Below are 72089 nucleotides of genomic sequence, written 5' to 3' on the forward strand. Positions count from 1 at the left end.
GGATACAGCAGGATGTTGCTATAAAGGGAGTTCAGTGAGGTGAATAGTGTGATTTGCAGCATATGTTGAAGTAGCAGGAAACAATGAAGGTTGGCTGGGACATACAGTAAGTAGGTGGTTGGAAGTACAGGGGAAAGCAAATATGGTGGTGGGTAATATTAGTGAATATACTTTGATAACATGAAGGGTGTAAAGTGAAATATAGATATTAATGGAGAAATTGCAGAATTTGACCCTGGTGAGTCATCATTTATGCCAGCAGTGGATGGGATTACAAACTGGGAAAAGAGATATCTGTGGCTGAACCTACACAGCATCACCAACAGACAAGAACGACTTTTGACAGGAGAAGGAACGGAAAAGCCTTTGCTGTAGGAATCTATAGCAGGGGATGGTGGCATTACTTTGTGTGGGTGCTCACAGGGAGGTGGTGATAGACAAATGTGGGTTGCGATAGCGGTGAGTTGGTAGTGACGTAGGTTGTGCACAGGGCATAAAAGATGCAGAATGGTGAAGAGGATTTGGATTAACAGTAGTCAAGGTATGATCTGTGTATCTTCTGAAGGTGATCCAACTGCAACATCCCTGCCAATTTCAGCAAGGCATCCAGCTTGCCTGATTTGCCTTTGTTGATGGGCATATATAGTAATATCACTTAAAATGTATCAATACAGGAATTATATAGATGTAGCCATGCTTGAGACAATCCCTTTGTAACCGACTTTTCCTGTGCTTGGACCCATGGAGAGGGGGGGGGGCATATAAACACATCCTCTTCAAGAGGTTCTTGAAAGAAAACCATGAAGCTTAATGAGATATATTTCACGATAGGAATAAGGATTATTCTGGAAGCGGCGGAAGCACTTCAAACAAGTAGTCATCCTTCTCGGCGATGCTGTTGGATTGTGTGGGGATAATCTCCTCCCTCAGTTCTAGGCCAGTGTGTTAAAAAAAAAAAAAAATTGTGCGTCGCCAGGAGAGGACTTCTTCTCAAGATACCTCTGTCTATCGACATCAAATGAAACATAGCTGTATTTGACTATGTATAGAACCTGACACTTCACAATGAAGACAAAAGGGAGTGTCCAGCCACACAACAATATAGGCCAGAACATTGGAATAGTAAATACCGAAAGAAAAGAAGAAAAACAAAATGATGCAAACCAATATAGGATAATATGATAAAGAAATGTAGATATATCATCATGTATTATGGATAAACAATATTAAACAGTAAAAGAAAGTAGAATAACAGGGGTGGAATGTCACGAGGCTGAACATATGTCGCAAGATACTGGGATTCTGAAACAAAAGCATCAAGGGTTGTTGCCCTCAGCAATAGGCAAGGCTTCAGAACAGAACTCTAATATTGAAATTCAATTGCAGAACATCCACCGATATCAATAAAACATCAAAAAAATAAATAAATAAATAATGCCATTCGAAATATAGACTATAGCACAACTAGATTTGGAACGCAGGTCGCCCCATAGGATGCCGAATATGAACGTTCCTTGATAGGGATTAGACTATAGGAAGTCCAAAAAAAAAAAAAATGGAATATACTCAGATCGAGATCCATTAATAAGACTTTGGAAGCACTAATGGAATCATAAGATGAACCAGCAAAGATAAAAGGGAAAAAAAAAGAAGAAAAAGAAGAAAAAATGTTGGAACATCGGTGGTTCCGTGGCTATTGCACGAAAGGCGGATTGATTTGTTATAAACAAATCAATGCCACCGGGGTGCTTCAAATGGGGCAGAAACGGAGAACAGAGAAATTGAGAAAAAAAAATAATCAAGAGAGGAGTGAGGCTTACCTCGTGGTTGCGGAGATTCTGGAGGAAGGAACCCACCCGATTCCTGCGATTGATTAGGAGAGGCAATATGACCCCGTTTTCTTGCCGTAAGGCCCTCTTCAGTTGATCGAGAGAAAAAAAGATAATTCCCCCAAAAAAATTCCAGATGCAGGCACTAATGGATCACTCAATGGCGATTCTTCAATATAATTGTTGGTTTTCTTCGGCCTTTCAGAACCTCCGGAAGAGGGAGCAGAGGAGGGGAATCTCAAAAAATGTCAGAATGGGGAGGCTAACAATGGACGAAGAAAAGCGATGGAGGAACGATGGATGAGTGACTATCGATCGATGGAATTTGAATGGATGTCAGCTAATGGTGGATGTTTAATGGGGTCATGACCGATGGGCACGGATTGAAGTGGTTCCTCCCCCCTCAGAAAACCTTCCGCCCCTTTCTTAAAGAGAGGAGGGAAGCTTCCTGAAGGGGAATCGGTTGAAGATGAGCGGTCCAGGGAGAAGAGGTTGTTTGAAGATGGAGGGTAGGAAAGTGAAAGGGGAAGTGCGCGGGTGGTGTTTGTTGGAGATTTTCCAAATTTCCCAAAGAAGGCTCCCTTTGAAAGAATTTTTGTAAAAAGAGTGGTTCAAGAGAGGTTTTTGGCAAAAATTCAATTTTTCAAGTTTTAAAACCTTTTGCTTTCCCTAATTTTTTCGATTTTTGCATCATTTTCCATTTTTTGTAGTTTTGTAGTAGAAAACTAAGATTTTAAAAGAAAACTAAGTTTTAAACACTAATCTTTGAGAAATATTTACAAAAGTATTTTCCTGAGAATTTTAGACCATTTCGGGGAGATTTCTTCAGAAGAATGGGTTTGGACCCAGGTTTTGAGAAAATGTTCGAGTTTTGACACTCAAATCGAGAAATACAATGTGATGGATCCAAACGGATACCGAAAGAACTGTTTGAGCTTTTCAAAAAGTTATTTTGGAAATTTCGAGAATTTGATTTTAAACACTGAACAACGAAGCTCAGATTTGGATCTGGACAATGGATCCAGATCCGAAATCAATTTAAACATATAAAATGAATTTAATTTTAGTAAAACTTGAGAAATGAACTGGAACTTAGATTTAAAAATGACTCATTTGCTTAAAAATGAATTTAGTGGCAAAAAGGGAAAAAGATTTTGAAAAATTTGGGGTGTTCACATTTATGCTTAGTTTAGAATGGATGAGCATGTAGTTTAACTTTTCATTTCTCATAATCAATATGTTACATTTTTATTTTCGTTTTCAATAACACTATGGTGAAACATGAATGGCACGAGCACCATTCTTATAAAAGGTGATTAAATCCTAAGTTGACGATTTGCATTTATGGCCATAGTCAAAATGTGAACAAAACTTAGGGTTTTCATTTTTTATGGAATAACATTGGGTCCACACTGGATCTCTTTCAAAAAAAATCATGTGTTTCTAAATGTTTTCCTCCTTTATGAGAGTTTAATTTAAAATTAACTCAAAACATATATCAATGGCCATAGTCAGGATATATTGAGAGTTAATTTTATTTTAAACTCTATAAAGGCACCAAAATGTATTTTATTCTTCAAATGAATTTAAATATGATTATTATATAATATATTTTATGGCCATAGTCAGAAATGTATTATATCTTCAATCTTATTTCAATTCACTTAAAAAATGAAATATGCTTTTCAAAACCTAATTTCAAATTTCTTTTAATGCATTCATCATTTAAGATAGAATTGCATCAGCATTTTCCACCTCTTTGAAACCATTTTCAAATTTCCAAGTGAATTTTGAAATAATTTTCAAAAGATGTTTTTCATTCCTAAATTCCAAGTCATTATTTCATTCTACTTCATAAATTCAATCTTATTTCCAAAATTTCATTTTCAATTCCCTTTAACTTTAAATCCCATTCCAAGTACCCATTTTCGATTCCCAATTTTCAATTTTATTTTTCTATCTTTGAATTTTATATTCCAACTTTGAATTTTATTTCTTATTTCTCTCAAAACCCCAATCTTGATTCTTAAATCAATTCTGATCTCAAATTCTAAAAAACTTGACTTTGAGTTCGATTTCCAGATTTTCAATTTCAATGCTTTCAAATTCATTTCAAATTCTTGAATTTCAAATTCTTGAATTTCAAAATCGTCATCTGATTGGTGACATCTTTCAGTAAATCGCTATTGCGATTTACCGTGTCTTTCCATAAATCATTGTGTGACTCCAATGACTTTTAGTAAATCATCCTGCGATTTACGGTATTGCGATTTATCGCATCTTTCAAAAAATCATTGTTGCAATTTACAGTATTCTTTAACGAATTTTAAACCAATTTATGAACTTTCAGGCCGTTTCTCAAAGGATGTTTTCAAAATTCATTCCCAAAATCACTTGGAAATTCTCAAATTTTCTGAAGTACTTTTAAAATATGCATTCTTCTCAAGTTCAAAATGATTGCACAAGCATGATTAAATGTGCATTTAGGACTTAGAATAAATACTTAGATAATGTTTTAGCAAAGCAAAAAGACATAAATTCGATCCTTGGTTTGATTATCCCTGGTAAAGGCGCTAGAAACAGTTGAACCTCGTACCGACGAGCAAATCTCGTCTCTCCATTTTCCCGCAAAATTTTCAAAACGGAGGCGAGTGATTTTTCCAAATATTTCTTTGGTCAAATGAGACCTTGCAAAAGAGTTCCTCTCTCTTCTTCCTTTTCTTTTCTCTCTTCTTTTCTGTCTTTTATTTTCCCTTTAAAAAGAGAAATAGAAGCTAGAAAGGCAAAGAGAAGGAAAAGAGGAACAAGAGAAAAAAATTTGCATGATCACACATTGCTGTCTTCAAATTCCCTTGGCCATTTGCTGGCCTACGACTATTACAAACATAATATGATGGATACAAGGGTAAGCTGAAGCACATCCCGAATATTGCTGATGGAGTTCTGTGAAATCGACAGTAATGCTTGACAAAGTGGCATAATTAATGATCACTAAATCAGCACTAATTCCTTCTCTTTATTAGACCATGCTCCTCACAAATAAACAAAATTCAGGTGCTGGTGATTCCACCAGATATTCACCAGTGCTGTTAAGGGTATGAATAACAACAGACAAGAGACACGTTATGCCTCCCAGAACTTCAAACTCAAACACTCAAAAATTCAAACCAATTCCTCTCAGAGATTAAGACCGAAAGCCAAATAAGAAGCTACAGCTAAAGCCATTGATTTTTTTTTTTTGCACCATTCTTCTCAAAATACATCATTCATATGCAAATCGTATCAGATTTAAAAAAAAAAAAATTTATCCAACCCCAGAATCGCCGAATGGCATTTACCTGACGACGTGTGAGTTGAAAATCATCGTAGATCTAAACTTCAAAGTAGCTGCGTATAAACCAAAGCCATAAACAGAGAAACTACAGAGGAGAAAAAAAAAAGTTCTCACGGTTAAAGATCCCCAAATCAGACCTGAACATACCATGTTCTTAATCTACCATAAAAAATCCATGAGAAAAACTCCTGCTATTTCAAATCTACACTCATAGGAACCTCTAGTAGCAAGGATGTAAATGGATGAAAATAATATCAAACATGAAATGTATTTAGAGAAAATGCAAAATCCTGCAGAAATGTTTACGAGAAAGCAATCACCATCATAGAGCCAGGGGAACAACATAGAAAATAAGAGAAGCATGCAATTACAGAGTAACAACATAACTAAAAAAAAATGGCTTCATGGATGCTGCTTTAGCCTGGTCTCCACCATCGTTAGGGATGATGTGGGTGACAAAGAAGGTGACATATATTGGATATTATAACAAATGACGATTTGCAGATGTTGGCAAAAAAGAAAAAAAGAAATACCATTTACCAAAAACACTTTGGACACCTATCAGAAGAAAGTGAATGGAAGTCAGGTGGATTTGGTCATGAACCTCCTTTTGAGAGGCTGAAGTCTATCGAGTAAACCCTCATTGAGGCCACACTCAACATAGTTTATGACAAAATCGGAGATCGAAGTATCTGCTATTTTAGAATTAATAGCCTCAGGGCACGGTTTCACAGCAGGTAAAACCCAAAAGCAGAGCAGAAATTTTCAATCAAATCCGTCTGGATAATTTTGACAATAAGCGATAATGTTCAAGAGAAACCAAAAGGAAAATGGGATGGGATGGGGCCATCGTTAGTGATCACCAAGCGAATGAAGTCATCTACTGAAGCGTATATAACAGATCAAAACAACTTGTGAATGATGAAATTCAGAAAGAAAGAAAAAAAAGAATAAGAAAAATTAGACTGAAATTGTCAAATTACTGAATCTGGTAGCATGAACATAACAAAAACAAGTTGCAGGATGTGCAAATAATAAAATATAAAGCAGAAATATCAAGGGAAAATATGGAACCTGGAGATTCCAATTGCTATTTGCAGAGTGGTGAGCTGATCCTGCTATATGTAGGTTGACTCTACCACCAACGCATGGTAAATAAGAGAAAGAAAAAGAAAAAAAACAAAGAATAAAAGGAAAAAAAATAGAATAAAACAGGAGAGGGTATAACGAAACGAGACGAGAAATTTTCAAGAGAAACTAGAGGAGGAAGAAAGTGACCTCCTACCTCTTAGCTGCAGGGGATGATCGGCCTCCTCAAGGGGATTCATAGCTTTCATAGGATATCCTTCAATGTAATCGTTGGTCTTCTCTTGCTTGTAAGAACCTTTCAGAGTAGGGAGCAGAGAAACAAATGTCTGATAAATGCACCAGAGCAAATGGGTGCTCTTCAATGATTCGAGAGGGGCGAACAGTCCTCGATACACAGAAGAAGGGTGCTGATGAGAAAAACCTGATGGTGGATGGTGAGGCTGAGGATTGCAGATGCCGTGTTACTTAAAGGAAAGGGATGTGCGAATTCTGAGGGAGCTCTCTTAACTCTGCTATAGGGTCTCCGATTGTCGAGGACCAAGGGAGGGGGAAGATGATCCTTTCAAACCAAGAAACCAGCAAACACCAATGGAGAGTCAGAATGATCGATGCCCCCTTTTCCTTCCTGTTCATACTCTTATAGGAAAACCGAAGAAGACTCGGGAAGGGCCAGTTCAGTTGAGGATCAACGGGTGAGAAAGAGGCAGATGATCAAAGGGTCGACCCCTTTTAGAAGGATCGAGAAGAAGCTTCTGTTAGAGATCAAGGGTGGATGTCGATGGAAGATGGCAGATGCACATGGGGGTTCAGATGAGAGCTTCGTGAAGGAGAGAGGGTAGCATGTGGCTGATGGAGTGCAAGGGTGTGACCCGGGACGGAGTTAGTAAGGTGAAAATGGAGAGAGACCGAGACGAGATAGAAAAAAAGAGGGTGGAGAAGGGAAGCTCGCGAACCCGCGGCCGTTGTAAACTTTTCTATTTTTCAAAAAGAGGGTCCCTTTACAATGACTTTTCAAAAAAAGTGGTTTTAAAGAGGAGTTTTTAGCAAAAACAAGCTTCAAAGCGTGTTGGAGCTCCACATTTTCCCAAAATTTTTTGGTTTTTGTGTTGTTTTTTTATTTTTTTGCATTTTTAGAATAAAACCCTAAAGTTTTACGAGAAAACAAAAACTAATTTTTTTGTATTTTTGCAAAATATTTACAAAAGGGAGTTTTTCTGAGAACTCAAGGCGATCTTCGAGAAACATTTCTTCAGAAAATGGGTTTATATCTGAATTTTTTTTAGGAAATATTTGAGGTTTTAACCTCGAACTGAGAAATATAGGGTTGTGGATCCCAGAGGATGCCGGATGAACTGCCCAAGCCTTTCAAAAACATTTTTAGTATTTTTGTAATTTTAATTTGAAAATCGGACAACGGGGCTCAAATTTGGGTTTAAAACACTGGGTTTGGATCCGAAATCGGGTTTGAGTATATCAATATGGAATTCAATCCAAAAAATCTGAAGAATGACTGAAATTTAGCTTTGGTTTTCTCAAAAGATGGAGCCAAGGGTAAAAAGGACATTTTTACAAAACTTTGAAAAATTTGGGGTGTTCACAAATGCTCCTCTTTGCTACTAAGCCGGTTGAAAGCCGAGCTTAGTGGCAAAGAAGCACCCCAAATTTTGAAAAAAAATCTCCAGTCAGCAGACCTGAGCTGGGTGTGGAAGAATTGTTTTGAATATGGCTTTTCAGGCTTAAAACCATATCCTGAATGATACTAAGAGGGAAGAAATCCTCGAAAATGATATGATTGAGTAGAAAATGAGGAAATCGTGATGGGACTTTGGATGAAGATCCCTAAATGATGAAAGATAAGCATTTCAATCAAGTCTCATGGGTGAGACAAGATCAACCTTTTTAAATGACTCAGGTTTAACTCTTAACCTGGATGGGACGAAGATATATCAAGATAATTTGGATAGGGAAAGGAATACAAGCGGACCTCGATGGGACATTTTGAGAGAAATGCCTCGTGAGATGAATTTCAAGCATTGATCCTTTCCTGAATGGATATATAAAGAGTATGGATTCCTTTGTGGAGAAAACCATGATGGGACGGGAGGATTACCTCGTCAAAACGAGGTTCAGGTTTAACCAAAACCTGAAAAGGAAGATATCTTGTGGAACGAGATTTCAGGCTTCACCTCATCCTAAAAGGGGACGACCATACAGAATTCTCGAACGAAGAAGCCGTGATGGGACAATGAATGCATCGCCGAAGCGAGATTCAGGTTTAACCCTTGACCTGAGTGGGGGGAATCGCACGAAGTTCTCAAATGAAGAAATTGTGGTGGGACTAGAAAGGACATTTAGTCGAAATGAGACTCAGGTTTAACCCTAACCTGAATGACAAGATACCTCACGAAGTGAGGTTCAGGCTTAACCCTTAACCTGAAAGGGGCAACCATACAGAATCCTCGGGTGAAGAAACCATGATGGGACCTTCGAAATTTTGGACGAACAAATCCAAAAGGGGTTTGCGAGAAGAGAAAACAAGGGATTCCCTAAAGCTTGGAAAGGGGATGAACTGGGGCATCTCATTGCTGAGACTAAATCAGCTTTCTAAAAAAAGATGACCTCTCGCAGAAGGTTTGGGTGATACCTCGAAGAGCGAGGTAACAGGTTTAATCCTTAGTCTGAATGGATATAGAATCCTCGAAGAGCGGGGAAATTATGATGGGGCCTCTAGACTTCGCACAACAAGTCCAAGAGGGGTTCGCAAAAGGATGAAAATGGGGGTCCCTAAAGCTTGAAAAGGGGTTGTTCTTGGGCGCCTCATTGTTGAGACTGAAAATAGCTTTTGACAATAACAGACCTTTTGCAGAATGTTCAGGTTTAACCCTTATCCTGAGCGGGAACTGTCTATGGCGGGATAGTGGGGAACACAGGAAAGTGTGCAGATCTGAGAGCGCTCAGATCAGACGGAAGGAAAGGACTTTTCAGTCCTATGGAGGGATGACGTCAGGATACGTCAAAACGATCATCAAGCTCACACTTCATGTTGGGATAACTAGAAAATATCGCCAATAAGATGCCAAAATTGTAGTTGATTCAAAATGATTGAATTGTACTCATATGTGAGAATATCACCTCTTTCTACCTAGAGTATTAGCTCTAATTGAGCTAATTTTGTAGAATCAAGAATCAAATTCAAAATTTGTTGTTGTTGAGTTTCTTCAAGGAAGATATCAATTTCCTTGATATGAAAAGAGAGGAAACATTCTTAGCTTCATAAAAGCAATTGAGTGAAAAGACATTAATAAAAGAATTTCACACAGATAAAGATGATTTCTGGCAGTTTCGGGCAGTTTGATATCCTGGATGTTTTCCTATGATGATCTTTTGCACTCTTTTGATTCATGGAGCTTTCTTGGACTTTTACATCATCCTTCATTTTGGAGATGTCCTGACTTTTCTCTTTTTTTCGGGGAAGGGTACGTCACAAACTCCTTCATCTTGGAGATGTTCCGATCCTTCTTTTACTTTCTCAGGAATTAGGCAAAAATCTCTAGATGATAGCAGAAATCAAATATCTTTTAGGGTTTGTCGGTAGCTAGGTTCATTGCACTCGCCTTCATCTCGACGGTGATCTGAACTTTCCCTGGAAGGATCCTTCACAAACTCCTTCATCTTGGAGATGATCCAAATCTTCTTTAGCCCCGGGGGTCTAGCTCGCATATTCGTCTTCATCTTGACGACAATTGAGGGATTCATTTTGCAGATATTTGATTTGCAGCTTAAACGACTGAGGAGATATGAATTGGGTAGGTTCTTTTTACTGCCCAGGATATTTCCACTGTTTTACTGCCAAGAGAATGATCTTTAAAAATGTGCCATAGCTATGATCTATTCAATTCACTTATGGCTTTTTAACATCATTGAATTTTCTTTTGCCGGTCATATCGAAGATTTTTCTTCATCCTCTTGGTTGACCAATAGAAAAAGCTTGAATTTCAATTCTTATTTCGCAAAAGTCTTGCTCTTTTGGAAATAATACTAAAGGTAGTTTGAGGTAATTATTTTATGTGATGAAAACTTTGAGATCAATAATGACTTTTGATAGCAAATTGGCAAAATATTCTAGAAATTCTTGATGAGAGTAATTGCTCGATATCGAATCGACCCGTCCGTGACAAAATTCTCCTCTTTTTCCCCAAAAAGAGAGACTCAGGCTTAGCCTTTACCTGAATGGGAAGTTGGAAATACTCCTCTATTCCCCAAAGAGGAGGTGTTTGCAAAACGGAACTTTCGAAGAGAAATTAAGTTTTCGTCAAAACTCTCTATCTCTAGGCTTCTCTTATGGAAAGGCGGCCGAAAAACAAAGTTGAGAAAGTATCACAGAGGAACGAGTCCATCACACTCTCCCTAGAAGAGGGTCCTCTGTGAAGGGGTTGTGTTATCATCGCAAAATTTTCCCCCCTCTCTTGCGAGAGAGAAACAAATTTCGCGAGTCAAACTCGACCAAAGTTTTGAAAATGGTTTTGAAAATTAACTCGCCTCCGTTTTGAAAATTTGCGGGAAAATTTCGTGAAATGGGATCCGCCTGTCGGTACGAGGTTCAACCGTTCCTGGCGCTTTTACCAGGGGTAATTGAACCAAGGATCAATTACGTGCTTTAACTTGACTCAAATATCTAAATTATGCTCTATTTTTCCTAGAATGCACAAAGAATCAGGCTTGTGCTATGAAATTTAGAAAATAATGCAAGTTTTGAAAGAATGATGTTTGCTTTGGAAAATTGAAATGCATTTGGAAAATGATTGGAAAAGTGCTTGAAATTGGAGTTTCTGGGGAAATCATTGAATTTCATTGGAAATCAGAAATTTGCATTGGAAAGTGATTTCTCAGGAAAACTTAAAAATATGAGAAAATTGGTTTTGAGATTGGAAACTTGGAATTGATTTTATAAGAAAATGGATTTGAGAATTCTGAGAAAATCAAGAAATTCATTGGAAAATGACTTTTGAAATGGAAAATGGATTCTCAGGAAAATGAGAACTCTGATAAAATCGATTTATAAAAACTTGGGATTTTTGAAATTTGAGAATGTTAACATTGGAAAATCTTGATTTGAACATAAAAAATGCTTTGAAATGTCATTTGAAAACTTAGGATTTTGAGAAAATCAGATCTTGAGAAAGACTTGGAAATTCTTGAGAAAACTAAATTTTTTTGAAATTGAAATTGGAAACTGAATTTGAAAATAATGCAATTTGAATGATATGAATGAATGAATATGAATTTGAAAAGGGAATTTCATTGAGGAATTGAGAAATCCTTTTGAGGTTTTGAAAAATACAGTGCATTTTTGAAGTTAGCCTAAGTGTGTAGGCTGAATGTGGCTAATATGAAGATCATAAATCTTGGTTTTCTTTGTATTCTGACTATGGCCATAAATAGAAATCCCACCGAGTTTATAAACTCCATAACAACTTGTGCACGTGCCATTCGTGTAAACCATAGTGAATTTGAAATAATGTGCATGAATCATACATCACATATTGAAATTTGCAGAAATTAAACTATATGCAATGCAGTCCTATTCTAAGCAGAAAATATAACTCTTATTCCAAATTATTACATTTGATATTACATTGAATTGAAATAAAATAAGACAAAACTAAGTCTTCTTCTTGAATATTCCTACAAAACTGGAAAACAAGGTTAGCACAAAAATGTAGGTTTTTCTGAATTTATCCGAAAATATGGGGAATTATCGGATATTATTCAGATATAAACCCAAAATCATACCCCCTTTGATATAAACATGATAAATAATGAAAACATTTCGAAAATAAACTTGAAAATTCGAAATTTGGGTCAAAATGACCAAAATACCCCTGATGACCTTGAAATCAGGGTTTTCTGAAAGATTTTTTTTATAAATTTTGGAATTTTGAAAATCAAATGAAATAAATCAAACATAATATGATAAAATATGATGATATGCATGAAATTTTGGAGAATTAGAAATTGAAATTTCGAAATTTAGGTCAAAATGACCAAAATACCCCCGATAACAAGACTATGGTCTTGAAACCAGGGTTTTCTGAAATAAATTTTGCAAAAATGAAAAATGTGAAATGAAAATGACATTGAAATTAACCCTAATATAATTATATATGCTCATGTACATGATAAAAACCTTAAAATGACAAAAATATCATAAAATAAAAAATTTAACCTGATTTTCGCTTCTGAATTTAAAGATAAACTAACACCTGGAGCAAATGAACTTGGAATTAAACCAAATTTTGCATGGACACATAAAATAACCCTAAAAACATAATGGAGCTCGAAAATCTAATTTTTTTGTATTTTTAAATATGGAAATTCAAGTAAAAACCCTAAATTTTGTGATTTTTGCCTAAAATGTTGATTCTAAAGGAGATTTAGGATATCAACTTTCCATAAAAAATTTCCAACTTTTATGGGGTGATAGAGGACAGTAAGGCAAGGATTTTTTCCTTTTACACTTTCTGGTTTTGACCGATGGTCGGAGCTGTACCACTCCGGCAAGTCGGATCGGAATCCGGCGACTCTAGTAAATGAAGGAAACAGACAGGTTTCAGTATAAAATGTGAGAAAAATAGTAAACAGATGGGAAAAGGGATGAAATTGTGGGAAAATATCCCTGACAAATAGAGGAAAGTTTGATTTTTTGACACAATTAGAATTCGGGTTACGGTTTGGAAAAGGCTACACTGTTATCAGAGACCTAAATCTCTGGAATTTCTGGACATTGGAATCTGTTAGACAGAAAGAGAAAATCCGGGAAAAATATTGAAACAGATCCAAAAATTCTCACATTTTGATAAATGATAGGAAATAATCTTAGGAATAACTTTCGTGTTGACAGTGTTTGCAAACGAGCTACAGATTGGGCGGACTTGAGCTGGCTTTGAGCTAAAAAAAATGTCAATAATACTGACATGAACTAAAATCAAAGCTCGAACACTAGCTCAATTGGCTGAACTCAGCTCAATTTCAGCTGAAAGAGCTGAAATGGACTAAAATGGGCTCCTGGACACTTGGAAATGGTTTTTGAACTAAAACTGGAGCGCTTAAACTCCTGGTGAGCTCAAGTTAGACTCTGGGGAACATGACTGACTGAGAATGATTGACTCAGAGATAATTGGTTTAGATTTGAGTGAGAAATGAGCTCATTTCTAATCAAATGATCCCATTTTGGGAGGAATGGTCAGAAATGAAAATGGTTTGTTCATTGTGAGCTCAGATGAGCTTGAGATGACTGATATTCTAACTGTCTTGAACTGACCGATGAGCTTGATTGACTCTGACTGACTGGGGTCTGGGATGACCTAGGGGTAAAATGGTAATTTTCCTAATGAAAGTTGGTAAAATGGTGATTTTCTGAAACTGACTCAGGGTTTGACTCCTACACTGACCTAACAGGGTTGGCATTGCACGAGGAGGGTTATTTGAGAATGGATGAGGAAAATTTGGGGTGTTTACAGATGCCCCTCTTTGCTACTAAGCCAGTTTGAAGACGAGCTTAGTGGCAAAGAAAAACACACCAAATTTTGGCTATAAAAATGCCCCAGTTTGATAGATCTGAATGGGTATGAAGAAATTAGCTCTGATGAAAATGGTAGATATGAAGTGAAGAATAAAGAAGAAAATTTTACTTCAAAAGGAAGTGAGATTCAGGTTTTGCCCTTAACCTAGATGGGACAGAAAATACCTCGTGTAGAAACGAAGCTCAAGTTTGACCCTTAACGTGACTGGGAAACGAAATACCTCATCAAAATGAGGCTCAGGTTTATACCCTTATCCAGATTGGGAGGAAAATGAAATACCTCATCAAAGGAGGCTCAGGTTTGTACCCTTATCCTGATTGGGCGGAAAATGAAATACCTCATCAAAGGAGGCTCAGGTTTGTACCCTTATCCTGATTGGGCGGAAAATGAAATAGCTTATCAAAGGAGGCTCAGGTTTGTACCCTTATCCTGATTGGGCGGAAAATGATATACCTCATCAAAGGAGGCTCAGGTTTGTACCCTTATCCTGATTGGACGGAAAATGAAATACCTCATCAAAGGAGGCTCAGGTTTGTACCCTTATCCTGATTGGGCGGAAAATGAATGGAATTCTCGAAGGAAGAAACCATGATGGAACCTTCGGATCTCCGCACAATGAGTCCGATAGGGGTTTTGCAAAAGAATGAAATTGGAGTCCCTAAAGCTTGAAAAGGGGTTTGATTTTGGGCGCCTCATTGCTGAGACTAAATAACTTTTGAAATTGATGACCTTTTGCGAGGAAATGATTTGTGGCTTAACCTCAAGCCGAAATTGGACTGTCTATGGTGAGACAGTGGGGACATAGGGAAGTGTGCGAATCTGAGAGCCCATGCGCTCAGATTATACCAACAGAAGGGAAGGAATCTTGAAAACTCCTGTTATCAAGTCCTTAAAAGGGATAACAACTGATGTCAGGATGCGCCAAAGATGAACCTCAAGCTCTCGCTTCACGCCAGGATAGCAAGAAAATATTGTCAAAATGTTGAAATTTATTGTTGATTCAAAATAATTTAAAATGATGCATATTGTGTCGAAAATATTCCCTCTTTTCTACCTGAAGTATTACCTCCGACTGAGCTTAACTTCGTAGAATCAAGATTCGAATTCAAATTTCTTGCAATTGACTTTCTTTCAAGGAGGCTATCAATTTCCTTGATATGAATAGAAAAGAGAGTATTCTTGATATTATGAAAGCAATTGGTGAAGGAATATTGATAATAGAATTTAACAAATTTTAAAGAAGATTCTTGACAGATTCAGCGGTCTGATATCCTGGGATTCTTTTCTCATGATGATCTTTCTGCCCACTTTTTTTTTTCTTTTTTGGCAGAATTAGAGCTCTCTTAGGCTTTTGGGAATTTTTTTACATCATCCTTCATTTTGGAGATGTACTGACTTTTCTCTCTCTTTTTTTTGGAAGGGTGCGTCACAAAATCCTTCATCTTTGAGATGTTTTGATCCTTCTTTTTCTCTCAGGGATTATATCGACGGTTATTGGCTCATTGGTTGGAAATCTCTTGATGATAGCGAAAAATAAATATCTTTTAGGGTTTGTCGGGAGGCTCATCGTAGTCGCCTTCATCTTGGCGGTGCTCTGAACTTTCCCTGGAAGGATCCATCACAAACTCCATCATCTTGGAGATGATTCAAATCTTCTTTGGCCCCGGGGGTCTACTCGCATAATTCGTCTTCATCTTGACGACAATTGAGAGATCCCTTTTGCAGATATTTAATTGCAGCTTATATGAAAATTGAATGGATTTTTCTATGTCACCCAGGATATTTAAGCTGCCTTATTTCCCAAGAATGATCTTTAAAAATGTGCCATTAACTGCGATCAATACCGATCACTTATGGCTTAGCAACAATATTGAATTTCCTTTGCTGGCCATATCGGGGATTTATTCTTCATCCTTTTGGTTGGCCAATAGAAAGAATTTGAATTTTGAATCCTTCTTCGTGAAAGCTGTCTTTTCGAAAGTAATACTGAAGGTATTTTGAAGTAATGTTTTTGTGCAATAAAAAATTTTGAAATCAACAAATATTTAATGACAAATTGGCAAGATTTTCTTGAAATCCTTTGTGGAAGCGAGTATTTGAAGCACAACGCAACGCATCCATGGCAAAAAATTTCTTCTCCTTTCCCCAAAGAAGAAAATTCAGAAATTGGAAATAGGAATTACTCCTCTCTTCCTTGAAGAGGAGGTGTTTGCAAAATGAACTTTCGAAGAGAAATTAAGCTTTCGTCAAAACTTCCTAACATTAGGCTTCTCTTATGGAAAGGGGGGCGGTAATGGTGAGGTCGGTGAATTGGTGATAAAGGAACGAGTCCATCACACTCTCCCTGAAAAGAGGATCCTTCACAATGAAATGGCCTAGTACGAAATTATGGTCACAAGGAAAGCGAACTTCCATCGAAGCTCTCCCTGAACTAAGGGTTCCTTGTATGAAATTGGAATTTTGTTTTGCAAACGGTTCACAAAGACATGAGTCCCTTCAAACTCTCCCTGAAAAGGGGCTAAGTGAACAAAGGATAGCATGCGAAAAGATCGAGCTCCCTCGAACTCTCCCTGTAAAAAGGGTCTCTCGCAAGAGGAAATGGTTGAAATTGGTATTCGGTGACCAAAAGGGTCGAAATTGGAAATTGAAATTTTGAAATTTTGAAATTTTGAAATTTGATATTTGATATTTGAAATTGGAAATTTGGAAATTTGGAATTTGGAAATTGATATTTGGAAATTGGAAATTGATTGACCCAAAGGTTGAAATTGGAATTGATTGACCCAAAGGTTGAAATTGGAAATTTGGAAATTGATTGACCCGAAGGTTGAAATTGGAATTGGAATTTTGAAATTTGGAAGTTGGAAATTGATTGACCCAAAGGTCGAAATTGGAATTGATTGACCCAAAGGTTGAAATTGAAAATTTGGAAATTGATTGACCCGAAGGTCGAAATTGGAATTGGAATTTGTAAAATTGGAAATTGGAAAATGATTGACCCGAAGGTCGAAATTGAAAATGGGATGGCCCAAGGGTCGAAATTGGAAATTGAGTGACCCGAAGGTCAAAATTAGAGATTTGGAAATTGGGTGGCCTGAGGACCGAATTGGTAATTGGATGGCATGAGGGCCGACATTGGTGATTAGATGGCCCAAGGGCCGATATTGGTAATTGGATGGCCCGAGGGCCGAAACTGGAATTTGATTGACCCGAAGGTCAAAATTGGGATTGGAAATTGAAAAATTGGAAATTGGAAATTGATTGACCCGAAGGTCAAAATTGGAAATTTGGAATTTGGTTGACCTGAGGCCGAAAGTGAGAATTGGTTTACTCGGAACAATATGGGTTCAATAGGGATTCAGCCTAAGAACGACATTGGTTCTATTGAGAACGACATTGGTTCACTGAGAACGACATGGGTTCAATAGGGATTCAGCCTAAGAACTATCAATTCCATAGGAATTTTAACCTAAGGACCATAGTTTAAGAAGGAAGGATTCAACTTGTGAGCTTTGAATGGACCAGATGCTAAACTGGGTTTTGAGGAAAGATTCGAATCGGAATTCAAATCTTCAAGGAAAAACTGAATGAATTGGGTTTTGAAAGAAAATTCGAGTCGGAACTTGGATCTTCTAGACCAATTACTAAATTGCAGAAAAGTTTGAGTAGGAGTTCAAACCTTTAAAGGAAAGCTAAACAAATCGGATTTGGAAGAAAATTCAAGTCGGAACTTTAATTTCTTAAACCGATTCCAGGCATTTGAATTGGATTTGAAAGAAAATTTGATTCGAAACTCTAATTTTCTAGACCAATTCTAGGATATTTGAATTGGATTTGGAACAAAATTTGAGTCGAAACTCTAATCTTCTAGACCAATTCTAGGAAAAGAAAACTCGGGTTGGAACTCAAATCTTCGAAGGAAAACTAGATCCATTGGAAGGAAAGAAAATTAGAGTCGGAACTCGAATCCTGAAGGAAAACTAGACCGGTTAGAAGGAAAGGAAATTCGAGTCGGAACTCGAATCCCGAGGAAAAACTAGACTAATTAGAAGGAAAGAAAATTTGAGTCGGAACTCGAATCCCGAAGGAAAACTAGACCGGTTAGAAAAAAGAAAATTCGAGTCGGAACTCGAATACCGAAGGAAATGACTAATTCGAAGGAAAGAAAATTCGAGTCGGAACTCGAATCCCGAAGGAAAACTAGACCGGTTAGAAGGAAAAAAAATTCAAGTCGAAACTCGAATCCCGAAGAAACACTAGACTAGCATGGATTAGGTTTGAAAACATTAACCAGTAAACTAGATTTAGAAAGTTTGACCAATAAAAATTAGATTTTGAAAGTCCGACCAATAACAATTGGATTTTGAAAGATGTACCAGTGTGAATACCGGATTTTGGAAATGAACCAGTATAAGTACTGAATTTTGAAAATGGATCAGTATGAATACTGTTTTTGGAAGAATTACCAGCACGAACACTGGATTTTGAAGATTTACCAGCATAAACACTGGATTTAGAAAATTTTACCAGCACGAACACTGGTTTTTGAAAATTTAGCAGCACAAACAATGGATTTAAAAAATTTTACCAGCACGAATACTTGTTTTTGAAAATTTTACCAGCACGAACACTGGATGTTGAAAATTTTACCAGCACGAACACTGGATTTTGAAAATCTTACCAGCACGAACACTGGATGAAAATTTTACCCAACTAATTCTGATGAGAGATTTTCAGTCTTCATCCTCACGATGACTTAGACAATTGTAGGGGTCTCAGAATTTATCCCTTATCCTGAATGGGCAACTCAGGTTTATCCCTTAACCTGAAGGGGAAACTTGATGCAAATGGATGCAAATGAATGCATGTAAATGCAAATGAATGCAAATGTATGAAAAATGATGTAAATGAGTGCACATGCATGCAAAATGAGAGATTTGTTTGATCCTGCCTGCATACAGGATGTTTTGAAGATAATTTTTAAAATAATGCCCCAGTGTAACTGAGAAAGAAGAATTCGACCATTATTGAGGAAAATATATTGAGGAATTACAAAGGATGAAATAAAGGATTTAAGTATAGAAAATTTTCAAATGTTGAGCATTGATAGAGTCTGATAATTCCACACCATCGGCATTGATGAGCAAATATGAATTGCAGGGTAATGCTTCCTCGACAACATAGGGCCTTTTTCAATTCGGTGACCACTTGTCACCCGGACGGTGCTTGAGATAGGTCGTTGATCTGAGCCCTAGATCATTGACTCAGAATTTCCTTTCAATGACAAATTTTGCATATTGTCAAGCTACCCTCTGCCGATATGATTAGGCGTGCTCTGCTGCTCAGAGCCTTCTTTCATTGAGAAAATCAAGTTGTACCAGTCGTTGCTGCTAATACTGATGAAGCGGTAACTCCAACAGTGATGCGAACTTCAAGGCAGGTTTCTGAACATGTAGAGGCAGCACTACTTCAGTTCCGTAGACAAGTTCTGATGGAGTAGCATTAGTTGGAGTCCGAGTGGTGGTTTTGTATGCCCACAATGCATCATGGATCTTCTCATGCCAATCACTGCCTGTTTCCAAAGTTTGCTCCTGGATTCTAATCAGAATTTTATTGGTGGCCTCTCCCTGACCATTCCCTTGAGGATAATAAGGAGCAGAGAAATTATGATTGATTTTGAACTTTGAGCAGAATGTCCTCATTCTCTCATTCCTGAAATGACTGTCATTGTCTGACACAATATCATGCGGTATGCCAAAACGACATAGGATATTCTTGTGGATGAATGAGACCACGTGTCGACCTTCTACTGTACGCAAAGTGATAGCTTCGACCCATTTAGTGAAATATTCTATTGCGGCAAGAAAATATTTGTAGTCGTTTGAAGCAGGAGTGATGGGGCCTACCACATCAAAGGCCCACATAGAAAATAGCCATAGAGAGATGACAGTTTGCAAATATGTTCCGGGCGCATGAATAGAAGGTGCATGTATCTGTCATAGAGTACACTTCTTCACAAAATGGTAGCAATCTTGCTGCAAAGTCTTTCAATAATATCCTGCTCAGATGATTTGCTTGATAAGAGTTTGGTAGCCGACGTGACCACCGCAAATGCCTTAGTGTGCCTCTCGCATGACTTCTTTGGATTCATCTTCGTCTATGCATCTGGAATATTCAGAACTGAATCCACGATGATAGAGGACATCAGCGAGAATAAAATATCGGGCAAACATGCGCCGAATCACTTGTTACTCTTGCCAGTAATATTCTGAGAAAAGGAGGCAGATGTCTTCTCCTTGATGAGAGCCTTTCTGAGACTGTCTTCAGCTTACTCAGACATCATCCTAATCATCATTTTCTTGAACATCTGATATGCAATAGGATCGATGTCATCCCTATCATTCGGAATCTATCTTCTGGCAGATCTTGGAGAATCCATTTCTTCTTGCCTGCTTCTAAAATCACTGATGCACTGACATAGTGGTGTCTTCTTGCTTGATCTGATCTGAACCACTTGGGAATACTGATGTTCTCTACAGAATGAGATGGATGATTAAATTTTGTTGATGAGGATTCAGGATAAAAATGAATATAGGAAAAATATTTGATGAGAATTTGGTAGATAATTGAAAGAACATCCCATTACTAGGGATTGGGTCGCCGTTGGAGTCACGACAATTGTGTTGTCATTCTTTGCGAGGAGAACAAACAACTGCAAATATGCCTTGTCACCAAGGCGAGGTCGTCAAACCATGATAGAATGAAAATTGAAGGATTTTTTTTTTATTGAAGGAAAAATATGATTGCATCAATAGTGGACTTGAGAAAGAGGGGGCGGACATACAATTTGCCACCACTCTTTATGAACAGCAGAGACACGAGGACTGGAGAAAAGAGTGAGAATGATGAAAGAATCTCAGTCATATCTGGCAGAATGGTATGTTCCGGACCACTGTGCTGATGTAAGGTCAAACTCTGGCACGACTCCTGATAGCAGCCGCATCTCTATGTGCTTCTGTCTTTGAGAAAACTGTCGAACACACCGCTCTGGATGATAATAAGCGCAGAAGAATGAACCAAGCAACTTGAATCTCTTGACATATGCATAGGTGTATCTCGGAGGCAATAATTCTCGATCAAAATAGTCCCATACCACTTCTTCTTCCTGCAAATAATCGATCATGAATCGGTACTGCGCAACTGGAAGAAGTTCCTTGCCGTTGTATGTGAATGAGCTAGCCATGGTCGGCATATGCTGAAGGAACCAAGACTAAAGAGCATAGGTACATCCCTCGACTAAAATAGACTCTCTCAGTGTGAAACGGGTCAGTCCTTAGAAAGGCAAGCACGGCCATGGCTATCGAGAAACGGCTGGTCTGTCGACTTCCCCATCTTCTCAGAGGCTGTACTATTCTGACATCCACATAATTTTGTCCATCTGGAAAGAAAGCAAGTCCCACAGTGCACAAAACCATCACATGCTGGATTCTCTCTTGAGCTGTCCTGGGCAACGAGCTGACTTCTTGCGAATTCTCCATACTGCCGGTAGATCTCGATCAGGCTCACGTACTCATTCCCATTTTCTTCAATCAGTGGCCAAGACTTACGCCCTGTCATGCTAGCCACGACATCTTTAGGATCCAGACCCTTGACATTAATTAGAAATTGCTGCTCTAACAGATCTTCAGACTGACCGGCTGGCTCAGGCAGTCCCATGATCTCTGAAAATTCATCCATCAGTAATGTCATCTCGCCCCACGGAAACCAGAACGTGCAGGTACGCGGATTCCATCGCTTTGCCAGTGCATGGATCAGATTGTCGTTGACTGTCAACTTTCCTACTGCAAATGCCAGTTCCAACCCGCAATCGCTCAAGTGGTCCGGAAACATACGAGAGAAGTTTTTTAACCAGACATAGTACCACCGGGGGAAGAAGAGCCCAGTGCTGAGAGCTTGATGCTCAGGAAAACTTTGTCGCACCTCGTAGGAGATGTGACCCTCAAGAAAAATGGAGTTGAGTTGACTAGATGCCATTGGACTGAAAGATAGGAAAATTGGAATTTAACATTGAGAAAAATACAAGAATTTTGAAAATTGCAGGCAGAAAAAAATAAAAAGCTGGAAATTCGAAGTCCAGAGGAACGAAAGAATGGAAAATCTCCTGGAGTTTTGAAGAAAAGCTGGATAATTTAAAAAAATCATCTAGGGGTTTTGAGAAAAATGAGATATTTCATAAAAGATGGAAAATGAGGTATTTTGGAAAATTGTTCAGTATTTTAGAAAAATTGGAAAAAATATGAGAAAATAAGGCGAAAATGAATATCATACATTCAATTACAAACAATTATGCACATACAACATTCCCTAAGAAGCCGACTCCAAATGCATTGATTTTAAAAGAGCTTTAGGTCCCTAATCCTGACTCTAGGCTCAGATCAACTGTGTCCAATCATGCTATGCCGATATACTCGAGCCGAGACTCGATGTACGTGGCATAAAACTCATCTCCGGGTCTAGGCTTGTGTTTTCCCAACATCCTTGAGCGCCTGCCGATATACGTTGGACTATGGCCCTTGGTACGTGGCAGGGGGGCGTTAGCCCAAATAAGTGGCCCAGTTGTGAAGCTCTCTCCCGAACTATGGTTCTGGAAGAGAGCCCAGCAACGTGAAGACCGGGTAGACATAGGTGGGGTGGTTTTTGAAATATGATTACATGCAGGCAAACAGAGGGCTCTAAGTCCTAAAGAGATAGAATTTTGAAAACTTTTGAAGAAGCAAACAATGTTTTCATACCAGTCCTAGATTGAGGAGTGTTGTATTTCATACCTAAGTCTATGTGAGCATGAATAATTCTCCTCAATTGGTCCTACCAAACCATGCCTAGTCTATATGCAATCCATGTCAACTGGGTTCAAGTCTAGGCTTCTAGGTTCACATGATAACAAGAATTAAAGCTGACATTCCATAGAACATAATTTTGATAATTGAGCTAAGTTAATGCACATAATTGATCAAGCGACGACAGGTCCCATCACGGTCTCCAAACCTGTTATCATCGCAAAATTTTTCCCCCTCTCTTGCGAGAGAGAAACAAATTTCGCGAGTCAAACTCGACCAAAGTTTTGAAAATGGTTTTGAAAATTAACTCGCCTCCGTTTTGAAAATTTGCGGGAAAATTTTGTGAAATGGGATCCGCCTGTCGGTACGAGGTTCAACCGTTCCTGGCGCTTTTACCAGGGGTAATTGAACCAAGGATCAATTATGTGCTTTCACTTGACTCAAATATCTAAATTATGCTCTATTTTTCCTAGAATGCACAAAGAATCAGGCTTGTGCTATGAAATTTAGAAAATAATGCAAGTTTTGAAAGAATGATGTTTGCTTTGGAAAATTGAAATGCATTTGGAAAATGATTGGAAAAGTGCTTGAAATTGGAGTTTCTGGGGAAATCATTGAATTTCATTGGAAATCAGAAATTTGCATTGGAAAGTGATTTCTCAGGAAAACTTAAAAATATGAGAAAATTGGTTTTGAGATTGGAAACTTGAAATTGATTTTATAAGAAAATGGATTTGAGAATTCTGAGAAAATCAAGAAATTCATTGGAAAATGACTTTTGAAATGGAAAATGGATTCTCAGGAAAATGAGAACTCTGAGAAAATTGATTTATAAAAACTTGGGATTTTTGAAATTTGAGAATGTTAACATTGGAAAATCTTGATTTGAACCTAAAAAATGCTTTGAAATGTCATTTGAAAACTTAGGATTTTGAGAAAATCAGATCTTGAGAAAGACTTGGAAATTCTTGAGAAAACTAAATTTTTTTGAAATTGAAATTGGAAACTGAATTTGAAAATAATGCAATTTGAATGATATGAATGAATGAATATGAATTTGAAAAGGGAATTTCATTGAGGAATTGAGAAATCCTTTTGAGGTTTTGAAAAATGCAGTGCATTTTTGAAGTTAGCCTAAGTGTGTAGGCTGAATGTGGCTAATATGAAGATCATAAATCTTGGTTTTCTTTGTATTCTGACTATGACCATAAATACAAATCCCACCGAGTTTATAAACTCCATAAGAGCTTGTGCACGTGTCATTCGTGTAAACCATAGTGAATTTGAAATAATGTGCATGAATCATACATCACATATTGAAATTTGCAGAAATTAAACTATATGCAATGCAGTCCTATTCTAAGCAGAAAATGTAACTCTTATTCCAAATTATTACATTTGATATTACATTGAATTGAAATAAAATAAGATAAAACTAAGTCTTCTTCTTGAATATTCCTGCAAAACTGAAAAACAAGGTTAGCACAAAAATGTAGGTTTTTCTGAATTTATCCGAAAATATGGGGAATTATCCGATATTATTCAGATATAAACCCAAAATCATACCCCCTTTGATATAAACATGATAAATAATGAATAAATTTCGAAAATAAACTTGAAAATTCGAAATTTTGGTCAAAATGACCAAAATACCCCTAATGACCTTGAAATCAGGGTTTTCTGAAAGAATTTTTTTGTAAATTTTGGAATTTTAGAATTTTGAAAATCAAATGAAATAAATCAAACATAATATGATAAAATATGATGATATGCATGAATTTTTGGAGAATTAGAAATTGAAATTTCGAAATTTAGGTCAAAATGACCAAAATACCCCCGATAACAAGACTATGGCCTTGAAACCAGGGTTTTCTGAAATAAATTTTGCAAAAATGAAAAATGTGAAATGAAAATGACATTGAAATTAACCCAAATATAATTCTATATGCTCATGTACATGATAAAAACCTTAAAATGACGAAAATATCATAAAATATCAAATTTAACCTGATTTTCGCTTCTAAATTTAAAGATAAACTAACACCTGGAGCCAATGAACTTGGAATTAAACCAAATTTGGCATGGACACATAAAATAACCCTAAAAACAGAATGGATATCGAAAATCTAATTTTTTGTATTTTTAAATATGGAAATTCAAGTAAAAACCTTAAATTTTGTGATTTTTGCCTAAAATGTTGATTCTAAAGGAGATTTAGGATATCAAATTTCCATAAAAATTTCCCAAATTTTATGGGGTGACAAAGGACCATAAGGCAAGGATTTTTTCCTTTTACACTTTCTGGTTTTGACCTATGGTCGGAGCTGTACCACTCCGGCAAGTTGGATCGGAATCCGGCGACTCTAGTAAATGATGGAAACAGACAGGTTTCGGTGTAAAATGTGAGAAAAGAAGTAAACAGATGGGAAAAGGGTTGAAATTGTGGGAAACTATCCCTGACAAAAAGAGGAAAGTTTGATTTTTTGACACAATTAGAATTCGGGTTACGGTTTGGAAAAGGCTATACTGTTATCAGAGACCTAAATCTCTGGAATTTCTGGACATTGGAATCTGTTAGACAGAAAGAGAAAATCCAGGAAAAATATTTAAACAGATCCAAAAATTCTCACATTTTGATAAATGATAGGAAATAATCTTAGGAATAACTTTCGTGTTGACAGTTTTTGCAAACGAGCTACAGATTGGGCGGACTTGAGCTAAAAAAAATGACAATAATACTGACATGATGTTATCATCGCAAAATTTTACTTTTGCAAATCAAACTGACCTTTGAAAAAGTTTTTTTGAAAATAACTCGCCTCCGTTTTAAAATGCGGGAAAATTCCGTAGAATGGGACTCGCCTGTCGGTACGAGGTTCAACCGTTCCTGCCACCTTTAACAGGGGTAATTGAACCAAGGATCAATCTTATGCTCTACTCTATTCAAATTGTCTAAATCATATTCTAATTTCTAAATGCACATAGAATCAGGCATGTGCTATGAATTTTCAGAAAATGCACATTTTGAAACCATGATGTTTGCTTTGAATGATTGAAATATTCAGAAAATGTAAATCTTGGAAATGATATCACATGAGAAATCGTGAAATGGGATTTAAAATGTACTTCTGAGAGAAGTAAAAATCGATTTTGAGGAATCCTTGACATTTGGTGAAAATCGATTCTGAGAGACTTGGTTTCTCTGAATTCAAACTTTGAAATTGAAATTCTAACTTAGAAAATTTGAATTTGGAACTTGGGAAATACTTGAAATATTCTTAGAAATTCAATGCTTTTGGGAAAATCGATTTTGCTATAAGACTTAGGAGATTTTGAGGAATCCAATTTCCTTGACTTAGAATTTGAATTGGAATTGGCAAATGCATGAAATGAATGAATATGGATTTAAGGAATTGAGAAATACTTTTTGTATTTTTGAGAAATGCAGTGCATTTTAAAGTTAGCCTAAGAGTGTAGGCTGAATGTGGCTAATGTGAAGATCATAAATCTAAGTATCATTCATATTCTCACTATGGCCATAAATACAAATTCCACCAAGTTTATAAACTTCATAGAAGCTAGTACATGTGCCATTCGTGTAGACCATGGTGAATTTGTAAAAATATGCATGAATCATCATCCATCACACATTAAAATTATAAAAATAAGCTATATGCAATGCAACCTAAGCTAAGCAGGAAATGTAAATTCTTATTCCAAAGTTTAATTACAAATTACATCACTATTGAAATTTAAATACATGAAAAGTAAAGTCTTCAATATACCTGCAAAACTAGAAAACTTGGTTAATGAAAATATGTTGGCTTTTCTAGATTCATCCAACAATATCAGGAAATTGTGGGATTTTGCTAGATATAAGCCTTTTTGCCATGATTCCCTTAAATCAAAATGATAAAGTATGAAATAAAATTGAATAAATAAGGAAGATAAAATATGAAATTTCGAAATTGGGGTCCAAATGACCAAAATACCCCTAATAACAAGACTATGGCCTTGAAGTTAGGGTTTTTAGAAAGATATTTTGATAAAATGCAAGTTTTAAAATTTGAATGGAATAAACTCAAACCAAATATGCTATGACATGATTAAAAATATGAAATTAGGGTTAGGGATTTCGAAATTTAGGTCAAATGACCAAATTGCCCCCGATAGCAAGACTATGGCCTTGAAATCAGGGTTTTTAGAAAGAGATTTTGGTAAAAACTTAGGTTTTATGGACTAAATGAAATCAAATGAGCACAAAATTAAACCTAAAGCATCCTAATATGATTATGAACATGATAAAACCCTAAAACCATATGCTTATGCACGAAAATCCAATAATATCACAAATTTTATGATTTTTGCAGTGTTTTTGGATCTTTCAGGAACCCGGTTTTGCAATTTGCTTAATTCAGCCATCAAATGGATTCCAAAATCCATAAAAATTGGTACCTGCACTTTTTATAACCCTAATATCGAATTGGAATTATAAAAATAATTTTTTGACATTAAATTAATCCGAAAATTGCATTAAACCCTAAAAATATGCTATTTTTGACCTAATTCACCAACCAGTCTCAGTCCAAGACCTGAACCATGGGTCAAATCTCCATGGAAATTTATGAAATTTTACAAAGACTAACTAGGAAAGAAAACAGAGATTTCCCAATTTACAGATCGGAAAAATCATCTCCAGTTAGGGAGAAACCTTTTCGGCAATCTGAGCTAAAATATATCACTCTTAACAAGGATTAAAACAGCTATTCCAGATTGAAAATACAAACATAAATAGCAATTATAAACAAAAATCTCTGAAATTTTAATGGTGAACAGTATATAGAAAAATAACAATACTCACTTTTTACAGATCTAAAATCGGATCTGTGGTTTGGGATTTATGACTAACACAAGTCTGATTAGGGTTTTGGTAAACCCTAACGAGTTTTAAATTTAAAAAACAGATCCTCTGAAAGGGGAAAAATACTAAACAGTGATAAAAAAATCCTAAAATTTCACAGAAGACAGATCTACTCAATGTGAATCCATAGCACTTTACAGATCTAAAATTGAATATAAGATGAGAGAAATATCATAACAGCAATTTACCTTCTTGATTTTAACCACGATTTTAAAGCTTTAAAAACCCGATTTGATGTCTGATTTTTTTGACAGGGTTCCCGAGATCCAAAACCTCTGATTTTTCTACAGTAACTTAATAACTCATGCATACATCACATATAAAAAAATCAGAAATAAACAATGAGTTCTTCAATCCGAAATAACATCATCTTTACTGTTCTAAACCTAGAACACACAGAAATTTAAGAAACTTGAAAAACCATGCATTAACTAATGTAAATAAATAAAATAAACCATAAACAGTAAAAAAAACTTATTTCTATGCTATAGAACGTAAAAAAAACATGAATAAACCATGAAAATAAATTAAAAACAGGGAATCAATGGCTGGAATTTGATATCACCTTTAAAACATAGATTTAACCCATTAAAAAGGGTAAATCATATATTTTATTGGTTAATAATGCAAAGAATCATGTTAAAATCAATTCTAATGGATTAAAATCTCTGTAAATTATCCAAAACAGGGTTAGATCATCTTCTTAGATTGTTCTTGCTGGTTCTTGAGGTGAAACCATGGTTGATCTTCCATAAGGAGGGGTGTCCAAGCCTAAATCTAGGTTTAAAGCATTAAAAAGCATTAAATAAAATAAGAAAAGTGAAGAAGTTCATACCTTGGAGTTGCAGCAATGGAGGAAGGGCTGGAGAGGAGAGAGAAGCTCCAAGAATCCAATAGGAGAGAGATGGGAAAATCGACCCCCCTTATGCCTCTATTTATAATAAAAAAATTAGGTTTAAAAATTGACAATTTTGAAAATTTTGGACTCTAAAGGGGGGGGCGATTTTTGGGTGGAGTTACCTATATGCCCTTAGTCTAAATTATCCTAAATAGTTCCTAATTAACCCCTAGCTAAACCTAAGAATCCCCCAAATGTGGTGCCACTTGGCATTCTCTCACATTGGGTTTTTAAAACACTTTTAAAAACCTTTAAAAACACTAGTTTTAAAAACTAACTTTCAAAAATGAGTTTTTCGAAATGGTTTTGACTCTTCTAAACCTCTAACACTAACCAAGACATCAACTAACCATAGTCTAGCCCTGACTTACTCGAATATGGCGCCACCTCGAGTGGGCCCTACTTGAGTTTTTCAAAAAGCGATTTTAAAACTTGAAATTGAAGGAGTTTTCAAAAGATTTTCAAAAGTAAACTTAAAATTAGGATTTTTGAAATGGCATAAGGTCCTAACTGAGTTAGAATTCCTCTGGATATGGTGCCAACTGAGTGGGCCCACATCGAATTTTGAACATTTTTGAAATAAACACTAAAAATGGCTTTGAAAAGGGGTTAAAATCAGTATTTGAAATTCAAGATCTTTGAAAATAGGGTCTCAAGCGAACTGGAACTCCGGGTTAGAGTCCTGAACTCTTAGGACTCTGAGATTTTAGATTTTAAAAGCCAAATGAAAGAATTTTCAAAAGATTTTATCAAGAAATGATGAAATAAGTCAGAAAACACAGTCAGGGTTAGACTCCTAACTCGACCGAACTCTAAAATAGAGTCCTGAACTAACTGGACTATGTGAAATGACCTAAATTTCGAAAACAAATAAAAAAGATTGAGAATGGAAGTAAAACAGACTTAAAAACCAAACTTCTGACCGGATTAGGACTCTCAGACAGAGTCCTGATCGGACTGAAACTTTCAAAAATTTGAGAAATTTGATGAATAGAGGCATTCAGAAGCGACACCATCTAAATGGGTCTCATCTGTGAATTGAAATCGATTAAAGTTTGAATTTGAAAGGAATCCAGATTGTTTTCTGAGAAAATATTTCGAAATACAAAGTCCTGGGGTTGGAAAATGACAGAGTATTAAATAAAAACCCAGGTTTTGAAATTGATTTTGAAATAAAGCTTTAAAATTCAAATCTGGATTGAATGTTTTGAAATAGGAGTGCTGGATCTCGAAAATGAGATGCAATGTCATACAATGCTATGCAGAATGCGTGCAATGACATGCAATGATCTGTGATGACTTATGAAATGGACAAACACTGGATGAAGGTAAAAATTTGGTGTGTTTACAGATGCCCCTCTTTGCTGCTAAGCCGGTTGAAAGCCGAGCTTAGTGGCAAAGAAAACATACCAAATTTGGACTATAAAAATGCCCCAGTTAGATGAATCTGACTGGGTATGAAAGAATTAGTTCAAAGGATGATGATAGATATGAAATGAAGAATAAGGAGAAAATTTTACTTCGAAAAGCAGTGAGATTCAGGTTTTGCCCTTAACCTGGATGGGACAGGAAATACCTCGTATGGAACGAAGCTCAGGCTTAACCCTTAACCTAAAAGGGGACGATACCTCGTGAAAAAACGAGGCTCAGGCTTAACCCTCAACCTGAAAGGGGACGATACCTCGTGGAAAAATGAGGCTCAGGCTTAACCCTTAACCTGAAAGGGGACGATACCTCATGGAAAAATGAGGCTCAGGCTTAACCCTTAACCTGAAAGGGGACGATACCTCGTGGAAAAACGAGGCTCAGGCTTAACCCTTAACCTGAAAGGGGACGATATACGGAATCCTCAAATGAAGAAACCATGATGGGACCTTCGAATTCTGCACAATAAATCCGAGAGGGGTTTGCAAAAGGAAGAAAGGGGGTTCCCTAAAGCTTGAAAAGGGATTGATCTTGGACGTCTCATTGCTAAGACTGAATGACTTTTAAGACAGATGATCTTTTGCGGAAAATTCAGGTTTAACCCTTAACCTGAACGGGAACTGTCTATGGTGGGACAGTGGGGAGCACAGGGAAGTGTGCGAATCTGAGAGCCCAGGCACTCAGATCAAAACAAGAAGGGAAGGATCTTGGACAACTCCCATCATCCGATCCTAAAAGGGATAACAACAACGCCTGGATACATCAAAATAAACATCAAGTTCTCACTTCATGTCAGGATAACTTAAAAAGATTGCCAATAAGATAAAAAAATTGTAGTTAATTCAAGAATGATAAGCACATATATATATGAAAAATATTCCCTCTTTTCTACCTGAAGTATTACCTCCGATTGGGCTTAACTCCGTAGAATCAAGATTCGAATTCAAATTACTTGCAATTGACTTTCCTTCAAGGAGGCTATCAATTTCATTGATATGGACGGAAAAGAATGTATTCTTGATATTGCGAGAGCTATTAGCGAAAGGATATTGATAAAAGAATTTCACAAAATTAAAGAAGATTCTTGATAGATTCGGCAGTCTGATATCCTGGGATTCTTTTCTCATGATGATCTTTCTGCGCTCTTTTTTGACAGAATTGGAGCTCTTTTGGATTTTTCGGGAATTACATCATCCTTCATTTTGGAGATGTCCTAGCTTTTTCTCTCTTTATTTTTTTGGAAGGGTACGTCACAAACTCCTTCATCTCAGAGATGTTCCGATCCTTCTTTTCTCTCAGGGATTATATTGACGGTTATTGGCTCATTGGTTAGGAATCTCTTGATGATAACAGAAATTAAATACCTTTTAGGGATTGTCGAGCGGTCCATCACACTCGCCTTCATCTCGACGGTGATCTGGACTTTCCCTGGAAGGATCCGTCACAAACTCCGTCATCTTGGAGATGATCCAAATCTTCTTTGGCCCCGGGGGTCGACTCGTCTAATTCGCCTTCATCTTGACGACAGTTGAGAGATCCCTTTTGCAGATATTTAATTGCAGCTTAGGTGATTGAGGGGACATGGAGATTGAGTGGATTTTTCTGTATCACCCAGGATATTTTGACTGCTTATTTTCCAAGAATGATCTTTAAAAATATGCCATTGACTGTGATCAATATCAATCACTTCTGGCTTTGCAACAACATTGAATTTTCTTTGCTGGCCATATCGCGGATTTATTCTTCATCCTTTTGGTTGGCCAATAGAAAGATTTTGAATTTTGAATCCTTTTTCGCAAAAGCTTTGTCACTTCGGAAGTAATACTGAAGGTATTCTGAGGTACAATTTTATGCGATAAAGATTTTGGAATCCACAACTATTTTTTTTTTTATGGCAAATTGGCAAAATATTCTTGGAATCCTTGGTGAAGGAAATCGTTTGAGATCTATATGACACATCCGTGGCTAGATTCTCCTCTCCTTTCCCCAAAGGAGAGACTCAGGCTTAACCCTTACCTGAACGGGTAACAAAAGATACTCCTCTCTTCCCTGAAGAGGAGGTGTTTGCAAAATGAACTTTCGAAGAGAAATAGAGTTTTCGTCAAAACTCCCTATTTCTAGGCTTCTCTTATGGAAAGGGGGCCGCTAACAGAGATTGAAAGGATATCATAGAGGAACGAGTCCATCACACTCTCCTTGGAAAAAGGGTCCTCGACGACGGGGGTGGCCTAACAAAAGACATTTAGGGTTACAAGGAGGACGAGCTTCCGTCTAAACTCTCCCTAGAAAAAGGATTCCTTGTGTGACAGTAAAGATTATTTTGCAAACTGTTAGTGAATCACGAGTCCCTTCAAACTCTCTCTAGAAAAAGGGGTTCAACGAACGAACAATAAAGACATGCGAAAAGAAACGAGCTCCCTCGAACTCTCCCTGGAAAAAGGGTCCCTCGCAAGAGAGATACTTGGCGATTGATTTTGATAGCTTTTGATAACTCAAAGAACTGCTTGATAACACGAATGACTAGAGGTCTTGACAAAATCGGCAACCCGAATGTCAGATTAACAGAATGGAACGACCCAAGAGTTTGATACAGATTGTTTGGTTCGCAGGTCTAAAGATTGAGCCTGAACCTCAATGTGAGAGTTATGTTGCGACCAGTATGAAGACCGAACTTTTGCAAAGTACCAATACGAGCACTGTATTTTAAAAGATTACCAGTTGAGCACTGGATTTTTTAAAGGATATCAGTACGAGCACTGGACTTTAAAAGGCTACCAGTACGAGCACTGGATTTTAAAAGATTACCAGTACGAACACTGGATTTTTAAAGGATACCAGTACGAGCACTAGACTTTAAAAGGCTACCAGTGCGAGCACTGGATTTTAAAAGATTACCAGTACGAGCACTGGATTTTAAAAAGTTATCAGTACGAGCACTAAATTTTAAAAGATTACCAGTACGAGCACTGGGTTTTCAACAGATTACCAGTACGAGCACTGATTTTTAAAAGATTACCAGTACGAGCACTGGGTTTTAAAGATTACCAGTACGAGCACTGGGTTTTCAAAAGATTACCGGTACGAGCACTAGTTTTTAAAAGATTACCAGTACGAGCACTGGGTTTTCAAAAGATTACCAGTACGAGCACTGGTTTTTAAAAGATTACCAGTACGAGCACTGGGTTTTGAAGGGTCATCAATTGGCGATGACTTGGACGACTTGCCGGGGTCTCAGGATTTATCCCTTATCCTGAATGGGAAATCCAATGCAAATTGATGCAGATGAATGCGTGCAAATGCAACTGGATGCAACTGAGTGCACATGCGTGCAAAATGAGAGATTTATTAGATCCTGCCTGCACACAAATTGTTTTGGATAAAAGGCAACTTTACCAAGAATAACCCAGTATATTCTGGGGAAGAGGGGTATTTTGACCACAGAATAATTGATCATTTATTGAGGAGAATTTTTGAAGAATATAAAAGATAGAATAGAGATTTTCTAGGTATAGAATTTCTTCAGATGTCGAGCATTAATGGGGTCGGATAGTTCTACCCCGTCTGCATTAATCAGACGATATGAATTACGGGGCAACGCTTCTTTCACCACGTAGGGACCTTCCCAGTTTGGTGACCATTTGCCACGTGGACGATGCTTGAGATGAGCCGTTGATCTAAGGACCAAGTCATTAACTTGGAATCTCCTTTCGATGACTGACTTGGCATATTGCCTTGCTATCCTCTGACGATAAGACTAAGCGTGTTCTGCTGCTTTGAGTCTTTTTTCATCGAGTAAATCTAACTGTACCAATCTCTGTTGCTGATACTGATCGAGTGGTAGCTCTAAAAGAGATGCGAACTTAAGGGCGGGTTTCTGAACATGAAGAGGTAACACCACCTCAGTCCCATAAACAAGTTCTGAAGGAGTCGCATTGGTTGGGGTTCGAATGGTAGTTCGATATGCCCAAAGTGCATCATGAATTTTCTCGTGCCAATCACGACCCGTCTCAACGGTTCTTTCCAAGATGCGAATCAAACTCTTGTTGGTTGCTTCTGCCTGACCATTTCCTTGTGGATAATAAGGAGCTGAAAAATGATGATGAATTCTGAATTTTGAACAAAAGATCTTCATTCTCTCATTTTTGAAATGAGTACCGTTATCTGACACGATGTCGTGCGGTATACCGAAACGACAAAGAATGTTCTTATGAATGAACGAGACTACACGTCGACCCTCCACAGTACGCAGAGTGACGGCTTCAACCCATTTGGTGAAATACTCTGTTGCGGCAAGGAAATATTTATGACCATTAGAAGCTGAAGGAGAGATGGGTCCTACGACGTCGAAGGCCCACATAGAAAATGGCCATGAAGACACGACTGATTGCAAGTACGTGGCTGGCGCATGAATGGAAGGTGCGTGTATCTGACACTGAACGCACTTCTTCACAAAACGATAGCAGTCTTGCTGCATGGTTCTCCAATAGTATCCTGCCCGAATGATTTGTTTAACAAGGGTTTGGTAGCCGACATGACCACCGTAAATACCTTCATGCGCTTCTCGTATGATTTCTTTAGCTTCTTCTTCATCTAAGCACCTGGAATACTCAGAACTGAACCCACGACGATAAAGAACATTGACAAGGATAAAATAGCGGGCGGACATATGCCGAATTTCTTTTTGCTCCTTCTTTGATAGTTCTGGTGGAAGCTCACCAGTTTCAATAAAGTTTTTGATATCTTGATACCAAGGCTTCTTTTTCTGTTCCGCCTGGTTGACCTGCATTACCGGAACGAAGGCAGGTTGGTCAAGTCTACCGATTTCAAATAAGCGACAGGATTCTCCATTTCTGAAAGACATAATGGAGCCCAGGCTGGCCAAACCATCAGCTATTTGATTAAACTCTCTTTTGATATGGAAAAGCTGAAATTCATCGAAATTGTTGATAAGGGATAAAACGATCTTTTGGTAAGGGAGCAGCTTCTGATCTTTTACCTGCCATTCAACTTTGACTTGGCTGACGACGAGCAATGAATCGCCGAAAGCATGTACCCTCTGAACATTGAAGTCTTGCAAAATTCTCATACCTTGTATTAAAGCTTCATACTCGGCCATATTATGGGTACACTGAAAATCCAGTTTCAGAGAAAAGAGGATCATCTCTTTCTCTGGTGTGATCAGCAAGATTCCGACTCCTATGCCGGCCATGTTCTTGGATCCGTCGAAAAACAGATTCCAAACTGGGGATTTTTGAACATTACAGATCCGCTCATCGGGAAAGCTATCCTCGATTCTAACATCTTCTGCTAAAGGAAAATCTGCCAATTGGTCTGCAATTGCTTGACCTTTGATAGATTGCTGAGAAACATACCCCAGATCATACTGCATTAACAGGACTTGCCACTTAGCAATCCGTCCACTAAGAAATGGTTGTTCGAGAATATACTTGAGAGGATTAAGTTTTGAGAGAATCTTGACTTCTGATGCTAACAAGTAATGTCTCAGCTTCTGACACATCCATACCAGTGCTAGGCATGTCTTCTCTATTTGAGAATATTTCTTCTCGTAGTCAATGAAAGTCTTGCTTACATAGTAAATGGCATGTTCAACCGAACTGCCTTCTTCATATTGTGCCAAGAATCCGCCACAAGCGGCTTGGTTAACTGAAACGTATAGCAAGAGAGGCTTTCCCAATTCTGGTGGCTTTAGAACGGGCGGATTAAGAAGATATTTCTTGATACGCTCAAACGACTGCTGACACTCTGGTCCCCATTCAAATTTCACTCCTTTTCTGAGTAGATGATTGAAAGGTTCACATCTCATGGCAAGGTTGGATATGAATCTCCGAATTGATTGCATACGTCCCTGAAGACTACGCAATTCCTTAAGAGTAGTTGGAGGTGGCATGTCAATGATGGCCTTTGCTTTAGCGGGATCCATTTCTATCCCCTTTTTGCTGACCAAGAAGCCTAGCAATTTGCCTGATTCAACTCCGAACACACACTTCTGAGGGTTGAGTCTTAGCTTATAAAGAATAAGCCGCTTGAAGACTTGACTTAAGGCATCGATATGGTCTTCTTCCTCCTTGGATTTGACCAAGATGTCATCAACGTATGCATCCATGGTCTTGTGCATCTGATCATGGAAAATGGCGGCCATTGCACGCTGATAGGTTGCCCCAGCATTTTTGAGCCCAAACGGCATGACTGTATAACAGAAAGTGCCCCATGGCGTAGTGAAGGATGTTTTGGATTGGTCACGAGCGGCTAACTTGATCTGATTATATTCGGAGTATCCGTCCATGAACGAAAACATGGCATGCCCAGCCGTGCTATCAACTAGGAGGTCAATATTTGGGAGGGGATAGTCATCCTTCGGAGTAGCTTTATTGAGATCGCGAAAGTCGATACAAATTCGCACTTTGCCATTTTTCTTGGGAACTGCAACGATATTCGCCAACCAGTCCGGATAATCTATTGCTCGAATGAATCCTGCTTTAAGCAAGTCCTCAAGTCCTTCCTTGACCTGTTGCTCGATTCGAGGATTCATTTTCCTTAACTTCTGTTTAATAGGTTTCGCATCAGGCTTCAGAACGAGTCGATGTTCCACCAATTTAGGATCTAAACCGGGCATATCTTCATAAGTCCATGCGAATACTTCTTGGTGATGAGCCTTTCCTTCTCATCTGTACTTAGGCTGGTGCCGATCTTGAGAATTTTCGAACTATCTTCTGAACCAATATTGATGTCCTCAGTCGGATCCTGGACTAGGGTCGATGGTTCATCTTGTTTTTGAATCGCTGCAAATTCTGGCAACTCTGGAAGCGACGAATCGAATTCTGCCATTTCTTCTGACTGCTTTGTGACCTTACTGTCCCCTGTTCTTGCTCGGACCCGATATATCTTTGCCGGTTTCGATAGGATTGAAGGATTAATGACTAACCTTTTTATCGGTTGAGAAGACATTCTGAAATTTTGAAAAGGAATAGCTTTTAGAGAAAGCTCCTTTGCTATGACATAAATTGCATGGAAATAAAAAAAAATAAGAACAAATGAATTTTGAAGACAAATTGCAGAGGAATAAGGGAAAGATGACATCCAGATAGACGAGAAACTTGATAACTTTATTGAAGACTTGAAATGAAATAAGGACATTTAAAATGAACTGAAATGGGACATTGTCCCTACAAATTGCAAAAATCAAATGAATGAAATAGAAAAGACAGATGGTAGAAAATTTTTAATGGATCCCTTTAATGAAGACAGTATTTTTGTGGGATCTTTTGCCCATGAATCCTAGTCCTGCCCTGCGCGGATGATGATCAGGGATCACTGGCTCTAGCCGACCATCTCCGTTCTTGCCCAATCCTTTGAAAGGCTGATAACCATGCTTCAGTAACAGGTCAAATCCTTTCTTGGTCCTAACAAACTGCGGGAAAAGAGGATGGTCCTTGAAAGTACTGTAATCGAGACGACCCCCAATCTTAAAGAAATGTGGTCCTTGCCATTGGACCATCGCTGCTGTGTGATTTGTCTCTGATGTTGCTCCTAACTTTAGCATTTCAAGGCTTTCACTGAGAACAATTTCTTCACTTTCCCTAATGCTAGGGATATCAGCAGTATAAGTTGGCCTAGGGATCATAGGTTGAGGTAGCCTCTCTTCAGGATCTTCCCCCAAAACAGTAGTTATCATGCCACCTTTAGACCACTTGATGCACTGATGCAGAGTGGATGGCACGGCGTTGGCATTATGAATCCATGTTCTTCCCAGTAGAAGATTATACGTTGGTGGCACGTTGACGACATGGAAAAGCACTGTATGAACATAGTAGCTAGTTGATAAATATTTCCAAGAAGATCTTTCCCTTTGCTGTCTGTCCATGATTATCAAACCCATAAATGGTGATCGGATTCGGTGTATACTCTTCTTCTTTTATACCCAGAGCCTTGGAAGTCATTTCAGGACAAATGTTGAGGCTACTGCCTCCATCTACAAGCACGTGGGGTACAGTCATTCCCCGGGTTTGCACCACAATGTACAAGGCATTGTTATGAAATGCGTGAGGTTTTGGCAGATCCTCATCTGAGAAGGTTATGGGAGCATTGGTCATGGCCTGATTAACGATCTGAGCCATGTCTTCAGGTGTGGTGTCTGGCTTGACTTTGATCTTTCGCAGTAAATCGTCCAGAACTTGCTGATGCTTAGGAGAGGCACGTGCCAACTCAAGGATAGGGATATTAGAGAGGGCAGTGATTGGTCTTTGCACTGTGTCGACCTTTTCTTCTGGTTTTCTCCCTTTTTCCGAAGTAGATTTGACAAGGTTCTTGGGTAACCATGGCATTCTTTTGGCTACCTCTGGAGATATTCTAGCGGGTTTTCTCGAAACTTTCAGCTTACTGAATGCTGAAACGAGGTCCATCTTTTGAGAACTGGACTGAGCCTTATGCAATACTAATAACTGATGCTGCACATTGATATCACTGCTAGGGCATGGTCGGATATGATCTTGTGGCTGAAAGGGATGATCAGATATCATTGCTGTTGAGTGCTGCAAGAAAGGCTGTTTTTGAATCTCCATTTTCTCATCTTCAGCCCCTTCTACTAACAGATTTTTGTCAATATAATCTTGTATGATGTTTTTGAGAACGAAACAGTTCTCGGTATCATGTCCCACAGTTCGGTGGAACTTGCAGAATCTGTCCTTCATTTTTCCCATAACCACTGGCGGGTCAGCTACCCTTGGAAGCTTAATCATATCACTGCCAAGCATATATTATAATACTGTCTCGAGGGACTGGTCTAGAGGAGTAAACTTGCGGTTATAACTCCATCCTTCCCGCTTTGGCTTTTCTTGTGGTCTTGATCTTTGTTCGAGGGTTTGCTGTGGCTGCTTATCATATTGAATAATCGACTTGCCTTTCTGATCACTTTTGTTGGGATTTGACCCTCCTGAAGCATAACTATGATTTTTTCCATTTCCTTTGTTCTGATTCTTACTGTTATTGGCAGAGTAGGTAAAATGGGCTTTCTTCTTTGATTCTTGTTGACTATTATTCTTTGTAAACATAAAACCTTCATAAGACCCATTCTGCATACTCAACTCGAGCCATTCGGCTCGTTCTGTTAGTTCTATGAAGCTCTTCGATGGAGATGTAGAAATTAGTCCCCTCAGGGGTTGCGAGAAGTTGCTCAGGATCAAAGATAGTCCGTGTCTTTCTGCTATTGGCTCGCACATCTTATTGCAAGCGGATCTCCATCTATGAATAAAATCCCTGGCCTTCTCGTTTTCCTTCTGCCTCAGACTGCAGAGATGACTGAGAGTCGGGAGTGCTTCAGCGTTGAATAGAAAGCGCTCAATAAATAAATTGACCACTTTGTCGAATTCTTTCAGTTCTATCGGATTAATGTGCTCTGAGTACCACTTTGCTGCGACACCTTCCAAACTGCGAGGGAAGCAGAGAAATAAGGCATGATTGTTCCTCTTGAACCTGGAACATTCTGCGAAGAATAGGGCGAGATGTGCTTTTGGGTCACCCGAACCATCAAACTTGATAAATTTCTTGGGGAGATTATCAAGATCATCATCCCCATCCAGTCCATCATAGAAGTCTTCACTTGTAAAGACTCTTTTGCCCTTGTCACGAGTTTGAAGATCCTTAACTATTTTCATCACATCTTTGAGTTGTGACTGCGTAGGGTCGTCAACAGACTGATTCTTGGATTTGTAGGCCGACCCCTGCCCCTGAGTCGACCTTTTGAATTCTTGCTTGTTTTCATACTCTTTGTCAGTATCATCTGCTGATTCTGACTCATCAGACATTTCCTCATGACGATTCGGCTTTTTACTGATCTTCACATTCTTGATGGCATGACTTTTATCTTTCTGCTTAGTCTGAATTTGCTCAGTACTGGCCTCAGCTTGTTTTGCCAGCATCTTGGTCATCATCTTTTTGAACATGACGTACATTTGGGGATCGATGCCATCATCCGCCTGCTGACCCTGACTCTGGACTGATCGAGGTGAGTCCATCTCTTCTTCTGAAGCTACTGAGTACGCGACGCCTTCAACTGATGCGGCTTTCTTTCTGGATCTTGTATCAACCATCGGGTATCGCAAATGTTCTCTTTGGATATTACTGATGCTCTCTGCAGGGCAGAACTGATGGTTAGGCTTCTGAAGGAAATTTGGTTTGAAGGAAAATATTTGTTGAGAATTTTGGTAGACAATTGAAATAATATCCCATTACTAGGGATTGAGTCGTCGCTGAGATTACGACAATTGCGTTGCTATTCTTTGCAAGATAAGCAACTAAAAATATGCCTTGTTACCTAGGCGAGGTCGTCAAACCAATGTAAAATAAAGGAATTTTTATTGAGAGGAAAAACATGATTTTATCAATAATACACTTGACAGAGGGGAGGGGGACAGACAATTTTCCACCACTCCAGATAATCAGAAGATACACGAGGACCAGGAAAAATAGTAAGACTGACAAAGGAATCCCAGCCATGTCTGGCAGAATGGTATGCTCCGGACCATTGATCTGATGCGAGATCGAATTCTGGCAGAACCCCGGCTAGTGGACGAATCTCTATACGCTTCTGCCTCTGAGAGAATTGCCTGACACACCGCTCTGGATGATAATATGCGCAGAAGAACGGGCCCAGTAGCCTGAATCGCTTGCCGTATGCATAAGTATATCTGGGAGGTGATTCCTGGCGATCAAAGTAGTCCCATACGACCTCTTCCTCCTGAAGGTTGTCGATCAAGAACCGGTATCGCGCAACTGGTAGAAGCTTTTCACCATTATATCTGAATAAGCTGGCTCGGGCTGGCACATGCCGGAGGAACCAAGATTGCAAGGCATAGGTGCACCCTTCGACTAGGATCGACTCTCCGAGTGCGAAACGAGTCAACCCTCGGTATAGAAAGGCGAGTGCGGCCATGGCTATCGAGAGGCGGCTGGTTTGTCGACTTCCCCATCTCCTTAGAAGCTGAACTATTCTGATATCCATATAATTCCGTCCATCGGGAAAGAAAGCTAATCCCACCATGCACAGAACCATCGCGTGCTGAATTCTCTCTCGAGCTGTCCTGGACAACGAGCTGACTTCTGCAAATGTTCCATACTGTTTATAGATTTCGAGCAGGTCCACATATTCGTTTCCATCCTCTTCTATCAATGGCCAAGACTTGCGTCCTGTCATGCGAGCTAAGGCATCCTTAGGGTCCAGACCCTTAACATTAATCAGAAACTGTTTCTCCAATGGATCTCCAGGCTGACCGGCTGGCTCGGGCAATCCCATAATCTCTGAAAATTCATCCATCAGTACTGTCATCTCGCCCCACGGGAACCAGAAGGTAGAAGTGCTCGGATTCCACCGCTCTGCTAGTGCATGGATCAAGTTGTCGTTGACTGTCTGCTTTCCCACTGCGGACGCCAGTTCTAACCCACAATCGTCCAAGTGGTCCGGAAACATACAAGAGAAATTCTTGAACCATAAATAGTACCACCGGGGAAAGAAGGATCCGGTGCTGAGGACTCGATGTTCGGGAAGACTTTGTCGCACCTCGTAGGAGATGTGACCCTCAGGGAAGACTGAATCAAGCTGACTGGATGCCATCGGACTGGAAGACATGGAAATTGGAATAAGACTTGGAAAATACAGGAAAATTGAGGGAAATGCAGGCAGGATAAAAATAAAGTAGGAAATTTGAGATCCAGAAGACAGGAAAGATGGGAAATCACCCAGAGTTTTGAAGAAAATGGAGGAATTTTATGAAAATCGTCCAGGGTTTAATGGAATATAAGGAAGTACTTTATAAAATGAAGTGTTTTGAAAATCGTCCAGGATTTAAAACATAGACAGTACATGGACATGGCGGCTGGGGAATTTTGAAAAATCGTCCAGTATTTTTAGAAAATATGACTATAACATATTCAATCACATTCTGCATAAACAAGTATGCACATACAGCATTCCCTAGAAGCTAACTTTAGATGCACAAATTTTGAAATGGCTGTGGGACCTTAATCCTAACTCTAAGGTTCAGATCATTTGTATCCAATCCAGTTATGCCTATATACTCGAGCCAAGGCTCAATGTACGTGGCATAAAATCAATTTCTCTGGTTCTAGGTTCAAGTTTTCCAACATCCTTGAGCACCTGCCGATATACATTGGACTATGGCCCTTGGTACGTGGCAGGGGGGTTTTCACCCAAATAAGTGGCCCAGTTGTGAGGCTCTGTCCCGAACTATGGTTCTGGAAGAGAGCCCAGCAACGTGAAGACCGGGACAATATAGGTGGGGTGATTTTTGAAAAACATGAGCACATGCAATCAAACAGAAGGCTCTAAGTCCTAAAGAGATAGATTTTTGAACTATTTGAAGAAGCAAGCATTGTTTTCATACAATTCCTAAATTGAGGAGTGTTGTATTAGACCTAAGTCTATGTGAGCATGAATAATTCTCCTTAATATGGTCCTACCAAACCATACCTAGTCTATATGCATTCCATGTCAGCTGGGTTCAAGTCTAGGCTCCTAGGTTCACATGATATCATAAAGCAAAGCTGACATTCCATGGAAATCGATTTTGACAATTTGAACTAAGTAGAGCATTAGATTGATCAGGCAAAGACATGTCCCATCACGGTCGCCAAACCTGTTATCATCGCAAAATTTTACTTTTGCAAATCAAACTGACCTTTGAAAAAGTTTTTTTGAATATAACTCGCCTCCGTTTTAAAATGCGGGAAAATTCCGTAGAATGGGACTCGCCTGTCGGTACGAGGTTCAACCGTTCCTGCCACCTTTAACAGGGGTAATTGAACCAAGGATCAATCTTATGCTCTACTCTATTCAAATTGTCTAAATCATATTCTAATTTCTAAATGCACATAGAATCAGGCATGTGCTATGAATTTTCAGAAAATGCACATTTTGAAACCATGATGTTTGCTTTGAATGATTAAAATATTCAGAAAATGTAAATCTTGGAAATGATATCACATGAGAAATCGTGAAATGGGATTTGAAATGTACTTCTGAGAGAAGTAAAAATCGATTTTGAGGAATCCTTGACATTTGGTGAAAATCGATTCTGAGAGACTTAGTTTCTCTGAATTCAAACTTTGAAATTGAAATTCTAACTTAGAAAATTTGAATTTGGAACTTGGGAAATACTTGAAATATTCTTTGAAATTCAATGCTTTTGGGAAAATCGATTTTGCTATAAGACTTAGGAGATTTTGAGGAATTCAATTTCCTTGACTTAGAATTTGAATTGGAATTGGCAAATGCATGAAATGAATGGATATGGATTTAAGGAATTGAGAAATACTTTTTGTATTTTTGAGAAATGCAGTGCATTTTGAAGTTAGCCTAAGAGTGTAGGCTGAATGTGGCAAATGTGAAGATCATAAATCTAAGTATCATTCATATTCTGACTATGGCCATAAATACAAATTCCACCAAGTTTATAAACTTCATAGAAGCTAGTGCATGTGCCATTCGTGTAGACCATGGTGAATTTGTAAAAATATGCATGAATCATCATCCATCTCACATTAAAATTATAAAAATAAGCTATATGCAATGCAACCTAAGCTAAGCAGGAAATGTAAATTCTTATTCCAAAGTTTAATTACAAATTACATCACTATTGAAATTTAAATACATGGAAAATAAAGTCTTCAATGTACCTGCAAAACTAGAAAACTTGGTTAATGAAAATATGTTGGCTTTTCTAGATTCATCCAACAATATCAGGAAATTGTGGGATTTTGCTAGATATAAGCCTTTTTGCCATGATTCCCTTAAATCAAAATGATAAAGTATGAAATAAAATTGAATAAATAAGGAAGATAAAATATGAAATTTCGAAATTGGGGTTCAAATGACCAAAATACCCCTAATAACAAGACTATGGCCTTGAAATTAGGGTTTTTAGAAAGATATTTTGATAAAATGCAAGTTTTGAAATTTGAATGGAATAAACTCAAACCAAATATGCTATGACATGATTAAAAATATGAAATTAGGGTTAGGGATTTCGAAATTTAGGTCAAATGACCAAATTTCCCCCGATAGCAAGATTATGGCCTTAAAATCAGGGTTTTTAGAAAGAGATTTTGGTAAAAACTTAGGTTTTATGCACTAAATGAAATCAAATTAGCACAAAATTAAACCTAAAGCATCCTAATATGATTATGAACATGATAAAACCCTAAAAACATATGCTTATGCACGAAAATCCAATAATATCACAAATTTTGTGATTTTTGCAGTGTTTTTGGATCTTTCAGGAACCCGGTTTTGCAATTTGCTTAATTCAGCCATCAAATGGATTCCAAAATCCATAAAAATTGGTAACTGCACTTGTTATAACCCTAATATTGAATTGGAATTATAAAAATAATTTTTTGACATTAAATTAATCCGAAAATTGCATTAAACCCTAAAAATATGCTATTTTTGACCTAATTCACCAACTAGTCTCAGTCCAAGACATGAACCAGGGGTCAAATATCCATAGAAATTTATGAAATTTTACAGAGACTAACTAGAAAGTAAAAAAGAGATTTCCCAATTTACAGATCGGAAAAATCATCTCCGGTTAGGGAGAAACCCTTCCGGCAATCTGAGCTAAAATATATCACTCTTAACAGGGATTAAAACAGCTATTCCAGATTGAAAATACAGACATAAATAGAAATTCTAAACAAAAATCTCTGAAATTTTAATGGTGAACAGTAGATAGAAAAATAACAATACTCACTTTTTACAGATCTAAAATCGGATCTGTGGTTTGGGATTTATGACTAACACAAGTCTGATTAGGGTTTTGGTAAACCCTAACGAGTTTTAAATTTAAAAAACAGATCCTCTGAAAGGAGAAAAATACTAAACAGTGATAAAAAAATCCGAAAATTTCACAGAAGACAAATCTACTCAATGTGAATCCATAGCAATTTACAGATCTAAAATAGGATATAAGATGAGAGAAATATCATAACAGCAAGTTACCTTCTTGATTTTAACCACGATTTTAAAGCTTTAAAAACCCGATTTGATGTCTGATTTTTTTGACAGGGTTCCCGAGATCCAAAACCTCTGATTTTTCTACAGTAACTCAATAACTCATGCATGCATCACATATAAAAAAATCAGAAATAAACAATGAGTTCTTCAATCCGAAATAACATCATCTTTACTGTTCTAAACCTAGAACACACAAAAATTTAAGAAACTTGAAAAACCATGCATTAACTAATGTAAATAAATAAAATAAACCATAAACAGTAAAAAAAACTTATTTCTATGCTATAGAACGTAAAACAAACATGAATAAACCATGAAAATAAATTAAAAACAGGGAATCAATGGCTGGAATTTGATATCACCTTTAAAACATAGATTTAACCCATTAAAAAGGGTAAATCATATATTTTATTGGTTAATAATGCAAAGAATCATGTTAAAATCAATTCTAATGGATTAAAATCTCTGTAAATTATCCAAAACAGGGTTAGATCACCTTTTTGGATTGTTCTTGCTGGTTCTTGATGGTTCTTGAGGTGAAACCATGGTTGATCTTCCATAAGGAGGGGTGTCCAAGCCTAAATCTAGGTTTAAAGCATTAAAAAGCATTAAATAAAATAAGAAAAGTGAAGAAGTTCATACCTTGGAGTTGCAGCAATGGAGGAAGGGCTGGAGAGGAGAGAGAAGCTCCAAGAATCCAATAGGAGAGAGATGGGAAAATCGACCCCCCTTATGCCTCTATTTATAATAAAAAAATTATGTTTAAAAATTGACAATTTTGAAAATTTTGGACTCTAAAGGGGGGGGCGATTTTTGGGTGGAGTTACCTATATGCCCTTAGTCTAAATTATCCTAAATAGTTCCTAATTAACCCCTAGCTAAACCTAAGAATCCCCCAAATGTGGTGCCACTTGGCATTCTCTCACATTGGGTTTTTAAAACACTTTTAAAAACCTTTAAAAACACTAGTTTTAAAAACTAACTTTCAAAAATGAGTTTTTCAAAATGGTTTTGACTCTTCTAAACCTCTAACACTAACCAAGACATCAACTAACCCTAGTCTAGACCTGACTTACTCGAATATGGCGCCACCTCGAGTGGGCCCTACTTGAGTTTTTCAAAAAGCGATTTTAAAACTTGAAATTGAAGGAGTTTTTAAAAGATTTTCAAAAGTAAACTTAAAATTAGGATTTTTGAAATGGCATAAGGTCCTAACTGAGTTAGAATTCCTCTGGATATGGTGCCAACTGAGTGGGCCCACATCGAATTTTGAACATTTTTAAAATAAACACTGAAAATGGCTTTGAAAAGGGGTTAAAATCAGTATTTGAAATTCAAGATCTTTGAAAATAGGGTCTCAAGCGAACTGGAACTCCGGGTTAGAGTCCTGAACTCTTAGGACTCTGAGATTTTAGATTTTGAAAGCCAAATGAAAGAATTTTCAAAAGATTTTATCAAGAAATGATGAAATAAGTCAGAAAACACAGTCAGGGTTAGACTCCTAACTCGACCGAACTCTAAAATAGAGTCCTGAACTAACTGGACTCTGTGAAATGACCTAAATTTCGAAAACAAACGAAAAAGATTGAGAATGGAAGTAAAACAGACTTAAAAACCAAACTTCTGACCGGATTAGGACTCTAAGACAGAGTCCTGATCGGACTGAAACTTTCAAAAATTTGAGAAATTTGATGAATAGAGGCATTCAGAAGCGACACCATCTAAATGGGTCTCATCTGTGAATTGAAATCGATTAAAGTTTGAATTTGAAAGGAATCCAGATTGTTTTCTGAGAAAATATTTCGAAATACAAAGTCCTGGGGTTGGAAAATGACAGAGTATTGAATAAAAACCCAGGTTTTGAAATTGATTTTGAAATAAAGCTTTAAAATTCAAATCTGGATTGAATGTTTTGAAATAGGAGTGCTGGATCTCGAAAATGAGATGCAATGTCATACAATGCTATGCAGAATGCGTGCAATGACATGCAATGATCTGTGATGACTTATGAAATGGACAAACACTGAATGAAGGTAAAAATTTGGTGTGTTTACACATGAACTAAAATCGAAGCTCAAACACTAGCTCAATTGGCTGAACTCAGCTCAATTTCAGCTGAAAGAGCTGAAATGGACTAAAATGGGCTCCTGGACACTTGGAAATGGTTTTGATCTGAAACTGGAGCGCTTGAACTCCTGGTGAGCTCAAGTTAGACTTTGGGGAACATGACTGACTGGGAATGATTGACTCGAAGATAATTGGTTTAGATTTGAGTGAGAAATGAGCTCATTTTTGAAGAAATGATCCCATTTTGGCAGTAATGGTCAGAAATGAAAATGGTTTGTTCAATGTGAGCTCAGATGAACTTGAGATGACTGATATTCTAACTGTCCTGAACTGACCAATGAGCTTGATTGACTCCGACTGACTGGGGTCCGGGATGACCTAAGGGTAAAATGGTGATTTTCTGAAACTGACTCGGGGTTTGACTCCTACACTGACCAAACAGGGTTGGCATTGCACGAGGAGGGTTATTTGAGAATGGATGAGGAAAATTTGGGGTGTTTACAGATGCCCCTCTTTGCTACTAAGCCAGTTTGAAGACGAGCTTAGTGGCAAAGAAAAACACACCAAATTTTGGCTATAAAAATGCCCCAGTTTGATAGATCTGAATGGGTATGAAGAAATTAGCTCTGATGAAAATGGTAGATATGAAGTGAAGAATAAAGAAGAAAATTTTACTTCAAAAGGAAGTGAGATTCAGGTTTTGCCCTTAACCTAGATGGGACGGAAAATACCTCGTGTAGAAACGAAGCGCAGGTTTGACTCTTAACCTGACTGAGAAATAAAATACCTCATCAAAATGAGGCTCAGGCTTGTACCCTTATCCTGATTGGGAGGAAAATAAAATACCTCATCAAAGGAGGCTCATGTTTGTACCCTTATCCTGATTGGGCGAAAAATGAAATACCTCATCAAAAGAGGCTCAGGTTTGTACCCTTATTCTGATTGGGCGAAAAATGAAATAGCTCATCAAAGGAGGCTCAGGTTTGTACCCTTATCCTGATTAGGCGGAAAATGAAATACCTCATCAAAGGAGGCTCAGGTTTGTACCCTTATCCTGATTGGGCGGAAAATGAATGGAATCCTCGAAGGAAGAAACCATGATGGAACCTTCGGATCTTCGCACAATGAGTCCGATAGGGGTTTTGCAAAAGAATGAAATTGGGGTCCCTAAAGCTTGAAAAGGGGTTTGATTTTGGGCGCCTCATTGTTGAGACTAAATAACTTTTGAAATTGATGACCTTTTGCGAGGAAATGATTTGTGGCTTAACCTCAAGCCGAAATTGGACTGTCTATGGTGAGACAGTGGGGACACAGAGAAGTGTGCGAATCTGAGAGCCCATGCGCTCAGATTATACCAACAGAAGGGAAGGAATCTTGAAAACTCCCGTTATCAAGTCCTTAAAAGGGATAACAACTGATGTCAGGATGCGCCAAAGATGAACCTCAAGCTCTCGCTTCACGCCAGGATATCTAGAAAATATTGTCAAAATGTTGAAAATTATTGTTGATTCAAAATAATTTAAAATGATGCACATTGTTTCGAAAATATTCTCTCTTTTCTACCTGAAGTATTACCTTCGACTGAGCTTAACTTCGTAGAATCAAGATTCGAATTCAAATTTCTTGCAATTGACTTTCTTTCGAGGAGGCTATCAATTTCCTTGATATGAATAGAAAAGAGAGTATTCTTGATATTGTGAAAGCAATTGGTAAAGGAATAATGATAATAGAATTTCACAAATTTTAAAGAAGATTCTTGACAGATTCAGCGGTCTGATATCCTGGGATTCTTTTCTCATGATGATCTTTCTGCCCACTTTTTTTTTCTTTTTTGGCAGAATTAGAGCTCTCTTAGGCTTTTGGGGATTTTTTTACATCATCCTTCATTTTGGAGATGTTCTGACTTTTCTCTCTCTTTTTTTTTGGAAGGGTGCGTCACAAAAATCCTTCATCTTGGAGATGTTCTGATCCTTCTTTTTCTCTCAGGGATTATATCGACGATTATTGGCTCATTGGTTGAAAATCTCTTGATGATAGCGGAAATTAAATATCTTTTAGGGTTTGTCGGGAGGCTCATCGTAGTCGCCTTCATCTTGACAGTGCTCTGAACTTTCCCTGGAAGGATCCGTCATAAACTCCGTCATTTTGGAGATGATTCAAATCTTCTTTGGCCCCGGGAGTCTACTCGCATAATTCGTCTTCATCTTGACGACAATTGAGAGATCCCTTTTGCAGATATTTAATTGCAGCTTATATGAAAATTGAATGGATTTTTCTGTGTCACCCAGGATATTTAAGTTGCCTTATTTCCCAAGAATGATCTTTAAAAATGTGCCATTAACTGCGATCAATACCGATCACTTATGGCTTAGCAACAATATTGAATTTCCTTTGTTGGCCATATCGGGGATTTATTCTTCATCCTTTTGGTTGGCCAATAAAAAGAATTTGAATTTTGAATCCTTCTTCGTGAAAGCTTTGTCCTTTCGAAAGTAATACTGAAGGTATTCTGAAGTAATGTTTTTGTGCAATAAAAATTTTTGAAATCAACAAATATTTAATGACAAATTGGCAAGATTTTCTTGAAATCCTTTGTGGAAGCGAGTATTTGAAGCACAACGCAACGCATCCATGACAAAAATTTTCTTCTCCTTTCCCCAAAGAAGAAGATTCAGAAATTGGAAATAGGAATTACTCCTCTCTTCCTTGAAGAGGAGGTGTTTGCAAAACGAACTTTCGAAGAGAAATTAAGCTTTCGTCAAAACTTCCTAACATTAGGCTTCTCTTATGGAAAGGGGGCCGGTAATGGTGAGGTCGGTGAATTGGTCATAAAGGAACGAGTCCATCACACTCTCCCTAAAAAGAGGATCCTTCACGATGAAATGGCCTAGTATGAAATTATGGTCACAAGGAAAGCGAACTTCCATCGAAGCTCTCCCTGAACTAAGGGTTCCTTTTATGAAATTGGAATTTTGTTTTGCAAACGGTTCACAAAGACACGAGTCCCTTCAAACTCTCCCTGAAAAGGGGCTAAGTGAACAAAGGATAGCATGCGAAAAGATCGAGCTCCCTCGAACTCTCGCTGTAAAAAGGGTCTCTCGCAAGAGGAAATGGTTGAAATTGGTATTCGGTGACCAAAAGGGTCGAAATTAGAAATTGAAATTTTGAAATTTGATATTTGAAATTGGAAATTTGGAATTTGGAAATTGATATTTGGAAATTGGAAATTGATTGACCCAAAGGTCAAAATTGGAATTGATTGACCCAAAGGTCGAAATTGGAAATTTGGAAATTGATTGACCCGAATGTTGAAATTGGAATTGGAATTTTGAAATTTGGAAGTAGGAAATTGATTGACCCGAAGGTCGAAATTGGAATTGATTGACCCAAAGGTCGAAATTGAAAATTTGGAAATTGATTGACCCGAAGGTCGAAATTGGAATTGGAATTTTTAAAATTGGAAATTAGAAATTGATTGACCCGAAGGTCAAAATTGAAAATGGGATGGCCCAAGGGTCGAAATTGGAAATTGAGTGACCCGAAGGTCAAAATTAGAGATTTGAAAATTGGGTGGCCTGAGGACCGAATTGGTAATTGGATGGCCTGAGGGCCGACATTGATGATTAGATGGCCCAAGGGCCGATATTGGTAATTGGATGGCCCGAGGGCCGAAACTGGAATTTGATTGACCCGAAGGTCAAAATTGGGATTGGAAATTGAAAAATTGGAAATTGGAAATTGGAAATTGGAAATTGATTGACCCGAAGGTCAAAATTGGAAATTGAAATTTTGAAATTGGAAATTTGGAATTTGGTTGACCTGAGGCCGAAAGTGAGAATTGGTTTACTCGGAACAATATGGGTTCAATAGGGATTCAGCCTAAGAACGACATTGGTTCTATTGAGAACGACACTGGTTCACTGGGAACGACATGGGTTCAATAGGGATTCAGCCTAAGAACTATCAATTCCATAGGAATTTTAACATAAGGACCATAGTTTAAGAAGAAAGGATTCAACTTGTGAGCTTTGAATGGACCAGATGCTAAACTGGGTTTTGAGGAAAAATTCGAATCAGAATTCAAATCTTCAAGGAAAAACTAAATGAGTTGGGTTTTGAAAGAAAATTCGAGTCGGAACTTGGATCTTCTAGACCAATTACTAAATTGCAGAAAAGTTTGAGTAGGAGTTCAAACCTTTAAAGGAAAGCTAAACAAATCGGATTTGGAAGAAAATTCAAGTCGGAACTTTAATTTCCTAAACCGATTCCAGGCATTTGAATTGGATTTGAAAGAAAATTTGAGTCGGAACTCTAATTTTCTAGACCAATTCTAGGATATTTGAATTGGATTTGGAAGAAAATTTGAGTCGAAACTCTAATCTTCTAGACCAATTCTAGGAAAAGAAAACTCGGGTCGGAACTCAAATCTTCGAAGGAAAACTAGATCCATTGGAAGGAAAGAAAATTCGAGTCGGAACTTGAATCCTGAAGGAAAACTAGACCAGTTAGAAGGAAAAGAAATTCGAGTCGGAACTCGAATCCCGAGGAAAAACTAGACTAATTAGAAGGAAAGAAAATTCGAGTCGGAACTCGAATCTCGAAGGAAAACTAGACCGGTTAGAAGAAAAGAAAATTCGAGTCGAAACTCGAATCCCGAATGAAATGACTAATTCAAAGGAAAGAAAATTCGAGTCAGAACTCGAATCCCGAAGGAAAACTAGACCGGTTAGAAGAAAAGAAAATTCGAGTCGGAACTCGAATCCCGAAGAAAAACTAGACCGGTTAGAAGGAAAAAAAATTTGAGTCGGAACTCGAATCCCGAAGGAAAACTAGACCGGTTAGAAGGAAAAGAAATTCAAGTCGAAACTCGAATCCCGAAGAAAAACTAGACTAGCATGGATTAGGTTTGAAAACATTAACCAGTAAACCAGATTTAGAAAGTTTGACCAATAAAAATTGGATTTTGAAAGTCCGACCAATAACAATTGGATTTTGAAAGATATACCAGTATGAATACCGGATTTTGGAAATGAATCAGTATAAGTACTGGATTTTGAAAATGGATCAGTACGAATACTGTTTTTGGAAGAATTACCAGCACGAACACAGGATTTTGAAGATTTACCAGCACAAACACTAGATTTAGAAAATTTTACCAGCACGAACACTGGTTTTTGAAAATTTACCAGCTCGAACACTGGATTTAAAAATTTTTACCAGCACGAATACTGGTTTTTGAAAATTTTACCAGCACAAACACTGGATGTTGAAAATTTTAACAGCACGAACACTGGATTTTGAAAATTTTAGCAGCATGAACACTAGATGTTGAAAATTTTACCCAACTAATTCTGATGAGAGATTTTCAGTCTTCATCCTCACGATGACTTAGACAACTGTAGGGTTCTCAGGATTTATCCCTTATCCTGAATGGGCAACTCAGGTTTATCCCTTAACCTGAAGGGGAAACTTGATGCAAATAGATGCAAATGAATGCATGTAAATGCAAATGTATGGAAAATGATGTAAATGAGTGCACATGCATGCAAAATGAGAGATTTGTTTGATCCTGCCTACATACAGGATGTTTTGAAGATAATTTTTAAAATAATGCCTCAGTGTAACTGAGAAAGAAGAATTTGACCATTATTGAGGAAAATATATTGAGGAATTACAAAGGATGAAATAAAGGATTTAAGTATAGAAAATTTTCAAATGTTGAGCATTGATAGAGTCTGATAATTCCACACCATCGGCATTGATGAGCAAATATGAATTGCAGGGTAATGCTTCCTCGACAACATAGGGCCTTTTTCAATTCGGTGACCATTTGTCACCCGGGCGGTGCTTGAGATAGGTCGTTGATCTGAGCCCTAGATCATTGACTCAGAATTTCCTTTCAATGACAAATTTTGCATATTGTCAAGCTACCCTCTGCCGATATGATTAGGCGTGCTCTGCTGCTCAGAGCCTTCTTTCATTGAGCAAATCAAGTTGTACCAGTCGCTGCTGCTAATACTGATCAAGCGGTAACTCCAACAGTGATGCGAACTTCAAGGCAGGTTTCTGAACATATAGAGGCAGCACTACTTCAGTTCCGTAGACAAGTTCTGATGGAGTAGCATTAGTTGGAGTCCGAGTGGTGGTTTTGTATGCCCACAATGCATCATGGATCTTCTCATGCCAATCACTGCCTGTTTCCAAAGTTTGCTCCTGGATTCTAATCAGAATTTTATTGGTGGCCTCTCCCTGACCATTCCCTTGAGGATAATAAGGAGCAGAGAAATTATGATTGATTTTGAACTTTGAGCAGAATGTCCTCATTCTCTCATTCCTGAAATGACTGTCATTGTCTGACACAATATCATGCGGTATGCCAAAACGACATAGGATATTCTTGTGGATGAATGAGACCACGTGTCGACCTTCTACTGTACGCAAAGTGATAGCTTCGACCCATTTAGTGAAATATTCTATTGCGGCAAGAAAATATTTGTAGTCGTTTGAAGCAGGAGTGATGGGGCCTACCACATCAAAGGCCCACATAGAAAATAGCCATAGAGAGATGACAGTTTGCAAATATGTTCCGGGCGCATGAATAGAAGGTGCATGTATCTGTCATAGAGTACACTTCTTCACAAAATGGTAGCAATCTTGCTGCAAAGTCTTTCAATAATATCCTGCTCAGATGATTTGCTTGATAAGAGTTTGGTAGCCGACGTGACCACCGCAAATGCCTTAGTGTGCCTCTCGCATGACTTCTTTGGATTCATCTTCGTCTATGCATCTGGAATATTCAGAACTGAATCCACGATGATAGAGGACATCGGCGAGAATAAAATATCGGGCAAACATGCGCCGAATCACTTGTTACTCTTGCCAGTAATATTCTGAGAAAAGGAGGCAGATGTCTTCTCCTTGATGAGAGCCTTTCTGAGACTGTCTTCAGCTTACTCAGACATCATCCTAATCATCATTTTCTTGAACATCTGATATGCAATAGGATCGATGTCATCCCTATCATTCGGAATCTATCTTCTGGCAGATCTTGGAGAATCCATTTCTTCTTGCCTGCTTCTAAAATCACTGATGCACTGACATAGTGGTGTCTTCTTGCTTGATCTGATCTAAACCACTTGGGAATACTGATGTTCTCTACAGAATGAGATGGATGATTAAATTTTGTTGATGAGGATTCAGGATAGAAATGAATATAGGAAAAATATTTGATGAGAATTTGGTAGATAATTGAAAGAACATCCCATTACTAGGGATTGGGTCACCACTGGAGTTACGACAATTGTGTTGTCATTCTTTGCGAGGAGAACAAACAACTGCAAATATGCCTTGTCACCTAGGCGAGGTCGTCAAACCATGATAGAATGAAAATTGAAGGATTTTTTTTTTATTGAAGGAAAAATATGATTGCATCAATAGTGGACTTGAGAAAGAGGGGGCGGACATACAATTTGCCACCACTCTTTATGAACAGCAGAGACACGAGGACTGGAGAAAAGAGTGAGAATGATAAAAGAATCTCAGTCATATCTGGTAGAATAGTATGTTCCAGACCACTGTGCTGATATAAGGTCAAACTCTGGCACGACACCTAATAGCAGCCGCATCTCTATGTGCTTCTGTCTCTAAGAAAACTGTCGAACACACCGCTCTAGATGATAATAAGCGCAGAAGAATGAACAAAGCAACTTGAATCTCTTGCCATATGCATAGGTGTACCTGGGAGGCAATAATTCTCGATCAAAATAGTCCTATACCACTTCTTCTTCCTGTAAATAATCGATCATGAATCGGTACCGCGCAACTGGAAGAAGTTCCTTGCCGTTGTATCTGAATGAGCCAGCCCTGGTCGGCATATGGTGAAGGAACCAAGACTGAAGAGCATAGGTACATCCCTCGACTAAAATAAACTCTCTTAGTGTGAAACGGGTCAGTCCTTAGAAAGGCAAGCGCGGCCATGGCTATCGAGAAGCGGCTGGTCTGTCGACTTCCCCATCTTCTCAGAAGTTGTACTATTCTGACATCCACATAATTTTGTCCATCTGGAAAGAAAGCAAGTCCCATAGTGCACAGAACCATCACATGCTGGATTCTCTCTCGAGCTGTCCTGGACAACGAGCTGACTTCTTGCAAATTGTCCATACTGCCGGTAGATCTCGATCAGGCTCACGTACTCATTCCCATTTTCTTCAATCAGTGGCCAAGACTTACGCCCTGTCATGCTAGCCACGACATCTTTAGGCTCCAGACCCTTGACATTAATTAGAAACTGCTGCTCTAACAAATCTTCAGACTGACCGGCTGGCTCAGGCAGTCCCATGATCTTTGAAAATTCATCCATCAGTAGTGTCATCTCGCCCCACGGAAACCAGAACGTGCAGGTACGCGGATTCCATTGCTTTGCCAGTGCATGGATCAGATTGCCGTTGATTGTCAACTTTCCCACTGCAGATGCCAGTTCCAACCCGCAATTGCTCAAGTGGTTCGGAAACATACGAGAGAAGTTTTTGAACCAGACATAGTACCACCGGGGGAAGAAGGGCCCAGTGCTGAGAGCTTGATGCTCAGGAAAACTTTGTCCCACCTCGTAGGAGATGTGACCCTCAGGAAAAACGGAGTTGAGTTGACTAGCTGCCATTGGACTGAAAGATAGGAAAATTGGAATTTAACATTGAGAAAAATACAGGAATTTTGAAAATTGTAGGCAGGAAAAAATAAAAAGCTGGAAATTCGAAGTCCAGAGGAACGAAAGAATGGAAAATCTCCTAGAGTTTTGAAGAAAAGCTGGATAATTTAAAAAAATCATCTAGGGTTTTTGAGAAAAATGAGATATTTCATAAAAGATGGAAAATGAGGTATTTTGGAAAATTGTTCAGTATTTTAGAAAAATTGGGAAAAATATGAGAAAATAAGGTGAAAATGAATATCATACATTCAATTACAAACAATTATGCACATACAACAATCCCTAAGAAGCCGACTCTAAATGCATTGATTTTGAAAGAGCTTTAGGACCCTAATCCTGACTCTAGGCTCAGATCAACTGTGTCCAATCATGCTATGCCGATATACTCGAGCCGAGGCTCGATGTACGTGGCATAAAACTCATCTCCGAGTCTAGGCTTGTGTTTTCCCAACATCCTTGAGCGCCTGCCGATATACGTTGGACTATGGCCCTTGGTACGTGGCAGAGGGGCGTTAGCCCAAATAAGTGGCCCAGTTGTGAGGCTCTGTCCCGAACTATGGTTCTGGAAGAGAGCCCAGCAACGTGAAGACCAGGTAGACATAGGTGAGGTGGTTTTTTAAATATGATCACATGCAGGCAAACAGAGGGATCTAAGTCCTAAAGAGATAAATTTTGAAAACTTTTGAAGAAGCAAACAATGTTTTCATACCAGTCCTAGATTGAGGAGTGTTGTATTTCATACCTAAGTCTATGTGAGCATGAATAATTCTCCTCAATTGGTCCTACCAAACCATGCCTAGTCTACATGCAATCCATGTCAGCTGGGTTCAAGTCTAGGCTTCTAGGTTCACATGATAACAAGAATTAAAGCTGACATTCCATAGAACATAATTTTGATAATTGAGCTAAGTAAAAACACATAATTGATCAGGCGAAGACAGGTCCCATCACGGTCGCCAAACCTGTTATCATCGCAAAATTTTTCCCCCTCTCTTGCGAGAGAGAAACAAATTTCGTGAGACAAACTCGACCAAAGTTTTGAAAATGGTTTTGAAAATTAACTCGTCTCCGTTTTGAAAATTTGCAGGAAAATTCTGTGGAATGGGATCCGCCTGTCGGTACGAGGTTCAACCGTTCCTGGCGCCTTTACCAAGGGTAATTGAACCAAGGATCAATTATGTGCTTTAACTTGACTCAAATATCTAAATTATGCTCTATTTTTCCTAGAATGCACAAAGAATCAGGCTTGTGCTATGAAATTTAGAAAATAATGCAAGTTTTGAAAGAATGATGTTTGCTTTGGAAAATTGAAATGCATTTGGAAAATGATTGGAAAAGTGCTTGAAATTGGAGTTTTTGGGGAAATCATTGAATTTCATTGGAAATCAGAAATTTGCATTGGAAAGTGATTTCTCAGGAAAACATAAAAATCTGAGAAAATTGGTTTTGAGATTGGAAACATGGAATTGATTTTATGAGAAAATGGATTTGAGAATTCTGAGAAAATCAAGAAATTCATTGGAAAATGACTTTTGAAATGGAAAATGGATTCTCAGGAAAATGAGAACTCTAAGAAAATCGATTTATGAAAACTTGGGATTTTTGAAATTTGAGAATGTTAACATTGGAAAATCTTGATTTGAACTTAAAAAATGCATTGAAATGTCATTTGAAAACTTAGGATTTTGAGAAAACCAGATCTTGAGAAAGACTTGGAAATTCTTGAGAAAATTGATTTTTTTTTTAAATTGAAATTGGAAAATGAATTTGAAAATAATGCAATTTGAATGCTATGAATGAATGAATATGAATTTGAAAAGGGAATTTCATTGAGGAATTGAGAAATCCTTTTGATGTTTTGAAAAATGCAGTGCATTTTTGAAGTTAGCCTAAGTGTGTAGGCTGAATGTGGCTAATATGAAGATCATAAATCTTGGTTTTCTTTGTATTCTGACTATGACCATAAATACAAATCCCACCGAGTTTATAAACTTGTAAACACCCCAAATTTTCCACATCCATTCTCAAACAATCCTCCTCAAGCAGTGCCAACCCTGTCAGGTCAGTGTAGGAGTCAAACCTCGAGTCAGTTTCAGAAAATCACCATTTTACCCATTTTCATTTGGAAAATTACCATTTTACCTCTAGGTCATCCCGGACCCCAGTCAGTCGAAGTCAACCAAGCTCATTGGTCAGTTCAAGACAGTTAGAATATCAGTCATCTCAAGCTCATCTGAGCTCATAATGAATAAACCATTTTCATTTCTGACCATTCCTGCCAAAATGGGATCATTTATTCAGAAATGAGCTCATTTCTCACTCAAATCCAAGCCAATTGTCTCCGAGTCAATCATTCATAGTCAGTCATATTCCTCAGAGTCTAACTTGAGCTCACCAGGAGTTCAAACGCTCCAGTTTCAGTTCAAAACCATTTCTAAGTGTTCAGGAGCCCATTTTAGTCCATTTCAGCTCTTTTAGCTGAAATTGAGCCGAGTTTAGTCAGTTGAGCTAGTGTTTGAGCCTCGATTTTAGTTCACCTCAGTATTACTGACCTTTGTTTCAGCTCAAACCCAGTTCAGGTTCGTAATTCACTTCATTCCAATGATCATTCCATACCATTTCTCTAAAAATGGCAGCTTTTCTTGAAAATTCAGTTGGAAAGGTCAGTTGAGTCAGTGTCTGGTGAGTTCAGTTGAGTTCTGAAACTCTAAAACCTAGCTCAATCTAGCTCATATCAGTTCAATCCAGCTCGAACCCCAATTTTCAGTGTCACTCTGACCCAGTAGAGTCCCGAAAACCATTTCTTGAGCTATTTTGCAAATTTTATCAATTTTAATGCTTTTTAAACTGGTACAACTGCCAATCGGGGTCTAACATCTAAAATTCTCCATTCAGGGTCTGCATTTCGCATGTCATTTCTCATCATTTCATATCATTTCTTAGCATTTCATCACATTTCATTTCATTTTCGAAGTCCAGAACTCCAGTTTTATAAATTTCAATCCAGATTGAGTTTTAAAAGTTTTCAGAAATCAATTTCAAACCTCGGGTTTCCAAAATTGACATTTTCACCCCGGGAGTCTAAATTTGGAAATATTTTCTCAAGAAAAATAATCTGGATTTCTTTCAAAAACAAATTTTCAAATTTTACACTGGATTTGCTTCGCAATGAGCTATTGAACTTCAAAATCTGAGCTCGTTTCAAAAACTGCCAAAAATAGCTCATTTCGTTTGAAAATATTTTCTTGAGAAAAACAATCTGGATTTCTTTCAAAATCAAATTTTTAAATTCTACACTTGATTTGCTTCACGATGGGGTATTGAACTTCAAAATCCGAGCTCGTTTTAAAAACTGCCAAAAATAGCTCGTTTCGCGTGGAAATTTTCTGAAAAGACTATTTTACCCCTCTAATCGTCAAAATAAATTTCAAAAGTAGAATTTGGACCCGCTTTGAGATGGCCCACTCATTTACATTTCTGTTTTATTAAAAAAAATATATTCTTTTATTCCTTTCAATTTTCTTTTATTTGTTCATTTTTTGTATTTATTTATTTTGCATTTTAGAGAGGTGGGACCCACAAGGTGGTCACCCAAACCTCCAGCCCCACTTTTCATTTTTTTCTCATTTTTTCTTTCCCTTTTCCTTTTTCCCCAGCCATAGTCATTCACGTATGGCTCTTTAGATAATAATAGAAACTTAGGTTTTGATGAAAATCAAAACCTAAGTTCCATACAAAAAGAAAAAAAAGAGCCATACGGCTGAAAAAGAAAACCCCATCTCAGGCCTCCTTTCTCTCTCTCTCTGTCCCCTTTGCAGCTGCAGCCACAGCAGCCACCTTTAGCTTCTCCTTTGCTGCTACAGTCACACAGCCATTGCCACCAAAGGGAAGCATCAGTCGGCACCCCTTGAAGCTTCCATCCTTCAACCAATCTTGGCAGCCCCTCTAGTCCAGCCACCTCCAGCAGTCCAGCCTCCTTTGTTTCAGCACCAACACATCTTCAGCTTCCCCTTTCACGCCCAGCAGCCATTGCCACCACTGCTACGTCCCAGCAACCGGCTGCAACCTCTCCTTCAACGCTTCCTACAATTCCAGCCACGCCTCTTGGCAGCGAGGCATCCGGCTTTTGCAACGCCACCTTCCCTCAAGCATTGAAGCTACAGCCGACCACTTTGAAGGCAGCCAACCATTTCCAGCCACCTTCAACATTGGCAGCAGACCCCATTGGTCCTTAGCAGCTCTTGCAGCCGGCGCCCAGCCGCCTCAAGTTCACGCCTCCTTCCAGCCATCTCTTTCCTTGACAGCACCACCTACAGTTGATTCCACCCATCTTTCAGCTACAACAAGTGTTGCCCCTTCCTTGGAGACGTCCAGCCCACCTTCAAGCTTCAAGGTTGCAGCCACCATAGTCTTCCCTCCAATCTATCCAAGGTAAGATTTGTAATTATATCAAAGTCTTCATTATATGTTACATATTTGCATGTTTTTTTATCTATTCCATATGTTCGCTATTGAAGGAAACGGATCCGTCCAATCAATGGACTAGATTTTCCTTTCAATAGCCAAAATGAGAGAAATACATTTATACTTCCCTGAGCATTCCTGATTTTATTTTATTTTTTCATAAAAATGTTATACTATAGGCGTTATATTTTATTTATTTTAATGCTTCATAGATGTTTTGTTTATTTTCATTAGTACCTGCTTATTAGTTTACAAGTGTTAATCCAGGAGTGAAGTCCGATGATTATTTCATGTTTAATTTTTTGTCATAAATCCTAATTTTTTTTATGATAAATGCATGTGCTTGTTATTGACATTATGCAAAAAAATACAAATCAAATCAGGTTCTATAACTCCATTAAAAAAATAAAACCCCAAATCAGGTTTCGAACCCTCCAGAAATTTCAATTTCTGATTTTGCAGAAAAGAACCTTCAAAATCACCCATGTGGGAGATTCAAATCGTCCTTAAAAAATCACAGTGGATTTATGATCGAATCTACTGATGATCTGGAAATTTTTAAGTTTTTCCAGTAAGTTTTACTCTCTGTAAAAAATCGGATTCTCAGACCTATGAGAAAATCTCGATTTTCTTTTGTCAGGGTATAGACAGACCTTAATGCACCGATTCCGCCCAATCCGTAGCTCGTCTGCAAATACTTTCAACATGAAAGTTGTTCCTAACATAATTTCCTGTCATTTCAGAAAATATGGGAATTTTTTAATCTGTTTCATTATTTTTCCCAAATTTTCCCTTTCTGTCTAACAGATTCCAATGTCCAAAAATCTCAGAGATCTAGGTCTCTGATAACAGTATGGCATTTTCCAAACCATAACTCTAATCCCAATGGTGTCAAAATATCAAATCTTTCTATGTTTGTCAGAAACGTTTTCCCACAATTTCAGGTTTTTTCCCATCTGTCTTCCATTTTTCCCATGTTTTATACCGAAACCTGTTTGTTTCCCCTAAATTCTAGAGTCGCCGGATTTCGATCCGACTTGCCGGAGTGGCACAGCTCCGACCATAGGTCAAAACCAGAAAGTGTAAAAGGAAAAAATACTTGCCTTATTGTCCTCTGTCACCCCATAAAATTTGGGAAATTTTTATGGAAATTTGATATCCTAAATCCCCTTTAGAATCAACATTTTAGGCAAAAATCACAAAATTTAGGGTTTTTATTTGAATTTTCATATTTAAAAATACAAAAAATTTATATTTTCGAGATCCATTATGTTTCTAGGGTTATTTTAGGTGTCCATGCCAAATTTGGTTTAATTCCAAGTTCATTTGCTCCATGTGTTAGTTTATCTTTAAATTCAGAAGCGAAAATCAGGTGAAAATCAGGTTAAATTTGATATTTATGATATTTTCGCCATTTTAGGGTTTTTATCATGTACATAATCATATAGAATCATATTAGGGTTAATTTCAATCTCCTTTGCATTTCATATTTTTCAATTTTGCAAAATTTATTTCAGAAAACTCTGGTTTCAAGGCCATAGTCTTGTTATCGGGGGTATTTTTGTTATTTGACCTAAATTTCGAAATTTCAATTTCTAATTCCCCAAAATTTCATGCATATCATCATATTTTATCATATTATGTTTGATTTATTTCATTTGATTTTCAAAATTCCAAAATTTATAAAAATTCTATCAGAAAACCCTGATTTCAAGGTCATCAGGGGTATTTTGGTCATTTTGACCCCAATTTCGAATTTTCAAGTTTATTTTCAAAATTTATTCATTATTTATCATGTTTATATCAAATGGGGTATGATTTTGGGTTTATATCTGAATAATATCCGATAATTTTCCATATTTTTCGATAAATTCAGAAAAACCTACATTTTTGTGCTAACCTTGTTTTCTAGTTTTGCAGGAACATTCAAGAAGAAGACTTAGCTTTTATTTTTATTTTTTTTTAATTCAATGTAACCTCAAATGTAATAATTTGGTATAAGAGTTACTTTTCTGCTTAAAATAGGGTTGCATTGCATATAGTTTAATTTATGAAAATTTCAATATGTGATGTATGATTCATGCACATTATTTCAAATTCACTATGGTTTACACGAATGGCACGTGCACAAGCTCTTATGGAGTTTATAAACTCGGTGGGATTCGTATTTATGACCATAGTCAGAATACGAAGAAAACCAAGATTTATGATCTTCATATTGGCCACATTCAGCCTACACACTTAGGCTAACTTCAAAAATGCACTGCATTTTTTAAAACTTCCAAAGGATTTCTCAATTCCTCAATGAAATTCCCTTTTCAAATTCATATTCATTCATTCATATTATTCAAATTGCATTGTTTTCAAATTCATTTTCCAATTTCAATTTCAAAAAAAATCATTTTTCTCAAGAATTTCCAAGTCTTTCTCAGGATCTGATTTTCTCAAAATCCTAAGTTTTCAAATGACTTTTCAAAGCATTTCCCAAGTTCAAATCAAGATTTTCCTATGTTTTCAAATTCTCAAATTTCAAAATCCCAAGTTTTCAGAAATCGATTTTCTCATATTTTCCAGTTTTCCTGAGAATTCATTTTCCATTTCAAAAGTCATTTTCCAATGAATTTCTTAGATTTTCTCAGAATTCTCAAATCCATTTTCTCAGAAAAGCAATTCCAAATTTCAAAATCAATTTTCTAAAGTCCAAATTTTCCTGAGAAATCACTTTCCAATGCAAATTTCTGATTTCCAATAAAATTCAATGATTTTCCCAGGAATTTCATTTTCAAGCATTTTCTCGTCCTTTTCTAAATACATTTCAATTTTCCAAAGCAAACATCATATTTTCTCAAACTTGCATTTTTCAAAATTCCATAGCACAAGCCTGATTCTTTGTGCATTCTAGGAAAAATAGAGCATAATTTAGATATTTGAGTCAAGTTAAAGCACGTAATTGATCCTTGGTTCAATTACCCCTGGTAAAGGCGCCAGGAACGGTTGAATCTCGTATCGGCAGGCCGATCCCATTCCACGGAATTTTCCCGCAAATTTTCAAAACGGAGGCGAGTAATTTTCAAAACCAATTTCAAAACTTTGGTCGAGTTTGACTCGCGAAATTCGTTTCTCTCTCGCAAGAGAGGGGAAAAATTTTGCGATGATAACAGGTTTGGCGACCGTGATGGGACCTGTCTTCGCCTGATCAATTATGTGCTTTAACTTAGCTCATTTATCAAAATTATGTTCTATGGAATGTCAGCTGTAATTCCTGATATCATGTGAACCTAGGAGCCTAGACTTGAACCCAGCTGATATGGATTGCATGTAGACTAGGCATGGCTTGGTAGGACCATATTGAGGAGAATTATGCATGCTCACTTAGACTTAGGTCTGAAATACAACACTCCTCAATCTAGGACTTGTATGAAAACAATGTTTGCTTCTTCAAAAAATTTCAAAATTCTATCTCTTTAGGACTTAGAGCCCTCTGTTTGCCTGCATGTGATCATATTTCAAAAACCACCCCACCTATGTCTACCTGGTCTTCACGTTGCTGGGCTCGCTTCCAGAACCATAGTTCGGGACATAGCCTCACAACTGGGCCACTTATTTGGGCCAACGCCCCCTGCCACGTACCAAGGGCCATAGTCCAACGTATATCGGCAGGCGCTCAAGGATGTTGGGAAAACAAAAGCCTAGCCCCAAAGATGAGTTTTATGCCACGTACATCGAGCCTCGGCTCGAGTATATCGCATAACTAGATTGGACACAGTTGATCTAAGCCTAGAGTCAGGATTAGGGTCCTAAAGCTCTTTCAAAATTGATGCATTTAGAGTCAGCTTCTTAGGGATTGCTGTATGTGCATAATTATTTGTAATTGAATGTATGATATTCATTTTCGCCTTATTTTCTCATATTTTTCCCAATTTTTCCAAAATACCGAACAATTTTCCAAAATACCTCATTTTTCATCTTTTATGAAATATCTCCTTTTTCTTAAAAACCCTGGATGATTTTTCTAAATTATCCACCTTTTCCTTCAAAACTCCAGGAGATTTTCCATTCTTTCGTTCCTCTAGACTTTGAATTTCCAGCTTTCATTTTATTCTGCCTGCAATTTTCAAAATTCTTGTATTTTTCCAAAGTCTAATTCCAGTCTTCTTGTCTTTCAGTCCAATGGCATCCAGTCAGCTCGATTATGTTTTTCCTGAGGGTCACATCTCCTACGAGGTGCGACAAAGTCTTCCTGAGCATCGATCTCTTAGCACCGGACCCTTCTTCTCCCGGTGGTACTATGTCTGGTTCAAAAACATCTCTCGTATGTTTCCGGACCACTTGAGCGATTGCGGGTTGGAATTGGCATCTGCAGTGGGAAAGTTGATAGTCAACGACAATCTGATTCATGCACTGGCAGAGCGGTGGAATCCGCGCACTTGCACGTTCTGGTTCCCGTGGGGCGAGATGACACTACTGATGGATGAATTTACAGAGATTATGGGACTGCCTGAGCCAGCCGGTCAACCTGGAGATCCGTTAGAGCAGCAGTTTCTGATCAATGTCAAGGGTCTGGACCCCAAAGATGTTGTAGCTCGCATGATAGGGCGCAAGTCTTGGCCACTAATTGAAGAAAATGGGAATGAGTACGTGAGCTTGATCGAGATCTACCGACAGTATGGAGAATTTGCAGAAGTCAGCTCGCTGTCCAGAACAGCTTGAGAGAGAATTCAGCATGCGATGGTTTTGTGCACTGTGGGACTTGCTTTCTTTCCAGATGGACAAAACTATGTGGATGTCAGAATAGTTCAGCTTCTGAGGAGATGGGGAAGTCGACAGACCAGCCGTCTTTCGATAACCATGGCCGCGCTTGCTTTTCTATACAGAGGACTGACCCGCTTCACACTTGGAGAGTCCATCTTAGTCGAGGGATGTACTTATGCTCTTCAGTCTTGGTTCCTTCAGCATGTACCGACCAGAGCTAGTTTGTTCAGATACAATGGCAAGGAACTTCTTCCAGTTGCGCGGTACCAATTCATGATCGATTATCTGCAGGAAGAAGAAGTGGTGTGGGACTATTTTGATCGAGAATTATCGCCTCCCAGATACACCTATGCATATGGCAAGAGATTCAAGTTGTTTGGTCCATTCTTCTGTGCTTACTATCATCTGGAGCGGTGTGTTCGACAGTTTTCTCAGAGACAGAAGCACATAGAGATGCGGCTGCTATCAGGAGTCATGCCAGAGTTCGACCTTACATCAGCACAGTGGTCCGGAGCATACCATTCTGCCAGATATGGCTGGGACTCTTTTGTTACTCTTCCACTTTTTCCCGGTTCTCGTGTCTCTGCTAGTTATAAAGAGTGGTGGCAAATTGTCTGTCTGCCCCCTCTTTCCCAAGTTTATTATTGATGCAATCATGTTTTCTTTCAATAAATAAAAATCTTGCAAATTCTTCAATTCTTGGTTTGACAACCTTGCCTAGGTAACAAGGCATGATTTTCAGTTGTTTATTTTCTTTGCAAAGGAATGACAACACAATTGTCGTAATCCCAGCGACGACTCAATCCCTAGTAATGGGATATTCTTTCAATTGTCTACCAAAATTCTCAGCAAATATCTTTCTTCCAGTCAAAATCTTTTTCGAAAGCTTAACCCTCAATCTTGCCCTGCAGAGAGCATTCGTGACATTCAATGGTTCAGACAAGGCCAGGGAAGAAAACTACATCAGTTGAAGGCATCGCGTATTCAACAGCTTCAGACGAAGAGATGGATTCCCCGTGCTCGGGTAAAAATCAATAGGGACAGGTTGAGGATGACATTGATCCTCATATGTATGCCATATTCAAGAAGATGATGACCAAGATGCTGGCAGAGCAAGCTGAAGCCACTACAGAGAAAACACAGGTAAAGCAAAAGACAAAAGGTCGGGCAGTCAAGAAAGCCGCGAAGATAGCTAAAAAGCCTACCCAGAATATTGATACAACTGATGAAGAGGGATCAACAGAGGATTCAGATGAAGAGTTTGAGACTCATCAGGCATTCCGCAAATCTACTCAGGGGCAGGGGTCAGCCCACAAATTCAAAGAGCAGTCTGTCAATGACTCTAACCAGCCGCAGTTCAAAGATGTGGTCAGAATGCTTCGAGACCTGCAAGCCCGCGACAAGGGCAAGAAAGTCTTCACCAGCGAAGACTTCTATGATGGTTTGGATGGGGACGACAATCTCGAGAATCTCCCCAGAAAGTTATCAAATTTGATGGTTCTGGCGATCCTAAAGCTCATCTCGCCATGTTCTTTGCTGAATGCTCCAAATTCAAGCGAGACAACCGGGCACTTTTCCTTTGTTTCCCTCGCAGTCTGGAGGGAACAGTAGCAAAATGATATTCAGAACATGTCAATCCTATCGAGCTAAAAGAATTTGACAAAGTGGTGAACATGTTCATCGAGCGATTCCTCTTCAATGCCAAGGCGCTTCCCACCCTCAGTCACCTATGCGGCCTCAAACAGAGAGAAAATGAGAAGGCCAGAGATTTCATTCACCGTTGGAGGTCAGCTTGCAACAAGATGAGGGACCCCATATCAGAGGGACATGCTCTGTCCTTAATTCTGAGTAACTTCTCACAGCCTCTAAGAGGTCTCATTTCTACTGCACCATCGAGGACATTCATTGATTTGACAAAGCGAGCCGAATGGCTCGAATTGAGTATAGAAAATGGTTTCTATGAAGGTTTCACCTTCACTAAAAACAACGGCCAAACTGAGCAGAAGAAGAAGACTCACTTCACTTATTCTGTCAGAAATAATAATTGGAACCACCGTAAGGGGCAGAACAGAGATTTCTGTTATAGGGCAGGAAGTTCAAACAAGAATGACCAAAAAGGCAAGTCAGTTCCTCAATTCAATAAGCCACTTCAACTAGAGCAGGGACCAAAGCCCCGAGAAAAAGTAAAGCATGAAGGGTGGAGTTATGACAGGAAATTCACTCCGCTGGACCAATCACTCGAGACGGTGCTCGAATATATGTTGACCAAGGAGATGGTCAAACTGCCTAGGTTGGTTGATCCCCCTGTTCCCATGGGGAAATTCAAAGATCAATTTTGTAAATTTCATAGAACGGTGTGACATAATACAGAGAACTGCTTTGTTCTCAAAAATATCGTCCAAGACCTCATCGACAAGAATCTTCTGGTAGAGGGTGCCGAAGATGAAAATATGGATATTCTAAAGAAACCCTTTCCTTATCATTCTACGACAGTCATCTCTGAACAACCTTTTCAGTCGCAGGAGCATATTAGGCCATGCTCTAAAAGGGATATGCAAATCCAACATCAGGTCCTTGTACTGCAGCAGGCTCAGTCCAAAGCTCAGAAGATGGATCTCATTGCAGCTTTTGGTAAAATGAAAGTATTTGATAAACCCGCTGGGGTATCTCCTGAGGTGGCTAAAAGAATGCCATGGCTCCCCAAACACTTTATTAAGCCCGCCCCGGAGAAAAGTGAGACATCCACACCAAAGCCGATAACAACATTATCCAATGTCTCAATTTTGGACTTAGCTCAAGCTTCCACCAAACACCAGCAGGTGTTGAATGATCTGTTGCGGAAAATCAAAGTGAAACCGAGCATAACTCCAGAAGACATGGCCCAGATAGTCAATCAGACAATGACAAATGCTCCGATCACTTTCTCAGATGAAGATCTTTCCAAGCCGCATGTGTTTCACAACAACGCTTTGTATGTTGTGATTCGAGCCAGAGGAATGATTGTTCCTCATGTGCTGATAGATGGAGGCAGCAACCTCAATATATGCCCAGAAATGACAACCAAAGCTTTGGGCATCAAAGAAGAGGAATATATCCCGGACCCGATCACTATCTACGGGTTTGATAATCATGGTCAGACAGCGAAAGGAAAAATTTTCTTGGAGATTTTCATTGAGTATTCAGTCCACTCTGTCCTTTTTCATGTGGTCAATGTGCCACCCACCTATAATCTGCTTCTCGGGAGACCGTGGATTCATAATACGAACGATGTGCCGTCTACTCTGCATCAGTGTGTCAAATGGTCAAAAGGTGGAATGATCACAACAGTCTTGGGCGAAGATCCAGAACAGAGGCTTGCACAACCCATGGTTCCTAGGCCTACTTTCATTACTGATATCCCTAGCATTAGAGGCATTGATGAGGCCAGTTTCGAAGAAAACTCATGAATACTGCAGACGGTTGAACAACCAGCACATACAGTGGCCATGACTCGATGGAGAGGCCCACAGTTTTTCAAGATTGGAGGACGAATTGACTATAGCACATTCAAAGATCATCCATTGTTCTCCCAATTTATGAAGGCCAAAAAGGGATTTGATCTGTTAGTAAAGCATGGTTATCAGCCTTTTCAAGGCCTGGGATAAAATGGAGATGGTCGTCTCAAGCCAGTAATTCCTCCGCACTATCCTCAGAGGGCCGGATTGGGCTTTAAGGGCAGAAGATCTCAGAAGGGCACTATCTTTGTCAAAGGGACGCACTAAGGGCATCTGCTTGTCATTCATTTCTATTCTTTTATTTTCACATTTAGGATGATATCCCGTTTCATTTCAATCATTGTCCTCAATTCAATCTTTCAATAAAGTTGCAAATTTCCTTTGTCTATCTGAATGTCATTTGTCTCTTTACTTCTCATTATCAAATCTTTACAAAATTGCCATTATTTTGCTCTTTTATTTTTCCAATTATTTTCTCAATAAAAGCAACTTGTTTTATGATGGGCGATTTCCCTGAATCGATTTATTCTTCAATTTTTAGAATGTCTTCCCGATCTATCAAGAAGCTCATTCTTAATCCAGAGGCCTTTTCGAAGCCAACAGTGATTCATCAGGTTAAAATAAGAGCAGAATGTATTCAGATTACAAAGCAGTCAAAAGAACCTGCAGAATTTGATTCAGCTCTTCAAGAATTACCAGAATTTGCAGCAATTCAGAAACAAGATGAGCCATCATCCTTAGTTCAGGATCCGACTGAGGATATCAATATTGGATCAAAAGACGATCCTAAAATTCTCAAGATTGGCAGCAGTTTGAGCCCGAAAGAGAAAGAAAGGCTCACCCATTTTCTCAAGCAATATAAAGAAGTGTTCGCGTGGATGTATGAGGACATGCCAGGTCTAGATACCAAATTGGTTGAGCATCGTCTCATCCTAAAACCAGATGTCAAGCCAGTTTAGTAGAAACTGAGAAAGATGGATCCTCGAGTGGAACAACAAGTTAAGGAAGGTCTGGAAGACCTACTCAAAGCAGGGTTCATTCGAACCATTGACTATCCAGATTGGCTAGCAAATATTGTTGTTGTTCCCAAGAAAACTGGTAAAGTTCGAATTTGCATCGACTTCAGAGATCTCAATAAAACGACTCCTAAGGATGATTATCCACTTCCTAATATTGATCTTTTGATTGATAGCACAGCAGGTCACACTATGTTCTCTTTTATGGATGGATATTCCGGATATAATCAGATCAAGTTGGCCGCTCGTGATCAGTCCAAGACGTCTTTCACTACTCCTTGGGGCACTTTTTGTTATACAGTCATGCCATTTGGGCTTAAGAATGCTGGAGCCACTTATCAGCGTGCTATGAACGTCATTTTCCATGATCAGATGCACAAAATCATGGATGCCTATGTCGATGATATTCTGGTAAAGTCCAAAGAAGAGGAAGATCACATTTAAGCTCTCAATCAAGTTTTCAAGCGGCTCATTCTTTACAAGCTAAGACTCAATCCACAAAAATGTGTTTTTGGAGTCGAATCTGGCAAATTGTTAGGCTTTCTAGTCAGCAAAAAAGGGATAGAAGTTGATCCCGCTAAGGCCAAAGCTATCATTGACATGTCTCCCCCGACTAATCTGAAAGAATTGCGTAGCCTTCAGGAACGTATGCAATCAATTCGGCGATTCATATCCAATTTGGCCATGAGATGTGAGCCTTTCAATCATTTGCTCAGAAAAGGAGTGAAATTCGAATGGGGACCAGAGTGTCAGCAATCATTCGAACGCATCAAGAAATATTTGCTCAATCCTCTTGTGTTAAAGCCGCCAGAATTGGGGAAACCCCTACTGCTATACATTTCAGTTAATCAAGTGGCTTGTGGCGGATTCTTGGCGCAATACGAAGAAGGCAGCCTGATAGAGCATGCCATTTACTATGTGAGCAAAACCTTCATTGATTATGAGAAGAAATACTCTCAGATAGAGAAAACATGTCTAGCTCTGGTTTGGATGTGTCAGAAATTGAGACACTATCTGTTGGCATCTGAAGTCAAGATCCTATCCAAATTAAATCCTCTCAAGTACATTCTAGAGCAACCCTTCCTCAGTGGACAGATTGCCAAATGGCAGGTTCTATTGATGCAATACGATTTGGAATATGTCTCTCAGCAATCTATCAAGGGCCAAGCAATTACAGATCAATTAGCAGATTTTCCTCTAGCAGAGGATGTTAAAGTCGAGGATGATTTCCCCGATGAGCGGATCTGCAATATTCAACAATCCCCAATTTGGAATTTATTCTTTGACGGTTCCAAGAATATGGCAGGCATAGGAATTGGGATTCTGTTGATCACACCTGAGAAGAAAATGATCCCCTTTTCTCTCAAATTAGATTTTCAGTGCACTCATAATATGGCCGAGTATGAAGCTTTGATACAAGGTTTGAAAATTCTACAAGACTTCAATGTTAAAAGAGTGCATGCTTATGGCGACTCTTTGCTCGTCGTCAATCAAGTCTTAGCTGAATGGCAAGTGAGGGATCAGAAATTACTTCCTTATCAGAAGATCGTCTCAGCTCTTGTTAGCAATTTTGAAGAATTCCAACTTTTTCATGTCAAGAGAGACTTCAATCAAATTGCAGACAATTTAGCCAATCTGGGATCCATCATGTCTTTCAAGAGCGGAGAATCTTGTCGCTCCTTTGAAATTGGCAGACTTGATCAACCTGCTTTCGTCCCAGTAGAGCAGATAAACCAGGCTGAGCAAAAGAAGAAGCCTTGGTATTATGACATCAAGAATTTCATTGAAACTGGCGAATTTCCTTTAGAGCTCTCAAAGAAAGAGCGGCGAGCAATTCAGCGCATGTCTGCTCGATATTTTATTCTTGCCAACATCCTTTATCGTCGTGGATTCAGTTTTGAATATTCCAGATGTTTGGATGAAGAAGAAGCCAAAGAAGTTGTGCAAGAAGCACATGAAGGCATTTGTGGAGGTCATGTTGGCTACCAAACTCTTGTCAAACAAATCATCCGAGCAGGATATTACTGGAGAACTATGCAACAAGATTGCTATCGTTTTGTGAAGAAGTGTGTTCAATGTCAAATGCATGCACCTTCTATTCATGCGCCAGCGACATACTTGCAATCCGTCGTCTCACCATGGTCATTTTCCATGTGGGCTTTTGATGTCGTAGGCCCCATTACTCCTTTTGCTTCAAATGGCCACAAATATTTTCTTGCCGCAACAGAATATTTTACTAAATGGGTAGAAGCAGTCACTCTACGCACAGTAGAAGGTCGACATGTGGTCTCATTCATCCACAAGAATATCCTATGTCATTTTGGCATACCACATGATATTGTGTCAGATAATGGCAGTCATTTCAAGAATGAGAGAATGAGGACTTTCTGTTTGAAGTTCAAAATCCATCATCATTTCTCCGCTCCTTATTATCCTCAAGGAAATGGCCAAGCAGAGGCCACCAATAAGATTTTGATTCGAATCCTGGAGCGAACTTTGGAAACAGGTCGTGACTGGCATGAGAAGATTCATGATGCATTGTGGGTATATCGAACCACCATTCGAACTCCAACTAATGCTACTCCGTCAGAACTTGTCTACGGAACCGAAGTAGTATTGCCTCTACATGT

Source organism: Nuphar pumila, chromosome 1, assembly GCF_984573655.1.
Source record: "Nuphar pumila chromosome 1, dmNupPumi1.hap1.1, whole genome shotgun sequence".
NCBI lineage: Eukaryota > Viridiplantae > Streptophyta > Magnoliopsida > Nymphaeales > Nymphaeaceae > Nuphar > Nuphar pumila.